The sequence below is a fragment of the Callionymus lyra genome, chromosome 9 (assembly GCF_982586985.1).
Source record: "Callionymus lyra chromosome 9, fCalLyr1.hap1.1, whole genome shotgun sequence".
In the NCBI taxonomy this organism is placed as follows: domain Eukaryota; kingdom Metazoa; phylum Chordata; class Actinopteri; order Syngnathiformes; family Callionymidae; genus Callionymus; species Callionymus lyra.
In genome coordinates this window covers 29,467,003-29,528,040 of record NC_141826.1, presented here as the reverse complement: position 1 = coordinate 29,528,040, position 61,038 = coordinate 29,467,003, and the positions used below count along the sequence as shown (strand labels likewise).

The 61,038-nt window shown below is 41.6% G+C and overlaps 1 protein-coding gene across 1 annotated transcript; it reads right to left on the bottom strand.

The window, feature by feature from the left end:
- Positions 1-13,119: 13,119 nt before the first annotated feature.
- Positions 13,120-29,303, bottom strand: apln (apelin). Its single transcript, XM_087799190.1, has 3 exons — positions 28,924-29,303; positions 18,730-18,899; positions 13,120-16,826 (listed from the first exon to the last, which is right to left on the bottom strand). Exons 1-2 carry the CDS (start codon positions 28,988-28,990, stop codon positions 18,736-18,738), a joined length of 231 nt encoding a protein of 76 aa, XP_087655316.1. The 5' UTR covers positions 28,991-29,303; the 3' UTR covers positions 13,120-16,826; positions 18,730-18,735.
- Positions 29,304-61,038: the final 31,735 nt, after the last annotated feature.

Sequence of the window (61,038 nt, the reverse complement as noted above, 5' to 3'; positions counted from 1 at the left end):
CATTATTGAGTTGCTGGATCTATTTTTCCTTTCTCCCCTGTAGTCTAACTTCAACTGTAAAGTGTCTTGAGATAACTTTATGATAAGACACTTGATAAGATTGTATCGTCTTCACTGGGATCTGAAGAGTGAGAAGAACATTGGTTTCATCGTGAAGAAGGATCACAAGATGAACTTCCAGCGTCAGGGAAATTCAAATCTCATGGTCGATGCTTTACACTGTTATTGTGGATCCATTATCACCTCCTCCATCACTGTGTGGTTCTCTGCTACAGACCAGAACAGACTGCAGCAGATCATCCCTCCTGCTGAGGAGGTGATTGGCTGCTTCTTCCTTCTCTGCAGGAACTGTACGTCTACATAGAGGCGTGAAGGATCTAAGTGGACCCTCACCAGGGACATTGGTCCAACTGATCTACTCTGACTGAGATCCATACAAACCAGAACATACCGATGCAAGAACTCTTTCCATCGACACTTCTGGATCATGAATATTGTTTAATTAAATTGAAAAAAAAAATTTCTTTGCTTTTCATTTTTATTCAATATTTTTCCTTATTTATATGTAATTTTATGTTGCAACCACAAAAAAATACCAGTGTTGTAGCAATAGAAGTTTTCTGATTCTGATCATGTATAATTTCTGGGGCAACAGTGAAAGTTTTCCTTTCGTTTATATTTACTACCCAGAACCACAACAACACAACCATGCAAATGGTGATCATTTAAACATAATGTTGTTTTAGCTCGACATCAAGGATTACTCTTCTTGATAATATTGTTGTTCCTGTATTACAATAGATTCATCTTCTCAATAATGTGGTTGTACTTGTATCTCAGTACAAGTATCACAGTTGGAACAAATGACGGGTCGAGGCTCGTGTTTTAGTGAATTTCATCAAAAGAAAAGCTGATGATTTTCTGATGGTCTTCGTGAGCAGCTGCAGGTGTTGGACCTGCTGGAGTCAAGACCAGGAAGAGCTTTGAGAACATCTTCAAACACGAGCTGAAGATGTGATTCAAGGAAGTCATCATGGTTTGAATGGCTTTGTCTGGACACACGAGACATTCCCTGATGACATGCAACCTGCGAACAATCGAGTGGCAGGTGACGTTTACGTTTGACATATGCAACCTATTTATTGACTGATTCCATCATGAAAACATGGATGGAAAAGTATTTTGGTCTAATTGTTGAGCATCAAGCTTCAGTCCATCTGACAGTGATTTGCTGATCCTGTGAGACGGCTCTGATCCTCTGAGGCCACGACCATCCGACCAATCACACAAGCTCTGCTCTCTTCTGTTGGCAATTATAGGTCAGTATGTGTGTCACGGCATCATCTTCTGCCTCTGAAGGTCTCGTCTCAGCTTGAACCCAATAATTAATATGTTTGTTTTATTATGGGGTCCAACCCAGCTGTTGTTGAGCCTCAGACTTCATGCAGAAGATGATCCTCGTCCTTATATTTGATTCACGTTGTTAAGGATGATAACTTTTCTTGAATCACTGAAGAACTCTACTCATTTAAAAAAATACACACACACACACACACCTTATGTCCTTTTTGGGGGCGCGCCTCTCAATCCCCCCTTCGAGGACAGCCCTTTCTGAATGTGTTACAGAAATGCTGGAAAGTGGAAAACATTACTCAGTTGAGATTTTTGTTTTAGGCCTTTTTTGTCCCATCAGTATTTTTACCTTGAGATTTGGGACAAAATCATTTTATCGTCCATTGTGGGGACTTCAGCTACACACACATACACAAACGTCCCTTTTGGGGTCCTCGCTGACCTTTGGGGACATTCAAGGTCATTACTTGCTGACATCAGGTGTCAGTTGTTCTCTGTCATCAGGTGTCAGTTGTTCTCTGTCATCAGGTGTCAGTTGTTCTCCGTCATCAGGTGTCAGTTGTTCTCCGTCATCAGGTGTCAGTGTCAAGTTTAGTAGACTTCCAGAGACGCTCAGTCTTTCGACAAAGTCTCTTCAGACTCAGGAGATCTTCATTTGTCCAAGGGCACCGTCTTTTCTGAATTTTCAAGTTCGATTTAACAGGTGCCACTTGATCCAGTATTTCAACACAATGATCAGTGTAACAGTGAATCAAACTGTCCACATCTGGACAGTCATCAAAGGAAAGACGGTCAAACATAGCAGAAAAACTGTCTGCAGTATCGGCTGAGATGACACGCCTCTGAGACCTAACTTTCAAAGGCTTAGGTTCAGGGATGAAGTCCAGGTTGAACAAGACAAGAGAATGATCACTCAGATGGACATCATGTACAGATACATTAGAAATGTTCAGGCCAAGAGTAAAAACTAAGTCTAAAATGTGGCCTTTTTGATGAGTGGGTTCAGAAACATGTTGCTCAAAATTAAAGGCTTCAGTTAAAGTTAAAAGTTCTTTAGCAGAACAAGATGTGACGTCATCAACATGAAGATTAAAGTCTCCAAGAATAAGAACAGATTCCATCTGAATAATGGAAGATAAGAAGTCACTAAAGTCTTTCAAGAACACCGCCGCAGGACCAGGCGGGCGGTAGATTGACACACAATAGAAAGGTCTTGTAGAACCAACCAAGATCATCTGAGACTCAAAAGAAGTGAATTCCTGTGTCTGAATCACTTTGCAAGAACAACTCTCCCTAAAAACAGTAGCAAGACCTCCTCCACGACCAGAGAGGCGAGGCTTCCCCAGGACAGCGCTCCCTACTGGACAGAGTTCGTTCAGATGAATAAACTCTTCCTCTCTCTGCCAAGTCTCAGAAAGACATAATAAATCCAAATTAACTCTTGTGAAAAGATCATTAAGAATAAAGGATTTATTAGTAATGGAGCGAACATTAAGAAGTCCCACATTCAGCACCGATGACGTCACTGACGACGCCGCGTCACTGACAGGCGCGCAGAGCGGGATCTTTTGAAGCGAACAGCGGTCACGTGGGTACCAGCTGTCACTGAACTCGGTTGTAAAAGTCGAATTAAAGAGAGGAAATGAAAAAATCTTACCACCTTTCGTTGAGGTCTGGACAGACGGCAGCGCTGATGTGTCGTCAGACACAGTGAGAGGAATGTCGATCAAACATCGATGACGTTCGATGACGTCAGAGTTGTTCCGAGCGATCGCAACTGCACGTCTCATCCTGACCTGAACTCCAGCCCGACTCGATCCCTTGTGAAAATCGCCCGGTACTCGAGAGATCAAACGATATTCCACAGAGACCGAGTCGATGAGAAGCGGAGCCGGAAACACGTTCACCGGACGTTGGTAACTGTCGCGAGTGAAGTCCTCCATCGACTCTCTGATGTTGAGAAGAGCATCACGATCATAGATCCGAGATGCTTGAGACATATCTTAAGTGATATGAGCATAATATCCGGACAAGTAGTCGTTAAAACGACTGTTTTTGGCAATTATAAAAGGTGTTAATTATCAGGTGTCAGTTGTTCTCTTTCATCAGGTGTCAGTTGTTCTCTGTCATCAGGTGTCAGTTGCTCGCTGTCATCAGGTGTCAGTTGTTCTCTTTCATCAGGTGTCAGTTGCTCGCTGTCATCAGGTGTCAGTTGCTAGCTGTCATCAGGTGTCAGTTGCTCGCTGTCATCAGGTGTCAGTTGTTCTCTGTCATCAGGTGTCAGTTGTTCTCTGTCATCAGGTGTCAGTTGCTCGCTGTCATCAGGTGTCAGTTGTTCTCTGTCATCAGGTGTCAGTTGCTCGCTGTCATCAGGTGTCAGTTGTTCTCTGTCATCAGGTGTCAGTTGCTCGCTGTCATCAGGTGTCAGTTGCTCGCTGTCATCAGGTGTCAGTTGCTCGCTGTCATCAGGTGTCAGTTGTTCTCTGTCATCAGGTGTCAGTTGTTCTCTGTCATCAGGTGTCAGTTGTTCTCTGTCATCAGGTGTCAGTTGCTCGCTGTCATCAGGTGTCAGTTGCTCGCTGTCATCAGGTGTCAGTTGTTCGCTGTCATCAGGTGTCAGTTGCTCGCTGTCATCAGGTGTCAGTTGTTCTCTGTCATCAGGTGTCAGTTGCTCGCTGTCATCAGGTGTCAGTTGTTCGCTGTCATCAGGTGTCAGTTGTTCTCTGTCATCAGGTGTCAGTTGCTCGCTGTCATCAGGTGTCAGTTGTTCTCTGTCATCAGGTGTCAGTTGTTCTCTGTCATCAGGTGTCAGTTGCTCGCTGTCATCAGGTGTCAGTTGCTCGCTGTCATCAGGTGTCAGTTGTTCTCTGTCATCAGGTGTCAGTTGCTCGCTGTCATCAGGTGTCAGTTGCTCGCTGTCATCAGGTGTCAGTTGTTCTCTGTCATCAGGTGTCAGTTGTTCTCTGTCATCAGGTGTCTCGCGCAGAAGGAGAGGGGGGGTCTAAAGGGGGGATGGTAAACTTAACTTTCTATCATGACCTTCTTTTAGTTGATTTTCATCAATTTATTGAAGGAGTTTATAATGTGTGTTGAGTTTGTGACTTCAGTGACTATAAGATATAAATAAATAATAAAGGAAACAGTTCGTCATTTGTCTTCAGTTTATCAGGTTCAGCTGCTTAATTTTATTTTATTAGTTTATTGTGATGAACCGTGTTCTTGTCAAACCTCCTCAAAGCAGATTTTCCTCTCGACTGATCACATGAAATAAGGTAAGGTAAGGTAAAACTTTATTGATCCCTCAGCAGGTCTCCTTTGGGAAATTGTTTTTTCCAATAGCCACAGAAAATACAGCAATTTTTCATAAAAAATAAAACAAATAATTAAAATATTTATAATATATATATATATATATATATATATATATATAATAAATATATATATATATATATAATATTTACATTATATATTTAAAAAAAAATGATGATGACTTTACCTGCTGTCACAGAACACATGGTACTGACTAGTTATTCAAATTATACATATATATACAGTGAAGAAAATAAGTATTTGAACACCCTGCTATTTTGCAAGTTCTCACACTTAGAAATCATGGAGGGTCTGAAATGTTCATGGAGGTTCATGTCTGTGTGAGAGATCATCTAGAAAGAAAAATCCAGAAATCAAAATCTATAAATTTATTAGTGTGATACAGCTGAAAACAAGTATTTGAACACCTGTCTATCAGCTAGAATTTTGACCCTCAAAGACCTGTTAGTCCGCCTTTAAAAGTCCTCCTCCACTCTACTGTATTATCCTGAATCAGATGGACCTGTGTGAGGTCGTGAGCAGCATAAAGACACCTGTCCATCCATACAATCAGTAAGACCCAAACATTCATGGCTAAGAGCAAAGAGCTGTCCAAAGACACCAGAGACAAAACAACTCCACAAGGCTGGAAAGGGCTACGGAGAAATTGCCAAGCAGCTCGGTGAAAAAAGGTCCACTGTTGGAGCAATCATTAGTAAATGGAAGAAGCTAAACATGACGGTCAATCTCCATCGGAGTGGAGCCCCATGAAGATATCACCTCTTGGGTCTCAATGATGCTAAGAAAGGTGAGGAATCAGCCCAGAACTACACGGCAGGACTTGGTCAATGACCTGAAAAGAGCTGGGACCACCGTTTCCATGGTCACTGTTGGTAATACACTAAGACGTCATGGTTTGAAATCATGGCATGGAAGGTTCCCCTGCTTAAACCAGCACATGTTAAGGCCCGTCTTAAGTTTGCCAATGACCATTTGGATGATCCAGAGGAGTCATGGGAGAGAGTTTTTTCATAATTCCACTAAGCGTGTTTGGAGGAAGAAGAATGATGCGTAGGGGTGCTAGCATCATGCTTTGGGGGTGTTTTTCTGCTCATGGGACAGGACTGTACTGTATTAAGGAGAGGATGACTGCAGCCATGTATTGTGAGATTTTGGGGAACAACCTCTTTCCATCAGTGAGATCATTGAAGATGAGTCGGGATCTTCCAACATGACAATCACCCAAAGCACAGCCAGGACAACCAAGGAGTGGCTTCGTAAGAAGCATATCAAGGTTCTGGAGTGGCCTAGCCAGTCTCCAGACCTAAATCCAATTGAAAATCTTTGGAGGAGCTGAAACTCCGTGTTTCTCAGCGACAGCCCAGAAACCTGACTGATCTAGAGAAGATCTGTGTGGAGGAGTGGATCCTCCTGCAGTCTGACTGATCTAGAGAAGATCTGTGTGGAGGAGTGGATCCTCCTGCAGTCTGACTGATCTAGAGAAGATCTGTGTGGAGGAGTGGATCCTCCTGCAGTCTGACTGATCTAGAGAAGATCTGTGTGGAGGAGTGGATCCTCCTGCAGTCTGACTGATCTAGAGAAGATCTATGTGGAGGAGTGTATCCTCCTGCAGTCTGACTGATCTAGAGAAGATCTATGTGGAGGAGTAGGCCAAAATCCCTCCTGCAGTCTATGCAAACCTGGTGAAGAACTACAGGAAACGTTTGACCTCTGTAATTGCAAACAAAGGCTACTCTACCAAATATTAACGTTGGTGTTCAAATACTTATTTTCATCTGTATCACACGAATAAATTGTTAAAAAATCATTGATTTTGATTTCTGGATTTTTCTTTTTAGATGATCTCTCACACAGACATGCACCTCCATGAACATTTCAGACCCTCCATGCTTTCCAAGTGGGAGAACTTGCAAAATAGCAGGGTGTTCAAATACTTATTTTCTTCACTGTATATATATATTTGAACAATTCATTTCAGATCAAAACATTTATTGTTCTAAAAAGTTTAAACCAATTTCTTCTCTACAATAAAAGTCTTCATTAAGTTGGTTAGTGTTGAGGTAATGTTAGTAGTTTTGATTGAATGTTGTTACAAGAATATAAACTTTATATCGTTATAGAGCTCGAACATATCCTTGTTTGAAATAATACCTGTATATCCTGGCAATGTATTTACTTCACACGAGTCAGAACTAGTTCTTCACCTGCAGGGTACGTCCAGCAACACTACGCGTCTAAAGGCGTTTGTGAGACATCCATGTTTGAATATAAACATACGTATGTTATTGACATGTGACTCAAAACTGATGTTATTTTATCATAAAACTACACCAACAACAACAAATACTGAACGACTAGCAGGCTTCTTGAAAAGAGTTTTTATAGTGGCGTGTTTTACATTAGGGTTCATTCAATAACGTCAAGAGGCTGATGTGTTTATGACACAATCAGATGATCTATTGGTGGAGAAATGTTGTGTCCATCGATGCAAAGATGAGTGACAGGTTGTCATTCTTCTGTCAAGATGGTCTCTGAGTAACAGAATGACCAGACCTGGTCTTCTTTGAAGCTCCATATATCGGTCATTGTTGATTGAAATGATCTGAAAGTTTTGGAAGTTCTTCAAGTTTCATGTTTACACATGTGTTCTCAAGGTCTTTTCTCTAGGTGCTTCCTGAAGCTACTTCCGGGGCTGTCATTATGTTTCCACCAGCATATGATTCTAGAGGTGTCAGAGGTCACACAGACCAAGTTTCATGAGTTTTCATGAGGGTCACAGAGGTCAAATAAGAGCAAAAGAACAACAGTCATGAAAAACATGTTTTTTGGCCCCTGTTTCTGCTCTGAGGCCCAACAGGGTCTGAAAATAAGTGTGTGTGTTCACACTGAAATCAACATGACGCCTGGTTCATGTGAGTTGAGATATCTCTGACTTATTGACCTTTTGGTCATTGTGGTCTGTTGTATATGAAAGGGTTGATTCTATAACTTCAAGAAACTGTCATCTGGGCCCCTGAGAAACTAGGAGCCTGTAATTCGATGTACATATTCTGATGATCTTCTAGTATTTGTGTGAGCAAGGTGTCAAAGGTCACACACACTAAGTTTCATATATCTGAGGGTCACAGAGGTCAAATAGGAGCAAAAGAGCAACAGTCATGAAAAACATGGTTTTTGGCCCCTATTCCTTCTCTGAGGCCCCTGGGGGTCTGACAATGAACATGATAGTTCACACTAGACTCAATATCAATCCTGCTTAATGTGGCCATTGAGACCCTGTGAAGCTCAAAGGCTAATATTTGATTCACTTCTGGTTTGGGACGAGCCATCATTATGGTTCCATGTGATTTTAGTGTCAAAGGTCACAGACACCAGGTTTCATTGGTCTGAGAGTCACAGAAGACCAGCAGTCCTGAAGAACTAGGTCATGCTTTGAGCATGAGTTTTTACACTAGACTCAATATCAAGCCTGTGTTGGTTCTTCTAGAACTGGTCTGATCATGAACAGAGTCATGGTCAAATTACCTGCTGGTGAAATGTGTGTGTATATATATATATGTGTGTGTGTGTATATAGAGCTAAAACTGGACTCACTCTTCTCGAAGTTCTCAGGCTGCAGTGGTCAACTGAGGATCATGTGCTCCTGTCCTGCTGATCTACTGACTCCTTCAAGAAACAGCTCTGTGTTTGATGATCTACTGACTCCTTCAAGAAACATCTGTGTTTGATGATCTACTGACTCCTTCAAGAAACATCTCAAGGCACTTTTATTTGTGCAGGCTTACTAACTTAATATATCCTTTAACATAGGTTTTAATACATCCTTTAATATATCTTTAATTTCAGGCAAATGACAGGCTACCTATTCACTCTCTATTTGCCAAGTTACATCATCAGTTAGCATGCTAGCGCTAGCATGCTAACGCTACCAAATTCATTTTAACACTTGGTTGAGGCTGTTCTATGGAATTATTAATTTAACAACTAAAATGTATTTTTATTTATTGTTTGCTAGACTATCATGATCTGTTCACGCTGCTCATGCGTCTTTACTTCTATCATCTATTCATCCATCTTTATAATCAGACAGAATGTTTCTTGACACTTCCACATACTACCACTAGGGGCGTTGTCGAGCGATGCAAATCCACACACTACCAATGGGGGCGATATAGAGCGACACACAGATTGATGGGGGACACACACACACACACCCACACACACACACAGACAAAACGTCTGTCACTTTCAGGGACAATTGAGATTTTTAGACAGAAATACATTTTAGAGCTGAACACGTTCTGAATGAAAACTAATTGGGGAGATCGTGGTTTTCGCCCGCAAAGGGAACGATGTCCCCAAACAACTGGTGTGTGAGCTGGTCAAAGCCCATTCTGGGTCTAAGTAAGTGCACACACACACACACACACACACACTCAGATTAAGGTAACAACGCGTCACTGGTTCCCTGATCACTCGTAAACTGATGGTGGAGACAGTTGAGCTGAAGCATGAACGTTAGGGTTTGATGCAGGAAATGAACAAATGATTCAAGCCTTCAGCTTCTCAAGTTGACTGTCCTTTGTCTCCATGATTATCACAATGTAATGTTTAACAAACCCCAATAAAAGGTACATTATCCAGTTCATAATACCATGTTTAAGAATGAACCATCATAAAGCATGTATTGATGTAAACATGGCAGCAGTTCTAAAGATTGATCCTGCATTAGTTAAACAAGTCTAGGTTGAGGGTAGAAGAGTGAGTTTAAATCCAGGATAAATGATTGTTTGCACAGCTGGTGCAGGTAAACAGTTCTTGCTTCTTGGTGTCTTTACCTTCTTAATCTTGAATATGTTTCCATCTTATTTGATTTTCACTGCTTTTATTTTAACTTGAATATTATGAACAGAAAAAAGAGTTCATTTTAAACTTCATCATCTTCATTATTGTCACCTTCATCATCGTCATGTCCCCATTTCCTCTACATTTGCTCACAGTTTCATCTCAGTGTTTTCTTACTTTGTTTTTACGACCAAGTCAACGATCCATCACCGCGACAGTGTTAACACAGCTGAAGCAAATTACACATGTTTCTGCTTCCAAGCATCCGTGTTTTACACTGTTTACCACGAATGCTGCTCGATTGAAGCCAGTATTTTCATATTTTGAAACTGTGTTGTCTAAAGTATGCAATATACAAAATACAATTTGAAATGAACTATAATGGACGTCATAACTTGTTTACAAATCCATCCTTTACTTCCACGTTTCTACTTGAATCTGTCTTGATAAGAGAGTCTCTCCCTATGAGGGTTTCAAATATAACAAGAGGTTGTTTAACGTGGTCCTGCTGAGACACTTCAAGAGTGAGAAGACAGAAAGCACCTGCTCATCGCATGTTTGATTCTCAGGAAGTCATCAGGTGTTGCAGCAGCAGCGCTGGCTTCTATAATGGTCTGTGGTCCTGTGGGCTCTGTTGGTGGTATTCTGGGTGAGCCAACAACATTCGAGGTCTTTATGATGTGGCAGCAGTTAAACCAGACAGGCTGTGCCAAGAAAGTTCCAGATGTTCTTGTGGTTTATATTCATGCACAAACTGAGGTTCAAACCATGAAACACAAACCTCAGTAGACGGATCCCTAAAGTCCACTTTGAGTTTGAAAACAAGCATGTTTAGTCTGAATTAGACGTTATTATCTGAACTACTCGTATGTTCTAGCAACAAATGTTCTGCAGAGACGATGAGTTCTAAGTCTTAAATATGGACATAACATGGTGAGCGACCAAACAAGTTCCTATATGTTCCGTCCATGACTAACATCGGTGATAGATCTTCACTCATGATGAAGGATTTCAGAAATTTCCCTGAGAGTGTCATCTCAAAGAGATCAATAAAGTGCAGTCTAAGTCTAAGTCTAATGATTGGCTTCTGCTTCCTCTCAATGCGAGGGATGAGTAGAGGAAATATTGAGTGACGTATGGAACCTCGTTCATTCAGACTTTTTTCCGAACAAAGATCCGACGATTGGTAAGATTTCCTTCCCAACCAAACTTTCCCATCATGCTTCATGGCTCTCCTGCCGCCAAATGTTTGTCAGTGACGGTGAACAGAGCTGGAGTCGCTCTCACAGACGGACCTTGAACTCTTGGCCACGACGTCTGGCCTCACAGTTCAGCTCCTGCAGCAGTTCTCAGTGCAACAGACTGTAATTGTAGAAGCTCATAGTCACGCTCCACATCCTCCTTGTGACCCCAGAGCAATTACACAGCTGACCCCGGCTTGATGATATAACCTTGGGCGTCTTTTGGGGCAGCTCTTGTCCGTCACGACATGTCAGCGTTGAGTGTTAAGCAGACACTTCCATGAGTGGTCCCAGTGGGGGTCTTGAATTACGAGTGACTCCCGAGCTAGAAGTGGGACCTTTGAATCAAATGTCATGTTTTTTCTTTTTCTTTTCAATGGATTTTATTCCATTAACATATAAATAGAACATGTTCCTTGTCTCTCGTGTGTTCTGTTTGATTCAAGCATCACCATTGAAATATGTCGGTCCAGGCTGGAAGCAAATATCTTTAACCAAAGATTTTAAGCCACTATTGCCTTTTCAACTTTCATCTACGAGCATGTTTCTATTGAAAGTTAAATAAGAAGCAGATGTTCCAATTCAAAATGTATTTTCTGTGAGTAGAATTATTCTCTGTGTTTCCACTGATGGTATCTAGTGCTCAAGTGACTTTATATCCACTGGATGAAGTCATAGTCAAACCTTTGGCAGCTTCATGGCAGTGAACATTAGTTTGCACCGCGGGGTCTGGGAGGCTCTGCCTGTCTCTGGTGATGAGTTTCTTCATGCCTCAGAATGTTACTTATGTTTGAGTGAAGGGAAATGGTGTAGAGTGGGAACCACTGTCTCTTTTGGAACAGATCCTGGTCTGGCTTTGTGAATTTGCATTATTCTTGGAAAGATGTCAAGAAAGGTTGTGTTGTCAAACATGTCTGTTTAAGAAAAAGTAAGTAATATTGATATAGTGCTTTTCCAGACCAGGGTCAAAAAGCTCTTGAACAATTAAAACAATACCCAATAAAATACTGTATATGCTAAAAAGGGCAAGATAAAACTGAGAACAACACAGGAGTCTCAGAGAATCAAGGAAAAGCCTGAACAAATAAAAACGTCTTAAGATGTTTCTTGAAGGAGTCAGTAGATCCATCAAGCGCAAAGAGAGAGGAAGATTGTTCCAAAGCTTAGGAGCAACAGTCTGGAAGGATTTCTCTCCTCTGGTCCTGAAGTTCAGGAACCATCAGTTTATTCTGATCCACAGACCTCAGAGCCCGAGCTGGGGTGTAAATCTGGATCAGATCATGAAGGTCTGACCATGAATAGATCTGAAAGTAAGAACCAGAATTTTAAAGTTGTGAGTTCTTCTACTAGATCTGGTGATAATTCTCGCTGCAGTTTTGTATGAACTGCAGGCCAGACAGATCCTTCTTGTTAAGACATGAAAACAGACTGTTACAATAGTCCAGATGAGGAGAAAAAACTAATTGATTTTAAGATCCAGATCTTGTTGTGACGACATTTTCCTAAGTATAGAGAATTTTCACAGTTGAAGGAAACAGTTTTTGGTCAGTTTTGTTCAGTGTTGAACTAGAGACATTTGTCAAACACCAGGTTCCTCAGTTTGACTGACATAAGTCACTCAAGTACTGACTCAACCATAAACTGAGTTTGACTTTTGTCCACATTTAGCTTCAAAGTGTTTTCACTCATTGTTTGACTTCTAGCAACAATTGACCAAGTTCAGCCTCTGGGGCTCAGTTGATCAACAGTAGATCTGATATCATCAGCAAACATGTGATAAGTAACATCAGGAATGATTTTACTCATAGGAATCAAGTACAAACAATAAAGGACCCAGAACAGAACCTTGAGGGATGCCACACAGAAAACAGACACTGAAACAGAAAGGTATGATGAGAACCACTGGAACACAGACCCAGACAGTCTTCATCCCTCAGTCTTCAGGATCTGGTTCAACTGTGTCAAAGGCTGAGGACAGATCCAACAGAACCAGAACATCATGATGTCACTGGACACTTTCAGTAAAGCTGTCTCCGTAGATGTTTACGGAAGCCAGACTGAAACTTCTCATGGATGTCGCTCTGATCCAGGAACAACTGCTCAGACACAACCTTCTCCAAGATCTTGGACAAGATTGAAAGCTTATTTTTATTTTATTTTTACAAATGATGTGGAAAATATGACATGAAGAGTGAGATTAAGGAAACACTTTTAAATAGTCTTACCTGCGTTTTTTTTTTTTACATATTTATAAATTACTGCCATGAATTAAAATGTGTATTTAAAAAAAAGCCATAATAGAGTAAAACAACAAATTAGGCTTTATGGAAAAAAGACACAGGACAGAGCATTTTCTTAAAATAAGATTTTTAATATTACTTATTATCATAAAGATATATTTACACACTTTACAGAAATAGAAAATAAAAACACAAAGCTACGCATGAAAAGAAAAAAAAATAATAATATAAGTACTCCAAGAGCTAAAGCTTATCTTTTATAAATTAGAAACCAAAAGTTCAGATATGTACACAGTATTTCAACCATTTCTGATACACTTGTTTTATTTATTTATGTCATTTATTTTGCCCAGTTCAACATCGAAAAAACAGAGACAGGGACTGTACATTTGGCCTGGTGAGTAATATGAGCACACACCAAAACAGAATATAAGTTTCAGGAGTAATACATCATCTTTCTGAGTAACACTGGATCTCTGAACACAGTGGTTATATAGATGGACCATTTAAAGTGTGGATATCGAGGATCCGTGCTTGTCTTAACAAATAAAGCTTCAAGATGAGGCTCTCAGGTGATAACTGATCATAGAACTCAAATATGCTTTTCCTTCGGTTGCCCAGCTGTTTGGAAATATGTGATTATGTTAAGTATCAGCTTGATTGGTTTCCAAATTCACAATAGAAGATCATGGAATGTGTTGTGTGCCAACTGACTTCAAGTCAGTCTAAAGAATCATATCTGGCAGAAACTGAGCAAATAGAATGACAAAAACATGTTTGAATGCCTGGCTCTGGAATATACCGACGACAAACATAATATCTAACCCAGCAACAGACTCTCCCCGTCCTAGCAGCCAAATGTACTTTGTCATTCAAAAGTGGTACGTTTTTGGAAAGAAGGTTGTTTGTCTACCAGGATAACATGCTAACAAGTGCATAGGAACATTACTCAGGCCTTGTGATGGTCACAGAGAAGAAGAGAGGAAACATTGACGGGACGAATCGTTTCTCTGCTGTAAGCCTTGCTGGAAAAGACCATTAGGGAAAATGGTTTTGCTCCTCGGGCATAATGTATTGGTTTAGCGTTTCAGCCTGAGCCTGGTCGCTTGTCCTTCCACACCATTAACCTGATGTGCAGGCTGCGATCTACATGAACACATTCTTGAAAGCTTTTACATGTCCACCACATATTGTGCTGAAGACTACTTCTCTATTTTGTTACACCCACAAAAGCACAGCTTCTTCGACTGTACTACAAAACTAAGCTTTGGACAACCAGCTAGACAAGAATCAGACAAATAGTTGTCACAATACATTTGGAAACCATTCTATACCAAAACATTATTTTAAGTGGATTTTTTTTCAGCAGCAAAATGTAGAAGCAAAAGTGCAGCCTTCAAACCCAAGAGACTTAGAACGAAGCCGATGTACACTTGTCGGGACACTTTGGATGCGTCACATATTTTGGTTTTAAATCATTTTGTAACAGTTGAAACAGAGCGTGATTATTGGTTTGCTCTGGTCTCTCACACGATAACCTGGCTGCTCCCGATGATGAGAATACATTCATGACAGATGTCTGACTTCTCATGGAATGAGAAAATATTCATTTACACCCCTCGTCTCAATCCAGTCTACGGCCAGCATCCCAAATCTTGTGGTTTCTGTTCACAGCTCATATCGTCCCTTTATAGCTTTTCCAACAATTCACGAGACAAGCTCTCATGAAACCTACATCTCTGTCTGAGGATATGAAAAAATAATGGTGTTACTGAAATTGTTCTTTTTCTCAGTGCCCAGGACTGGGACAGTTGAACTTCCCATGCTCTGAGAAAGCTTCACTGGATCCTATTTGCATGAGATATGGTGAGAGGGACCGCCAACTTTACCAAGTTGACAAATGACTCGATAACTAGCAGAAGTGAATATTTTCACGAGACTGTAATTGTGTTTGTTGTAAAAAAAAAATGAGCACACCTTGACGTCGTATTTCAAAGATCTGATCCAGGTGTACATTGAGCAGGGATTTAAGGGGGGGGCAGGGGGGTGGTTTCAGTCCAAGCCAATTTTTCACTGAGCTCAGACTAAGTGGCCCGAGCCAGCCTTGGGGAGATCCATCTGAGAAAGATTAAATTCAGGGTTTAATGAGTGTTATGATCAAAGCTGCGACCACCTGTGCAGAAGGAGGGCAAATGAGAAAGGCAACTGTATTGGACAGAAAATGGGAAACGGACCTATTCTTGGTACATGAATAAACTGTAGTATACAAAGAGAAAGTTAGGATAGAGTTTATGAAAATATTTTTTTATCGCCTAAAATGTGTGTTTTGATAAAGTAACCCACAAAATAGACTTCTCTTGCCTCTTTCATAGAACCCTGAGAAAATAAGTCAAACTACGTAACAACACAAATAAACAGTAATCTAATCCAGTATAATGGAAAGGCATTTAGTCAGTAGACGTTTCTAGAATGACAGAACTGACAATTTGGAAGTGAATCCAGCCAAAGTTGATGGTCATTTTCTTTCTAAAGGATTTATTCATTTGTCTAATCAAGCTCTGAAGCTACGTTCACATCACCAGAGTCACCTTAAACCGGCTCGATAAGCAGTGAGAGAGCCATTAGAAGAAATGTCAGAATAAAAAAAAGACATGGATGCTAGTTTAGAGTTTGCTGATGTATAAAAATCTAAAATTTAAAATAAAGATATGCATGTAATGTGAACGTGGCTTAATTGAAGTCTGCTGTATCGTCGCAGGAGAAATTGTATTTTTTGTTCAATGCATTGTGTCCTTTTTCAGATTCAAACAAGAGGTAATGTGTTTCTTTTTTCTCCCTAATGCCTCATTCTTCCTGGCAGCAGTGGAGAAAGTGGTTATTTGGCACTTCATTAAAAGGCAATGCGACCTGTTGGTGGCCACTGCCCGTTAACAGTCGTGTAGAGCAGCTTCGAGCGGCAGCGATGTTGAAAAGGCTGGAGATTGAGGGCAAGATTGGGATTTGGATTAGAGGTTAAGATACTCTTCCAAGGTGGGACATGTGAGAGTAACCTTGAGCCCATCAGTGAACCCTCAGCCCCTACGGTGTTAGGATCAACCAAAAATAAGGAATTGTGCCATGTCAGTCAAATCTTTTCAACATTATGTGCTCACTTTGTCTGTCCATCTTCACATGAGGACGAACTGCCATGAGGAAGTCTGAAGCACCATTAACAATGACAACAATGGGTTTCACATGATGCTTCATGAGTCAATTATCAACAAGAAGATTTGTGTTTGCAGCAAACATCTGAAAGTTGAAATAACCGGTGCCCTTCTGAATGATCCTCACCAGTAAAGCCATGACGTTGCTACACAACAATTACTGGTTGCTCAGATTGATCGATGGGAAATCACACCGTGGAAAGATGCTGCTGTTCTGAGTGGGCTTCCTCTCCACCACATGTCATGCAAACTACAGTATGTGAGGCGCTCAAGGAGCTGCTCAGATTGGGCTCTATTAGGCAAATGATAAGAAAAGAAAGAAAAACACTTGGGAGAAGACAGAGATAGACACGTCTTTAGGGAGAGAGACAACGAGAGAAAGAGGATTAGGATATCAATGCCTCCCACCCCCCTTCCCTGCCCCCGATCCTTCCCAGAGCTGAGGGTGAGCGGCTTGTCCTGATTTTCATGTGGACGTGGTTTCTTGAAGAACCAGCAGGTGCTATGGACATCACTCTTCAGGCTGGGCAAGCGTTGGCCCTTTGTTGCAAGGTCCCCGAGGCAAAGGAAGAGCAGAGAGATCAGAACCTGGGGGAGGGCGCGTCAAGCATTACCTGCAAATCAGAAGCACAACAATACGATCTTCAGAGTTTGTTTTTCTCTTGTTCTCTAAAAAAAATGCGTGAGTCACTTCTTCTGCAATCAGTGTCTTCTAGGGGCTCCACGACCAGATCTTGAGACTTTACAACCAGTGAAAACTAACCTGGGCAGTTTGAAATCTTCTTTCAGTGTCTTTATGTAAAGAAACCAAAGGAAACTGTTTCATGTCTCTCTGACACCGCAGGTCCAGCATTACTTTATGTTTGAGCTCAGAAATGGTTTCGTGTTGACGCGGAAACCTTTTATCTTCCTTTGCCTTTTATCTTTTGCCGGTCTATGATGATTTCCCAAGATCTCGTGTGAGTCGAGAAGTAAGCTTTGTTGCTTGACAACAAAGTTCATTCACTGATAAAGCCTTGCTTTTGTTCCAGGTACATACTTCTGTGTAAATGTAATGCCCAGGATACCATATCTAATCTGGATCAAGTTGTATTGTTGTTTTTCAACCTTGTTGTCTATGATGATGTCACCGTTGCTTATGCCTTGCTTATGTCATAAATTCAAAGCCTTAAAACACAAACTGAATCATTGTCACATTTTAACTCAAATACTTTGTGAATCTCTTCTGCTTTTTTAAAGCAAGACTTTTTAAGGATGTTTACCTGTGTACTGTTGTTTTGACTCTGCAGTTTTACATTTTTATTGCCACTGTTGTAAACACAGCATAGAATTGTTTAGTTGGTGTCAGTAGATAATAAAAGGATGAAATAACCAACATTTTTGTTGTTTTGAATGACTATGATTGAGTCACTTGTATCATAGTTATTATCACCATTATAAAGCTGAAACTGGTTGTAAAAGGAAAATCCATAAGAGAGTTTTCTTAGGCATAAGCGTGACTCAGCTGTTTGTTTTAATAAAGATTCACAACTTCTTAAAGCTTATTGTGTCACTTGTGTCACCGAGAGCGGGTTCTCACAGTTTATTGGCTGACAGAGCAAGTTAGAACATATTGCCCTTCGTTCTTCAGAAACATTGTTTTGACTTTTATCATTTTGATTCTATACTCTTGAGTTTCGTGGTCTTTTCCTCACTATGGCTTTAATTTGCTGATCAGCAGGTCATGGTCTCGCAAACGCCTCCTGTGTCTTGTGAAGTTCTCTTAAACCACACAAAGACTCTAGTATTTTATATAGTAGAAGTTAGTATTATTTATATATAAGTAAGTAAGAAATGTATATTTGTATAGCACTTTTCCAGACCAGGGTCACAAAGCGCTTAAACAATCAAAACAATATTCATTAAATATATAGAAGTTTATAGTATTTTCCCTCTAACTAGACCAATGTCTGTCAATACAGTGCATGTCTTTGATTGAAATCTTAATGTGAGAATTTACAACTACCATTGATCTAGTAATACAATGAATTGTTTAAACGGAAAAATAACATCTTGTTTTGTAGTAAAGTGTATAATGAATAAAAAGTCAAAGAGTGTGCAGTTCATCAGACGCCTCAGAATCTGAATCTCTGTGTTTTAGTTCTGGCTGCTTCAGGTTCCAATGTCATCCATTTGTAAAGAGCAGTTTTGAATTACTGTAATTAATCTGAGTCGGTGGACGACTTGTCTCCAGAAGGACCGAAGCTGTATCGTTCTTCTTTGATGCTTTGAAGATGTTTTGTTAAACTTGTGAGGAACCTGATGTTTGAATCACGCATGTCAACAAAAGATCGCTTCTGTGTCTGGTCCTCAGTTTTAGAAGATAATTCATATATTCGCAAATGTATTATAATTTTATTTTTATTGAATTTGTATTTGAGACTTTACCTGTTATCCTCTGAGAAACAGAAGACATCTTTCTCTTACGACAGTCCAAGTGAGTTAAAAAAAACATCTCAGCTCGACGACGTCCCTCACCTTGCTCTAGAACGGCATCGGGCCCTTATTGGAAAGACGGGGCCGAGGGCGTCTCCTCTTCCAGCCGGCCGGTCTGTGGGTCTGACCGGCTCTCACGGGGTTCTGCACCACTTTTCTCCCCGTCGCTGCCTCCCCCAGCTCTCGGCCATGCTCCGTGGAGGCCATGGGACCTGAAGCAGAACATCCGTGAGTATCCATGACATCACTGGAAGGAGTGAGTGTCGTTCAGATCACGAGCGACTGTTATCAAGGCTGAAGGTGAGCTCAGAGATTGGAAGCAGAGATAACAGATGAGGGAACATGAGACAAGTATAGGTTTGTTGGGGCGCGTGTGTGGCCTCCTCAGCCCACCCAGCTTTAAGTTAATCAAGCTTGTGCTGAGAGTGCTGTGGATGGACGTGGAGCTGAGGCCCGAGATGAAACCCCTCGTGTCTCCATCACCCTGCAGATGATAAACACTGCAGCAGGCTGTGTGAAGGTAACAAGATTAGAGGCGAGAGACTCTGTGTGAATGTGTTGGTGTTCGCTGGTGTGTGTTGGAGAGATCCCAGATGTTCTTAGTCGTCTCTAATTTAAGTGTTGCCTGATCCCCGTTAAGCCCCCGTTTTTCCTAAAGGTTAGGTCAACTCTGGTGCGACCTCTTGACCTGCTGCAAACCTGCAGACCTCATGAAGGACGTCCTTTTAATGGGACATTTAATGTGATGGATCGCTCTTGAGCACGAGCTCTAATGAAGTTTGCGTTAATAACAGAGTCAACATATTGAAACGTTTGAAGATTTTAAATGTTTACTTCGTTTTATATAAACAACGTACACAAAATGACATTCATAAAGACTCAATAAGTGAGAAAACTTTGATTAAGTAATAAAAGGCTTCAGTTCAATGGACAAAATGAACATCTTTCATTCACTCTTAGAAACAGAAGACCAGCCCACAAAAAAGTCTAAACCCCCACAGGCATGATTGACATCAGTCACATGGGGTCGTGACATTCAAGTTTCCTGCTTAAGGAGACACTGGCACCATTTTAGAGTTCTTGAAAGGATAACCTTTCTTTCATTCATAGGCTGAAGTCGTGGCAGAAACATCTCTTATCTTTCTTCTGTCTCTTCATCCATTGCTTGTTCTTTTTTTATTCAACTAAATACTTCCCAGGACCTTCAGGTAGACGTTCCACTGCAGCAGAATAGTGGCCACTTGCATGACTGAGCAAGAAAGCTTGTTTTTCTTTTATATCCTTGAAACGCCAGACATCTCAAGTTCCATTTCCACACTAATCTTCTTCCACGAGAACATTACACACCGTAGTTGTTCTCATACACTGGTCTAATTCATACTCCAGGCAAAGTCTGTTGCATATTTCCGCATCTAAAGCCCATCTTTGTGCTAATCTACACGTTATCCTTTTGTTATTGTTCCAGATACAGAATGAATGAGCGACGTTTACACATTCTGAACAGCATTCAGCTCATTTCTTTATAATCCCTGGTCGTGAAAGTTAAGACATGTTTGAGCAGATTTTCTGGACTAACTGAAGAATTATGAGCCACGTTCCAACACCATCTTCATTCAGAAACACAAACCAGAGGGAGACGTTTTAAATTGTTAATGTTGAGTCAAAGTGTAATCTCTGTGTATATTTATATATTATATATTTATTACTTATGTGACTGAGGCTGCAAACTGAATTGCCCAGCAGGGGTAGAAAATATATATTGTCTAAATCAAATAGAATATCCTGTTGACATTTCTGCAGTTAAAAAATCCTGGATATTTTTTATAAACAAAGTAGCCGTTGTCTAGTGTTCCACATTTAATGGAAGAGGTTTATTTTACAAACTGTCTTCAAAGGCATTTCCAGTTGAAACGAACACAGGAGTGACAGATGTATCACGTGAGTAACAAAAAAGATGTTTGGGGCGAAACTAGTTGAGCTAACTCTGCATTAGGTAACTTGTCAATGGTTTCATGCCAACAATGAACAATTATATAAAACCATGGTTATTTGAAAACCATTTCACTTTCATCATTCATCATCTTGGAGATGTTTGATAATTGACTTAAGTTTAACCTGAATCTGTTTTCTTTCAGCCGTTTGTCTTGATTGATATCTTTTGTTTCTTTATGTTCCTTTTCAAACTGGTAACTTTACATAAAGTTATAACACGTCGTCGCAAAGTTCATGAGGTCCTTGTCCCTAAAATATTGCGGATAAGATACTTTTTATTTTTATTTATGAACAATGTTTTGAACCCAGACCTGAAAACAGACATTTTTGTTGTAAGGTCAGGGATGTTCAATAATGTGAAAGATTTCAATTGCATTTATATTACAATAACATGGGAACTGGCTGAACTGTGATTTACTCCAAAGTATCCTTTTCATCTTTACTCGATTACAAAACATTTAAGTGTCTTTTTTAAATTATTAAAAGACAAAACTGTCTATTTATTGTTCAAGACTGGTAAATATTAATGTCTGGATTATGGAAGCTTCAATTTCCAGATGAAGTCACTGAAATTCAAGGGGCTTATAGAATAAAACAATAGTACACAATGCAATGTGAACAAGATAATACCATGGCTGCACATGCTGAGAGGAACTAAACTCACTGGGTGGTAAGACTGTCATAACCTGCACCAATAATGAGACAATTTAAACCATGACAGTCTGTCTGCCACTGCGCTACACATGGGCTTGAAGGGAGAACATCTTGTAATTCTCCTGACAAATCTCAGCCTGTCCAATCTGGTGACGGACAGAAAAGTGTAATGAAAGCTGCTAAAAATAAGCCAAGGCTCAGTGATAACACTGGCAATATAGAATCACTCCTGCAGCCTGGAGCGAAGGCATTGCAATGTGACAGATTTGACGTACAGCAACAGATGCTGTGGAGCTCCATCCATCCGCAGAAGAATATCCAATGTGGCAGCATCTGTTGCGTTGGGATAAGACCTTGGGATTTTAAGCATGGCAGGCCGATCATTGAATAATGCATGTTTCACCTCCATAAACAAAGACGTCTTCTTCTGTGAAATCTCTTGTATCCTATTTGATCTTTTCACATGAGGGATCCACATGTTTATGTTCAGAAGGTTAACCAGAAAGATAGTAGATGTTTCATAACAATGACCTTCTTATCTGACCCACAATCAACCTTGACACCAAGTTTAACCCCATTTCCAGCCAATATGAACCATTGTTTCTCTAGTAATTCTCTCATTAAACTTTAATAAAGAAGGAATATGAAGAATGTTGGTGTAAGTTCTAGCATCACAATATTAGTGTGTGTTTCTAAAATCCAACTTATGTGTGTTAATCTTTTAGTGTAAATAAATCAATGCATAACTCTTGGTGACTCAATAAATAAATAATACTTTTCTCGAGTGAAATCATAACATGTTTATCAACACAATCATAGATCCTTATTTGACACTTTGGTTGTCGAGAAAGTGATGAAATCTATTTTTGAAAGAAAGTATTTTTTAGTATTTGTTTAATTCATTAGAATTTTTTTCCAATGGAAATGACAGGAGAGCCTATTGTATTACATTACGATCAAAGATCATCCATAGGTTCGTTCATTCGTTTGTATCTGAATTTAATTTAAAAAGATGAGGTTCAGGAAGATTCCATAGAACTAACACTAACACAAAGACTGTCGTCCAGAGACCAAGTATTTGAGTGTTTTTGTTACGGATTGAAGGAAAGCAGCAGTTGTAGCATTAATGAGTTCAGTTTAATGTTTTACAACAACTCACCTTATTCGGCTAATATATATATGAAATTAATACAATGAAACAATGAAGAAAATAACGTCAATACTTCTGGAATATAAAGACAACAAAACAGCTCCTCACAAAAAGATGAGAAGATAAATGACGAGAGTAATAATCATCTATAAACTGAAATGAATATCACAATTTGTCATCACTGGACTCCTGAGCATAATCCAGCTACACAAACATAACCAGAGACATTATTTATGAGTGATAGCATCACAAATGAAGAATGCTTCAGTCTCGATTCATATTGACCAGCTGTGTTGTTTGTATCCTGTCTGATTCCTCAAGGCCGGCCATCCATCCTAGTAGGATCCAGCTGAGAGGCCCACAGACTGTACAACACTCCAGCAGTGGTGTCCAGACAGAAATACATCTTCCAGCATCAAGTTAATCAACATGTACTAAAAGCTGACAAGAACTTAGAGTGCTGTTAGTCAGTAGTCAGAAGTGGAAAATTGCCCCGAACTCAGCCAAACAACCACCGCTACTTCCTACACCATGTGGTTGACATCTTAATTGTATCTTAGACAAAAGTCTCAAACGTCGACATCAATAAGATCCAAAATGAATCTTCACTCACTGCCGAATTTCCTGAGCCATTATGAGGTGGATTACTGTCTGAATGATTACTTCTTGAATCCCGTCTGGTCGTTGACCCGTCATTCTCATCATTAACAGTCACACTGTCTTACAGCTTCTAAAGCCAATGACTCCCCAAAAGCATGAAGAGCATGATCGTTAACATGAGCTTAAAGTATTTCTACAACATAGTTGGACGACAAATTTGGTCTCAGAACGTCTCTGGTTCTTTCTATATAAGGAGTCAGAAAATGTCCTTTTTTTCAATGAAGTCAATTTGTAAGATCAGGAAGGAGTTTCTTTGCTATTGTCTGCTTTGATTGCTTTGTGTTGGTTGTAATTGTTGCCTTAAGCGTGTTTCTCTCCTGTGAGATTGTTTAGAGCAGTAGAGGACGAGTCAATACCCAGGTGTGTGTGCAGCCATGGGTTATTACCATGGTTATTACCATGGTGTCGTCGGTGCAGGCAGAGTCTCTTAATCATCTGAGCTTCATTCATGTCTTAACTAGAGAACCCAACTAACCAGAAAGAGCCGCACACTGACGTCAGAAATAGTTTGAATGTGTAGAGACAGTCATGTGCAAGGAAAAGGGCATCGAGCAAAATATGTGTTAATTGGGTCCAAACAGACAATTCATTTAGCATAAAACGGGTTTGAAGACAAATCATTCAGCAACACATCCGTTTGCACCTGCACATGTGGAAGCGTGGCTGAGTCATCTCTCTCTCGATGCTGCTCATCACAGGCCAGCGATTGTGGGCCTTGGCAGGAACTGGTACCAATTGCTTGCCTGACTTTCAGACCATGTTTCCATGGCAGCCACCATGAAAAGCACTCAGATTGGAGCAAAAAGAATGACATTGTAGCTGAAATCGATCTAATTTTACAGATTTCATCAAGCACAGTCTGACTCAGCCTCCGCTTTTCTGCCTGTTCTTTTCTCAGGAGGGATTTGTTTTGGTCGTAAGCTCTTTTATTTTTGTTGTGGGACTGTTTGATATGCAGCATTGTTAAACTGTAATAAAGCCACGCTTGTCGCGGCGCTGAGCGCTGGCTTTGTCTATCCATTGAAGACCTTTCCTCTTTTTCGCTTCAGTGTTTCAATTCTCAACCTGCACTGAGCGTTGACCCCAAACATGCTAAAGGTTGCGAACAAATTAAAAACAAGCTGCCCACTAGTTTCTGGTCTTCAGCAGATGTCCCTTTGAGCCAGTCAGCATCCTGTGAAGTGTGCGGCTATATATCTCCAGAGTGTATGAAATGATGAGGTGTTACATACTCTGCTATGATCAGAGCGCTGCCAGTTCAAAGGGCCGGCAGCAGCATTGAGCAAACTAATGAAGCCACTGACTCCCGGCACCACTTGACTGCCTGTTGGCTTACACTCTAGTTCGAGGGTGAAACTGTGGCTACAAGGTTACTGCAGGTTGAAAACCAGCAGTGATTAAAGCAGGAACTCAGTTCTCTAGTTAATGCTGAAAGCGGTTTCTGGTGCTTCTTTTTTTTTAACAACAAAGGGTTGGATTTGCAGCCACTAAAGGAGAGCAGGCGACCAACCATTGCCCAAATCTCCAGAGACAGCCCGTCAAGGGCAAAGAGATTCTCTGACCATTAGTTTCCATGGGCACAATGATCAGATGTGCCACCAGCCCCTCCTTCTTGGCGCCATCACTTCCATCCTCCTGCTGTGAACCTGTGTGTCTTTGAGATGAAGGAGAGAAACTGAAAGGAAGGTAAACGTTCATCTCTGGGTTCACCACTAATGCCAATGCTTGAGGGACAACAGCACCATTTAACCGTTTAAAGAATTGAAAATAACGCTTTTGATCATGCTACAATCAAATCGTACACGTCATGATCATGTATGTATTTCCTGGGATTATCCTGGTAGCAAAATAAACATGTATTAGGAACTTAATTGTTGTGAGTAAATGTTGTGCTGCTTTCACTGACACTCTATCTTGAGCTTCTACAGACAGCTGTGATTTTAGTGCCACTTGACGTTATTTCCGTCTCCTGACCCTTCCTTCGGAACGCTCTTGCGAGCTGCCGTGCTTGGAAAGGCTGGAGCAACGACCTTGTCGTGGTCAATGCAGCTCTGAGGGAAACGACACAAGATCTCATACCTGACCTTATTGTGAGTTCACTAACTTTCACTGCCAAGAATAAGGACTATTGTAACAAGAGCACTTGATCCAGGCAGAGACTCGACTGAGAAATGAAAGTTGAAAATAAAACTGGTTCCATAGAAAGTGTAAGAAGAAGGAATATCATACAAATATAGTGAAGTTGATAAATGGGCTTCTGACTTATAATTACAGTGAATTATCCAGAATGAAACCTTCGTCTTTATTTCAGAAAGACTCACTGTCATTATTGTATAATCAAAGAGGACTTTCTTATCCTGAAAATCACCTCCAGTATCTTGTTAGCTTGTGACGTACGTGTTGTGTATCCTCCCAGTGCAGTAGTGTCGCCGATCACAGACTGAACTTCAGTTATTTGATGAATGACTGACCATGTTGTCGCACACAATCTTGACGTATCCAATTTGCAAACATTCACAGAAAAAAATGACACAGAAACCACGAGCCACAGAAGCATCTTATCTCCAAGAACAAAACTACAGCATTTCGCCCGAGGCACAGAATTGAGGCGCATTGATAAATGAACCCAAATCCCTCAACAGCTTTCACAGACTTATTTGCTTGAATGCCTTCATTAGATCAAATCCCAAGTGAGACTTACAATTGTGTAAAACAGAAAAGCTGCATAATTAATTGTGAAAATTGGCAGCATATCTATTTCTCTGCTTTAAAAAGAACGCCCACATTTTTCTAGGAATCCAGTCTTTCCAACTAAGTAAATGTGTATTTTAGGTTCAGTACGTAGCAGTACGGCAGCATCCTAACAAAAATGTCATGACTGGTCTCCTTCAGGTTTAAAACCTGCAGCTTTTGAGACTTTCACTCAAAATGGAACACTTAAGAGAGTCATAAATCATTTTAATATCAAACACTTAAGAGACATGGCTGTGACTCGAAAAATATCTGCATCTAATTACCTTGTAAGCAGCAGCGAGGATTGGGACTGTCAATCATTTCAGGTCTGGTTTTCACAGGAACCCCCCCCCCCCCCCCCCCACACACACACACACACACACACACACACACACACACACACACACACACACCCCTACACACACACACACTCACACACACACACACACACACATATATATATACACACACACACACACACATATATATACACACACACACACACACACACACACATATATACACACACACACACAACAACCTTCATCCAGACTATGCCCTCTCAACTCTCTTCACACACACAGATCTCGCCTAGAATAACTGCTGTTGTGTTTCTATCAGATGCGTCTCCAGAGGTTTATGCAGCAACTTCTGTTTCATTATTGATCAATGATGGGAAATGAAGGTGATGAATGAGTTTGGTTGGCTGAGCCGAAGGAAGCGTCACATAAAGCTGTCATTAATGCTTCTATCGTTCAGTCAAAAGTTTACTGGACGCTGTGTTGTATGTGTTAGAAACATACTTTAAAATACTACGAAGAAAACCACTACGTCCTCTTTGTCCAGCGTTACTTCTGGACATCTGGAAAGGGTTATTTCCTTGACTCTCTTCTGTACTCACACACTCACAGAAACCTTTAATACGTGAAAAAAAAGGGCAATTACACTTTCAATGTTCCTAGTTAAGGTTATAGATGTTTAACAGAATACTCAACACTAGCTTGTTTTACTCGTCAGCTAAATTCATCTGTGGGCAGCTGAACTTTGACCTTCAACAGTTGAGTAAGCATCAGGTTTTCTGCCTGCCTGGGTATCCAGTCCTAACGTTGCATGAAAGTTTAATAACATTACAGGCAACGTAACATGTCAGGCCATGTTTATTTGGATTGATTGATTTGAAAGACAATGAGTGATTAACTTTTAAGAGTCAAAATGTTTTAGCCTCGATCTCTCGAGAGTTTGTCAGTGAAAGAGCGAGAATCATGGATTCATTGTTGAGTAAGAGTCAAGGATGGTTGATTGAAGTGCAATGTTAATATATCTTAATTTAATATGTTAAAGCATCTTAATATAATATGTTAAAGCATCTTAATATAATATGTTAAAGCATCTTAATATAAGCAGAGGAAGGACACCATCAGTGTTGGTAATGATTGTTGAGCAACATTTATCTGTCACTACTAGACTCTTATGTTTCTGAATCTATGTTTCTCGTCCTGCACATATTGCTTATTCTCTTGTATCTCCTCCCTGTTTCTCAGACACACACACACACACACCCACACACACACACACACACACACACACACACACGGAGACGGAGAATAGCCCACTGAACTGGAAAAGCATTTGTCTGAGATGAAAGGCTTCACACCCACTGCCTACACGAAGAGCCTTTTCCCGACACCTTCCCGCGACAGCACATACTGTAGCGAAGGCTTTTGCTCAGCAGACACCAGAGCTAGCATCATCCCCACACCCATCATCGCTGCAACACACATGCATCGCTGACAGTCCTGCTCGCCTCGTCTCCATCAATGAAGCTACTCCAGCAGCGACCGAGAGAAAAGCACATAAGCGGCATGACTTGAACAAGGAGGATCAGCTCGGATGAATCCCTGAGGCACAGCTGCCTTGTTTTCCCCATAGCTGGTGTAGCATGGTGGGCTCTCAGGCGTGGAACATGCTTAGCCACTGGCAGGGCGTGAGAAACGACACCGACCATGATGCTAGATGATTCCTCTCATTACTCCGGTGACAAAAATAGCATGTCGCTCTAACAAATGTGCTGAGAAGCATGAGGAGCATGAGGAGCATGAGGAGCATGTAGCTGTGGATGGATGGACCGGAGTGGACACAAGTCTCGCAGCAACTAGCAACATATCCAGTGTAGCACCAATAGACAAATTGTATCTCGTGGGAAATGTGTCTTTAAAAAGTAGAAAAAGATGAAATGACAGAACATGTGTGAAGATCCAGCAGCAGTAGCTGGTAAACAGATGATAAACCAAGGATGAGACGGACATTGACTCAGGCCTGAGTGTTGTTTTTTCACACCTCAATGTTACCTGCATCACATCTGCAGACTGACCACCAGCCTGACCTAAACCTCCTATTCTCTGGGAGGCTTCATACCAACCCTTGGGAAACTGTTCCAGATCAATAATGTAGTTCAAAACCTGAGCATCAACATTTGAATCTAGTCCAACAATTCTTCCAGAGAACAAGCTCTACTTTGCAGGGATTTACTGTGACAAGGCAAGACCATTAGAAACAAGTCTTGCATCATGGAAGTGTGTTCTCCCACTATGTGTTCAACAATTAACGTCCTCAACACCATCACTACAGGAGGTACACATACGTATTGTGTAGGTACTTGTAAAACTGCTTCATAATTAAAGTACTAATACTATGTTCAAGTCAACCATCCAATGGTAAAATGAGCGGATTAATAGTATTTACCACTTCACCGAGCAGAACATGTGGCATGAACATCCTTCATTTCATAACAGCCCGACTGATTTAAAAAACATTGAATCTTCCTCCAAACATCGAGCAACATGAAGACTAGAAAGCACAGAACAACATGAAAGCTGCTACAATAGCAGACAGTATAACCACTGCAGTGCAGTACTGTACACAGCCAGGTGCCCATATTCCTAGTCTTTTGGACCCACACTGGTAACTGATCAACTACAGCGAACTGCCGAGTGCAAACAGAAGAGAAAGGAGAGAAAAGAGGCGAGCGGCGACAAGGCTCTACTCACCAGCACTGGCCGAACACAGCAGAGACACCAGGAGCACAATCACCAGCGTCAGGATCTTCACATTCATTTCTGCTCCCTCTGGCTCTGCTAGTCACTCGCTGAGATACTGTAGTGATGTGTGGATGAGAGAGAGAAGGCGAGAGAGGGAGAGAGGCTGAGCGAGAGGGAGAGAGAGTGTGTTTGCTCTCCTGTGGATGTCAGTTTGTGGGAATGTGCGTCGCTCTCCGGCGGTGCCTGTGTTTGTCTAAATGCGTATTTGTGTATCAGTGGGTGACAGCGCCGCTCCGAGGCTCGTCTCGGTCCGAGGTGTCAGAGAATCAAGATCCAGGTCCAGTGGAGCTGCTGCTGCCGGCATGTGTCGGAGGCTCCTCTAGACTGAGACTGATCATGTGGTTTATGTATCACTAACTCCCCGGGTCACGGAAAAGCTCTCCTACCCCGGCATCAGCCACCACCCCCACCCCTTTTCCTACAACATGCACACATGCCAGCGCAGAGGAAGGAGGTGGTGGGCGGGGGGTGGTTGGTAAGAAGGTTAAGGGTGGGGGTGCAGGCAGGTTTATGATAATACCCCAACAGATGCCCTCGCTGAGAACTCTTTGAATCGCAGGCGAAGTCGCATGTGAGGAATCCAGGAATCAAAATAGCAGCTTATGGGGGAAGTAGATGAAAGAAGGGAAGGTGTGAGATGAGGTTCATGCTTTCCTGCTTTCTATCTGCACCATCTTAATAGACCTTTCTTCTCAACACCATTCTTTCTGTCGAGCTGAACATAAAGCTTCCTTCTCTGCAGCGTTTGAAGTTAGTGACAGTCACACTGCAACGAACCAGACTCTGATCCAATCCTGACACTGTTTGTTTCCCCTGAAGTCATTTGTTTTACTTTCTCGATGGATTTTATTCTTTCTGTGAACAAAAGGCCCTTAAAGGCCACCACCCTCTAAAATAAGTCAATTTATTTTGTGTTTCATGTGTTTATCGTACAATAAACAGGAAACGTTACATTATTCTGCTGAATTGTGTGAACTCTCAGAAGGCACAATATTCCTTATCGCGTTTGACCAAGAAGAACATGAAGGCGCCAACACAGCAGTTTGTCTTCAGAAGAAAATCATTGAGTAAAACGTCAAGAACCTTTTAAACGAGTTTGTCACCAACCCTGGGGAGGAAAGAAACAAACGTCATTCACTACTTTCTAGACTGTGACGTTAGACCAACAATGTGAAACCGTTTCCTAGTTTAAGGGAAAAGAATATTGATCTGTTTCATGTTAAAAGAAAGAGTTGTTAGAGATAATAGCTCGAAGGCGTCACTTCTCTTAAGGGTCTGCAGATTATATCCCGAGGCAGGCAGTGACACATGATTGATGGACCTCTGAACACTCGCCCCCACAGACTCGACACAACTTCTTTTCTATGTTCTGTTGCTAAACACTCACTTTAATGGTATAGACCTGAGCAGGGGCCCCATGACCCCAGCTCTCCAGCTCCTGCTTCACACAGCTCCACCATTGTCTGAGCAAAGCCTGGTGTCCTTGAGGGCAACATATCTGTGCCACCCACTCGAGATCCAGCAGCAATAGCACCTTCCATATTTACATGCAGCACTTGAGCCCTTCATATGAAGCAATCCTCTCACCTCCAGGGTGGCCGAGCGCTGAGGGCTAAAGATGCTTATCCAAGCTTGTCCTTATTTTAGCCCAACGATAATTCCCTCCAGTGTTAGTAAAAGAACCGTTCACAGCATTTTCTCAAAGGTGTTCAATGATCACTGAGAGCAGGTGCCTCCACTGTACTAATACCACCACTTTATTACCACCTTGGTATTCAGCAAGTCAAGGCAATTTCAAGATGATAATGAAATCCAACATTCAGCAATCTTTTGAAAGAGAAGTGAACACCAGACCTACTTGAGATTGAAAGTTAATCAGACTGAGCTTTAAATCTAAATAGAGGCGAGACGCCAGAATGTGTCTAATCCAGGTGCTCGCTGTGGTCATCGACGACTCCAGACCTGCTGCATTAAAACCTCATACACGTAACAACATGTATGATATGGTTACGTTGGCAGCACAAGCTTAAACATTAGCGCTTCATTAGCTTTAATTGTCTTAGCTTGAAGCAAAGCCTGTCATGTCACAGATGGTCTGTCTTGATACCAGTGGACCATGTGTCCTGGACTGAGCCTTAACCAGGGAAGAATTCCTTTGTGCATTCAGGAAAGTGGAAATCATTCCAGCTGGAGTATGACATGCACCAGAGTCAGAGGGCACCGATACAGCCGCATGTGCTTCAACACAGGAAACACTTGGCTGTTTACAGGAAACACTGACAGGAATGTCTGCTTCGAGTCCCTGATGACGACTTTTCCGGATTCTTTACCTTTTAATAACAAAGCGACATTTTTCAGACAAGAGCAGCACAGATGATGGAAGAGGTTTCTTGTTTTCTTTAAAGCTCTATGGAAGAGTCAACAGTTGTCTCTGGTATGACCACAGTTTGCTGTAAATACCGTCTGAGTCACAAATAATGAATTTCCTGTTTATGATCCACTCCTAGACTGAGCTTTACATTTTGAATCTTCCGCTTCACATTCACTATGAGATGAAAACAACCTGAAATATAAGCAGGTGTCAGAGCTCAAATCAATGTTTTGACCTGGACTGTACAAAGTCAAGGGTCACATGCTTCGGATTTACTGTATTTCACATGTTTCTGTTTCCACTTGGTCACAATTTTATTGTTAGTATTTGTACTGGAATATAGTGTTTTAAAAGTATTCTGTTTAGTTTGGCCTTTAAGTGACGTGTTCTTCCCTAAAATAAATGTATACTTGATTAGTCTATTGTGGTTTTTAATTATCTATTTATTCAAATTAAATTCATATACAAAATCTATGACATCAACATAGTTGACTCCATATGCCTTTTTACAGCATTTAATCCTGACTTTTTTCCCCCACTTAATTTTCTTTTTAAACCTTGGTTCCTTCCTTTCTTCCATTTAGCAGCAGAGTCAGTGAATAATACTGGTAAATAGAATGATTTAGGAGCAACGGCCTGGAAGGATTTCTCTCCTCTGGTCCTGAACCATGTGTGTGGAACCATCAGTAGATTTTAATCCACAGACCTCAGAGCCCGAGCTGGGGTGTAAGGCTGGATCAAATCATGAAGGTCTGACCATGAATAGATCTGAAAGTAAGAACCAGAATTTTAATGTTGATCCTAAAAGAAACTGGAAGCCAGTGTAGAGTTTGAAGGAGAAATGTGAGTTCTTCTACTTGAGCGGGTCAGAATTCTGGCTGCAGAGTTCTGAATCAACTGCAGGCGAGACAGATCCTTCTTGTTTAGACATGAAATTAAACTAATAAACTGTTGCAATAGTCGAGGCGAGAAGACACAAATGCATGGATTATTAGATCCAGATCATGTTCCGACAACGTTTTCCCAAGATTAGAGATTTTTCTCAGTTGAAGGAAACAGTTTCTGGTCAGTTTTCTGCAGTATTGAACTAGAGACATTTATTGAATACAACACCCAGGTTTCTCAGGCTCAGTTTGACAGACTGACCTAAGTCACCCAAGTACTGACTCAACCCTGGAATCTTATCACCAGGAGCAATCTCCAGAGTTTCAGTTTTGTCCACATTTAGCTTCAGTGTTTTCACTCATTGTTTGATTTCTAGCAACAATTGACTAAGTACAGCCTCTGGGGCTCAGTTGGGTCAAAAGAGCAGTAGAGCTGGATGTCATCAGCAAAAATGTGATAAGAAACATCTGGAAATCTCTGAATGATTTTACCGAGAGGAATCAAGTACAGCAAAAACAATAAAGGACCCAGAACAGAACTTTGAGGGACTCCACACAACAGATCTGCCGATTCAGACCTCATTTGATTGACAGATACACTGAAATAGAAAGGTAAGAGGAGAACCACTGGAACACAGACCCAGACAGCCTTCATCCCTCAGTCTTCTCAGTAGGATCTGGTGATCAACTGTCAAAGGCTGAGGACAGATCCAACAGAACCAGAACATCATAATGTCACTGGACACTTTCAGTAAGACAGTCTCCGTAGATGTTTACGGAACAAAGACAGCTGCTCAGACACCACCTTCTCCAAGATCTTGGACAAGAATGAAAATTTGAAAAAGGCCTGAAATTACTGAGGTCAATTGGGTCTAAGCCTAGTTTTTTGAGCAGAGGCTCCACAATGGCATGTTTAAATGCATTGGGAAAAACCCCTGTGGAAAGGGAGAGGTTCACCATAGTGGTAACCCAGGGGCCAATTACATCAACACTTTGATAAAAAACCTACAAGGAAGGACGTCATCTGAGCAAGAGGAGGGTTTCATCTTGTTCACTAGTGCCGAGATATCACCCAAAGATACAGCAGTGAAGGAAGACCAAGAGGGGCTCAGAGACAGTAGGAGTTCCAAACAAATGTTATGTGAAACAAAGGATATGTGTCCATATCCCGTCATTTTTGACTGAACTAAAACAGAATCTGCTGTCATGAGAGGACAGAAGAGAAGGACATTTACATGGTAATCATCGTCTTTCTATTGTGATTGTGTATCCAAAAGTTAATCAAGAGCTTCTTAAATGTTTCTCTACTGATCCTTTCCTCCAATTGTCTGGTGAGCTGAGACAACACAACCAGACACACAACATACAAACACACACTTGTTTTCTTTGGCAAACAAAATCAATGGTATAATCAAGTGATTTTAATCTACAATGAAACAAAACAAATTTGCATTTATCTACCACACATTTTAAATCATTAAAACAAACATATTGTCAGGAGCTGAAAATCATCTTTCATATCAAGCCTTTATTTATTCGCAGATTCTTGTTCAGTGTCTGTCGAACATGATAAAACACGGCGTCCACCCTCATGAGGCGGCCAAGCCCAGATCTTCTAAAAAGAACAAATCTTTTGAATCTCTTTGCGTCTAATCAGAGGGATCTGGTATGAGCAGGTGGCCTCAGACACAGTCTTCACATCTCTTTCAATGCTACTGTTGAGTGTGAGATTCTCACCTCCACCTGTGCGACCTGACATACATTCCATATTTGCTGCTGAGCGGGAACAAAGTGGCCACTTGCCAGTTTTTTGCACGAGTCCATGTACTCAAAGAATTTTGTGAGTCTGCCTTCGTGAGGGAAACATTCATTGTTGGAGCACGTCAAGGACAGAACGGCTGGAGGTGTTTGTATCCTGGAGAACTGCTCTCGTAGTATTCCATCAAGCAGCAGTTATCGGAGGCGTAATCACTGATACAGGCTCTAGAAATGGTTTGTTTTATGACCGCGGTTTTCTTCAGGGCCGAGCCAAGCTCGAGCCTGCCTGACACTCTGAGAAGCACAACTTGACAGATGAAAGATAAGTCCATGTTTTCTCCTAGAGATGACATACTTGGAAAAAAAGACATAGCTTTGAATTCTCACAGAAGTGTGAAGTGACGTGGAGGTGAACAAACCACACTCAGGTCAGGAAGTGATGTCACACAAGTTTTTTAACGTCAAAAGATAAGATAAGTTCACTTTGGAACTAGTTCTTCTGCAGTCAAGATATGCAGACTTTCTTCCGGAGTAAACTTTAGATCTTTAGATCCATCAACAACCTCGGACGACATGATGTGATGAGATTTATTTCCCTGAATCATTTGCTTGAGATGAAGGCCGATGTTATTTTTGTTGCCAACGAAGTCAAAAAAGATTGAAAGTGTAGTTTCAGGCAATGACTCAAAAACTTGCCAAATGATCCTCGGGTCGTTCTTGGAAGGAAATTGTAAAAGTCTTATTCACAGTGTTAGTGATTCTTCTTCTGGTCTTTTCAGGACTGATGATTCAAAAGAAAAATGTATTTTAGTCAATTCATAAATAAACAGTGACATTGAAGAAATGAAAAGTAAATCTATGTCGTGAATCTTTTGACTAACAAAAGAAAACATGGAACGTCTGAAAGCACTTTTTGTCAAAGTTAAAAATTCTGCTTCTGTGTAAACATGTTTTAAAGAAATGTAAACCTCCATCTTTAAAGCATGAATCAGAATCAGAATCAGAATCCCTTTATTGTCCCGCGAGGGGAAATTCTTTTTAACAAACAGCAAGAGCAATATACCAGAAGAAAAATAAAACACCCAGAAATAAAATATTAAAAAGAAAAGAAAAAATCTAAATAGAATAGAAAATAAATCTGTACTATATTATATACACTTTTAATCATATTTACAAAAATAACAAGAAGGTGCAGTTAGATAATTATCTGGCTGTGTTGTTATTGTGGAGTCTGATGGCAGCAGGGAGGAAGGACCTGCGGTACCTCTCCCTCACACACCGGGGATGGAGCATCCTATCACTGATGGAGCTCCTCAATGCCCTCAGTGTGTGCTGGAGAGGGTGAGACAAGTTCCTCCTCATGGAGCCCAGCTTGCTCCGTATCCTCCTTCCAGTCACTTCCTCCACAGGATCCAGGGGGCGCCCTAGGACGTAACCGGCCTTCTTAATAAGGCTGTCCAGTTTAGCCCTATCCTTTGCTGTCATGCTGCTCCCCCAGCAGACCACACCGTTGAAGATGGCAGAGGCCACCACTGAGTCATAGAGTGACTTCAGGAGTGGCCCCTGGACACCAAACGACCTCAACCTCCGGAGCAGGTAGAGTCTACTCCGCCCTTTTTTATAAAGAGCAGCAGTGTTATCCACCCAGTCCAGGCGGTTGTTGAGGTGAACACCCAGGAACTTGTAAGACGTGACAATCTCAATGTCCCCGGATGTTCAGTGGTGAGGGGGAGATGGAGGGACACCGCCGGAAATCCACAATCAACTCCTTAGTTTTGTTGGAGTTGATCTGGAGGTGGTTTTCCAGGCACCAGTCAGCAAAGTCCTGGACAAGTCCCCGGTACGACCCGTCATCCCCGTCCTTAATGAGGCCGACAATGGCGGAGTCGTCCGAGAACTTCTGCAGGTGACTGGTGGGAGAAAGGTGTTGGAAGTCTGCAGTGTACGGTGCCAACACTGTTCCCTGGGGGACCCCTACACTGCACAGTACAGTCTTCGAAACACCATCCCGGGTCCTCACGAACTGTGGACGGTTGGTGAGGTAGTCCACAATCCAGTCCGTGAGATGAGTGTCCGCTCCGGACAGCTCCAGCTTGTCCCTCAGGATGTTCGACCTGATGGTATTGAAAGCACTGCTTAGATCCAGGAAAAGGATCCTCACAGTGCTTCCAGGCGACTCCAGGTGAGAAAGTGCCCGTTGGAGAAGGAAGATGATGGCGTCCTCCACGCCGATGTCAGGTTGGTAGGCAAACTGCAACGGATCCATGGAGGAGCGCACCAGAGGACTCAGGTAACTAAGGACCAGCCGCTCCATAAACTGAATACAAACAAGTCATTCAGCTCTGAAATCATTCATGTTCTGAAGCCTTTTTCCTTATGAAGGTCGACTGGAGTCTGTCCCAGCTTCTTCGGCGAGGCAGGGGACACCCTGGACAGGACACCAGAACATACAAACTCTAGGTTCAAGGTTTTTATTTGCCATTTGTGAATAAACATAGACCGTCCAGGCACATCAGAAATACCACACAAGAGAGAAGGACTCGAGCACATTATCAAGACATTTCACCTCAGAGTCTTCTTGGACTTGAGTGTCACTGCAGGAGAGTTTTCAGCCACAGATCAAGTCTACGTCTGTATGACAGTAGAGATTTAGACAGAAAGACGTTCACAGAAGGTTTTTGTTGTTCTTTTAATTTTTTTTTTATTTTTAACGCATCTTGAGACACATTGCCCATTGATCCGTCCTCTTCATCCTCTTCATCCTCTTCATCCTCTTCTTCCTCTTCATCCTCTTCTTCCTCTTCTTCCTCTTCATCCTCTTCTTCATCCTCTTCATCCTCTTCTTCCTCTTCATCCTCTTCTTCTTCTTCATCCTCTTCATCCCCTTCTTCCTCTTCATCCTCTTCATCCTCTTCTTCCTCTTCATCCTCTTCATCCTCTTCATCCTCTTCTTCTTCCTCTTCATCCTCTTTTTCTTCTTCTTCTTCTTCTTCATCCTCTTCTTCCTCTTCATCCTCTTCATCCTCTGCTTCCTCTTCATCCTCTTCTTCCTCTTCTTCATCTTCTTCATCCTCTTCATCCTCTTCTTCATCCTCTTCATCCTCTTCTTCCTCTTCATCCTCTTCTTCCTCTTCATCCTCTTCTTCCTCTTCTTCCTCTTCATCCTCTTCTTCCTTTTCATCCTCTTCATCCTCTTCTTCCTCTTCATCCTCTTCTTCCTCTTCTTCCTCTTCATCCTCTTCATCCTCTTCTTCATCCCATCATCCTCTTCATCCTCTTCACCCTCTTCATCCTCTTCATCCTCTTCTTCCTCTTCATCCTCTTCATCCTCTTCTTCCTCTTCATCCTCTTCTTCCTCTTCTTCCTCTTCATCCTCTTCTTCCTTTTCATCCTCTTCATCCTCTTCTTCCTCTTCATCCTCTTCTTCCTCTTCTTCCTCTTCATCCTCTTCATCCTCTTCATCCTCTTCTTCCTCTTCTTCCTCTTCATCCTCTTCATCCTTTTCTTCCTCTTCATCCTCTTCATCCTCTTCTTCATCCCATCATCCTCTTCTTCCTCTTCATCCTCTTCTTCCTCTTCATCCTCTTCTTCCTCTTCATCCTCTTCTTCCTTTTCATCCTCTTCATCCTCTTCTTCCTCTTCATCCTCTTCTTCCTCTTCTTCCTCTTCATCCTCTTCTTCCTCTTCTTCCTCTTCATCCTCTTCTTCCTCTTCTTCCTCTTCATCCTCTTCTTCCTCTTCATCCTCTTCTTCCTCTTCATCCTCTTCTTCCTCTTCATCCTCTTCTTCCTCTTCTTCCTCTTCATCCTCTTGAGGACTTAACGTGGGCCACCAACACAACACAGCTGGTCAAGAAGGCACAGCAACGGCTGTACTTTCTGAGGAGCCTGAGGAAGTTTGGCATGTCGACAAAGATCCTCAGAAACTTCTACAGCTGTGTCGTGGAGAGCAGTCTGACCAACTGCATCACTGCGTGGTACGGCAGCTCTACGGCCATGGACCGCAAACGTCTGCAGAGAGTGGTTAAGACAGCGGAGAGGATCACCAGGTCTCCACTGCCCTCTCTGCACAGCATCTACCACCACAGAGTCCACAGGAGAGCTGCCACCATCATCAAGGACAGTTCCCACCCACAACATGGACTGTTTACACTCCTGCCCTCGGGACGCAGGTACAGGAGTGCAAAATGCAGGACCACACGCCTGAGAAACTCTTTCTACCCCACTGCAATAAGAATCATGAACAGCTGAACACTGCACTGTTGTCACTTTAAATCCATCTCATGTACAGTTCCCCTCCCTTTCTTATATTATTATTTTTTTTTTTATTATTTTTTTTTTTATTGTTATTTCATCTTGACTTTTTTGCTATGTATATTTATATTTATTTTTATTTTTTTGTTACGCCGATATTTGTGGAGGGACGGCAAAGAAAGAATTTCATTGCATAGGGAAACGTGTTTCTCGATGTATATGACAATAAACACTTTGAATCTTGAATCTTGAATTGAATCTTGAATCCTCTTCTTCCTCTTCTTCCTCTTCATCCTCTTCTTCCTCTTCATCCTCTTCTTCCTCTTCATCCTCTTCATCCTCTTCTTCCTCTTCATCCTCTTCTTCCTCTTCATCCTCTTCATCCTCTTCTTCCTCTTCATCCTCTTCTTCCTCTTCATCCTCTTCTTCCTCTTCTTCCTCTTCATCCTCTTCATCCTCTTCTTCCTCTTCATCCTCTTCTTCCTCTTCATCCTCTTCTTCATCCTCTTCATCCTCTTCTTCCTCTTCATCCTCTTCTTCTTCTTCATCCTCTTCATCCCCTTCTTCCTCTTCATCCTCTTCTTCCTCTTCATCCTCTTCTTCTTCCTCTTCATCCTCTTTTTCTTCTTCTTCTTCTTCATCCTCTTCATCCTCTTCTTCCTCTTCATCCTCTTCATCCTCTGCTTCCTCTTCATCCTCTTCTTCCTCTTCTTCCTCTTCTTCATCCTCTTCATCCTCTTCTTCATCCTCTTCATCCTCTTCTTCCTCTTCATCCTCTTCATCCTCTTCATCCTCTTCATCCTCTTCATTGCACAGCAGTCCAGCCTTTCAAAGCCGTTGGTGTTGAGGTTTTTCAAGTACTAACTACCATTCGTGTGTCGTTGGTTTGAACAGCTGCTTTATGTGTGAAACGAAATAACTTGTTTTAGCAGGTTCTGGTCTTGAAACATCATTTGAAAACATTTTGAGAACTGTTCAAGAAACGATGTTAGGACTAGTGAGTGTTTCTTTGTTTCTATGAATCAGTTTCACTTGCACCATTAAGATGGTCCAACAACGACCACAGTCCATGTAGAGTTGGAGCAAATCCTTGGAAAGAATCAAATCTGTCCAAAGTAAGGTTCAGACGTCTGTGAATAAATATTATCTTGTAAAACTTTTTTATTCTAGGTTCTGATTCTTAGTTGAAAATGTCTACTTTGTCTCGTCCAGCTCCTCCCAGGGACCCCGAGATGTTCCCAGACCAGCCGAGAGATGCAATCTCTACAGAGCGTCCTGGGTCTGCCCTGTGGTCTCCTGGGTCTGCCCTGTGGTCTCCTGGGTCTGCCCTGTGGTCTCCTGGTTCTGCCCTGTGGTCTCCTGGTTCTGCCCTGTGGTCTCCTGGTTCTGCCCTGTGGTCTCCTGGGTCTGCCCTGTGGTCTCCTGGGTCTGCCCTGTGGTCTCCTGGTTCTGCCCTGTGGTCTCCTGGTTCTGCCCTGTGGTCTCCTGGGTCTGCCCTGTGGTCTCCTAGTTCTGCCCTGTGGTCTCCTGGGTCTGCCCTGTGGTCTCCTCCCAGTGGAACATGAACTCCTCATCAGATGTTCACCTCAACTAACGCCTTTCAACGCGGAGGAGCAGAGGTTCTACTCCAAGTCTCTCACCGATGACTTGCTTCTCACCCCATCTCTGAGAGAGTCCGGACAACCTGCGAAGAAACCTTGGCTCGTACGCTTTCGTTCTTTGAGTCACGACTCATTGTCGTAACCATTTCCAAAGTTGAATTAATTCAAATTCAGAATATTTTCGTCGTTGTCTGTGCTTTAGCTCTGTGTGTAAATACTTGTGTGAACTCAACAGTGCAGTTGTGCAACTTTTCTAAAACATTGGATTATGCAATCAGATGATACTACTTCAAATATGTAAAATAATTATTTGTAAAATGAAAATCTTCTCCATTGCATTAAAAACATATACAAAGTATAGGTTTCCAAGAGGAAGCTGTAGAAAAGTTTCTTTGTCTTGAAGCTTTTTCTATTTGATGTCGTGTCAACTTCTTCGATGTTCCTGCTCTTGTTGAAGGTTCTGCATTTCTCTTGTTATTTCTACGACTTGTGCAGTCAAAACTATTCACGGATAGAAAACTATAAAGTTTCTGCAGCTCCTTTGAAAGCAACCAAAAGAAAAAGGCGACAAAAGACTCCTGACACTGTTCATCCTGAGCCTCACCTGCTCCGGTCCAGACTCCACATGAGTCAGTGATTAAACAAACTCATTCATGGAGTCAATGCATTGCAGATGGAGAGAAGTTGAAGTTCAATGAAGGCATATTTATATTCAAGACATTCTTCTCCTCATTACACGCTCGGCTTCCTCTGCCGATGGTAGGACTCGATATTTACGGAGGGTATCAATGACCTATAAAGTCAGCAACACTTGTTAAAAAAGACTTACGGCTTTTCTTTGTCCTGACTTGGATGATAAGTTGGCAATTAAGAATTGATTGATTAAAAACCTTTATTCTTCCCATATTGGGGCAATTTAAAAGGACAAAGACAATAAAAAGAGGCAAATTCATATTTTTTATTATAATTTGTATTAGTTTTTAAGTTTCAAGTCAAGGATCTCTGGTGTTGATTCATATATTTGATTCTTCTTCAATGTTTGGAGCTGATGATGCAAACGTTGGATTAAACATGACGGATTGTTTCCTGCGACTCCTGATGTTGAAGGTCAAGTGAAGAGTTCCTGATATTTGGTTTCACTTCCTCAGACATTGTTTCTCTATCGTTCGATGATAGACTCGACTCAACCACACATGAAGCGCAAAACACATGAACACACACACGAGCACACACACACATGAACACACACACGAGCACACACACACATGAACACACACACGAGCACACATAAACGAGCACACACACGAGCACACACACACTCCGAGGGTTTAGAACCGGAAGTAAACAAAGTGTATTTTCACTGCAGATGAACAGATAAACAGATGAACAGATAAACAGATAAACAGATAAACAGAAAAACAAATGTGTAGCATGTGAAACATTTTCTCACTCTTTTCTTTGTTATTCCCAATAAAGATGTTGAACATGTTTAAAACAAAACGTTTGACAGTCAGTTATTAATTAATTAATTATTACGTTAGTTATTAATGACTAAACTTGATGATCAGTGACTTTGAAAAAAAAACAATATTTGTTGTTGGAATTAAACTCTCAAACGGTTGTTTCTTTCATTGATGTTGACTCGTGTTCAGAGTTCAATGTTGGATATTCTTAACGTTCTTAAACATCAACTCTAGTGACATGTAGTAAATGTTCTTCTCCAGGATGTAGTGAGTAACTCACTCACTCACTCACTCACTCACTCACTGACCGAGTGACTGACTCACACTACTACTTACACAAAACACACACACTGATGATACAATAGAGTCACACATCACAACAACACACACACTGATGATGCAATAGAGTCACACATCACAACAACAGACACACACTGATGATACAATAGAGTCACACATCACAACAACACACACACACTGATGATACAATAGAGTCACACATCACAACAACACACACACACTGATGATACAATAGAGTCACACATCACAACAACACACACACACACTATTGTATCATCAGTGTGTGTGTTGTTGTGATGTGTGATTCTATTGTATCATCAGTGTGTGTGTTGTTGTGATGTGTGATTCTATTGTATCATCAGAGTCACACATCACAACAACACACACACTGATGATACAATAGAGTCACACATCACAACAACACACACTGATGATACAATAGAGTCACACATCACAACAACACACACTAATGATACAATAGAGTCACACATCACAACAACACACACACACTGATGATACAATAGAGTCACACATCACAACAATACACATTGATGATACAATAGAGTCACACATCACAAAAACACACACACTGATGATACAATAGAGTCACACATCACAACAACACACACACACACACACTGCTGATACAATAGTCACACATTTCAACAACACACACACACTGATGATACAATAGAGTCACACATCACAACAACACACACACACACACACTGATGATACAATAGTCACACATTTCAAAGACACACACACACTGATGATACAATAGAGTCACACATCACAACAACACACACACACACACTGATGATACAATAGTCACACATTTCAACAACACACACACACTGATGATACAATAGAGTCACACATCACAACAACACACACACACACACTGATGATACAATAGTCACACATTTCAACAACACACACACACTGATGATACAATAGTCACACATTTCAACAACACACACACACTGATGATACAATAGTCACACATTTCAACAACACACACACACTGATGATACAATAGTTACACATCACAACAACACATAGTTCTAATTCAATCCTTGTGTTGTCTCTGGGTCAAAGGTCAACAACCTTCCTGGCTTCCAGAAATACATATGCAGAGGGGGAGGTCGTTGACCTTGACCCAGAGACAACACAAGGTCAACAAACCACTGAAACTCACGAGACTTCAAGTCATGTCTGGTTTCCTAGTAAACAGTCGTGTTTCTCAAAGGAGAAGAAGTTGAAAATGTTCAGGTTGAAGTTCTTAAGATGTAAAAACTTTGCGTTTGAAACAAATGAACAAACATCACTAGTTTTCTTGTCTTCGTTCATCTTCTCCCGTCATGTAACTTTGAATAAATCACTCTTAAAATAGCATTTCCTGTCATGTCACTCTTAACAATCTCTCCATGTCCTCGTTATCTTCTCAGAAGGTCATCTCTGGCTTCAACCCATCATGGAATTGAACCATCAGGACGAGGATCGACTGAACTTATGGAACCTTTAGAGTATAAACGTAAATTCTGCTGCAGTTAAAGTTAAAATGTCTTTGAATTCAACAATAATAGTTGCTCTGTGTTTATAAGAACTTCATGATCAGTCGCACATGTTAGAAGAAACGTGAACGTTTGACACATTTGTAAAACCTTCACTTTCTATAAATAACACTTTAAGTCACTTGTTCACCTCAGTTAGTGACGATGCTGCTTGTTATTCATTGTTTCTTTACTTTCTAATGACTCTTTTGTTTCCTCTTTCCTTCTTTCCTTTCCTTCTTACCATAAATCACTTCTTCATACTTTGAATCGTCTCCATTATTTTCTTGTCTTGTCGTTTCTTCAAGATTCAAGATTTTGTGACGAATGTTTCGGTTCCTGCTTCACCTTCAGCCACGACTTTTCTCTGCTTGGTTTCAAACATTGAAAACTTGTCTTATCAGGAAACGTTACTGACGCTCGTGACAGCAGGAGGACACGCTGGAGTGATTATGTCCCTGGCGTGACCCGGGAGGCCTCAGTGGTTCCCCTGGAGGAGGAGCGAGTGGGGGATGGAAGATCTTCACTCTCGAGTTCTTAAACAGATCCAGAGAAGCATATGTTTGAGCAGAGAAACATTGACACAAACACACTTCCATCAATAAATGAAAGTAAATGAAAGTAGAACATGATAAATGTCAGCGACTCATGATTGAATTCTCAAGTTTTTAAAGTTGTTTTTTAAAAGATGCTGAAAGTTTCATGAGATGTTTGTTCTTTGATGTTCAAAGAAAAGAGCAGAAATTCAATGAAGTGGTTCCTTTACACGTCGCTCAGATGCTTGTTCTTCGTTCCTCTCCGACTGAGAAGTTCATTATCTGGAGCAGCTCCACCATCTGACGCTTCAAACCTTCAGAGCAGCTGATGGAAGCATCGCTTGGAAAAACAAACTGAGGCAGAAGACGTTCAACTTCAAATCCAAGCCTTTGATCAACTGCTTAGAGATGAAAATGACACTTTTGTTTTTCCTTCACAGAAGAAACCGTCGATGCCGTAGAATTGATTTCAAGGTACAAATTCTGAGTTAACATTATATTAGATAATATCATATTATGTACATTAGTGATGCAACATACAAGCTTCAAATATAGAAACTCATTTTAATAACGACCAACGACATCAGAAAATAAACCATTTTAATATATTCAACATTTATATTCCCTTAGACTGATAAGTTAATAAAAACATTAACATATTTTAACGTTAAACACTAACAGTTAACAAGCGTTTGCTCAAAGGTTGTTTGGATTTAAACATGACTTTAATGAACTTTCCAACACATCCTCCTTAAACACAACAACCAAAAACATGTTATTTATTATCCTATTTATGCTGCTCCACAAACCTGTTGAGAGGAAGTTTCCGTCTGAATCCATAAATCTACAGACGTCAAGGTAAAAAAAGGCGTTTGTACTTCCACAGGAAAATAAGAAAATGAAAACCTTCTTCAAAGGAAGAATCCAATATGACTCCACAGTGTGAAATAAGCCAATTTCTCCAGGTTTTGTGGTGAGATTTCACCTCATTCAGCAGCATTTTCACACTCTGTGCTGGCAGCTCGCCTGCGTGTGCAGCACATGAAAGGAGGATGTGAGTGTTTACTGCACATGTTTATTCCTTCGCTCGGAAAGTAGAAAAAAGAAGACGATCACTCGGGCAGTTTGTAAATGAATGGAATTATGCGTCGAAAGGAAACACGACTTACTTCAGCAATCAAGTCTCTAATCATCACAGATGTGATGATGTCTGAGCCAACGTCTGGACGGAGGGAACGAAAGAATCAGAATGAAAGAATGACAGAATGAAAGAATGAAAGAATGACAGAATGAAAGAACGAAAGAATGAAAGAATGACAGAATGAAAGAATGACAGAATGAAAGAACGAAAGAATGAAAGAATGACAGAATGAAAGAATGACAGAATGAAAGAACGAAAGAATGAAAGAATGACAGAATGAAAGAATGAAAGAATGACAGAATGAAAGAATGAAAGAATGAAAGAATGAAAGAACGAAAGAATGACAGAATGAAAGAATGAAAGAATGAAAGAATGACAGAATGAAAGAATGAAAGAATGACAGAATGAAAGAATGAAAGAATGACAGAATGAAAGAATTACAGAATGAAAGAATGACAGAATGAAAGAATGAAAGAATGAAAGAATGACAGAATGAAAGGATGAAAGAATGAAAGTGGCTTCTTTGAAGCAACTGTTTTTACAACATGAGCTTCATGAGAAATATTCCTAACAATAGTGTGTAGTTTTATTGATGTTTGAACTCAAGTTGTAACTAAAACATCTTCTGTTAAATCACTGATGAGTTTATGTTTCGATTCTCAACGAATCTACAACAATTCTGGTCAAATCACACGAAATAAACCTTTGACCATGAAAACCACTGGAATCTTAAATATCAGATCTTTTATTACAACAACAAATACATCAATTGTGATTCGTCTTCTGAGGAAGTACGAGATCGATGTACTTCTTCATGTACGTTAAAACAATTAACATGAAGCTAAACAGTTTTCTACAGTTTTCTACATTTGTTTAAAGAAGTTCAAGGTAAATAGATATAGAATAATAGAAATAGAATAAGATGCAGGTGAGATAACATCTCATTAGAATTGACTCTTTGTTGACGATCAAATCTTGAATCTCTTTAAATTAACTGAAGCTTCAATACAAGCAAAGTGACCAGAGGCTGAAGAAGTTCAAGTCCATCTGTGTTCAGTCCCAGCAGTCGTGGCTTAATTGAAAAAGTGTTGAGTCGTTAGGTTCAGCTTTTAAAAGCTTCAAGTTTCATTAGTTGCAGGAAAATCCACATTAGCTCAGGATTCATGTCAAGTTCAGCAGTTCAGCGACTGGAAGTGTTTCATGAAGGTTCCACTGAAGAAGGTTCCACTGAAGAAGGTTCCGCCGAAGAAGCTTCCGCCGAAGAAGCTTCCGCCGAAGAAGGTTCCGCCGAAGAAGCTTCCGCCGAAGAAGGTTCCGCCGAAGAAGGTTCCGCCGAAGAAGGTTCCGCCGAAGAAGGTTCCGCCGAAGAAGGTTCCGCCCGAAGAAGCTTCCGCCGAAGAAGGTTCCGCCGAAGAAGGTTCCGCCGAAGAAGGTTCCGCCGAAGAAGGTTCCGCCGAAGAAGCTTCCGCCGAAGAAGGTTCCGCCGAAGAAGGTTCCGCCGAAGAAGGTTCCGCCGAAGAAGGTTCCTATGTCCTGTTCGTTAGTTATGTTGGTAACAAGTTTCAACATTCAAAGCAAACCAGGAACGAAACACAACTCATTTAAAGTGAATTAAAAAAATGAATAATCCTTCGACACGAGGACGACACTGTGTCTCTGCAGTTGAACTGAAGAACATCATCGTTGAGACAACATGAGGTTCAATCAAAGATCAGACAAAGTTACGGAATGAAGAGCATTGTTCAAATAAAAGTTTCAGGACGTGTCGAGTCGTCATTACTCTGCTGTGATGAGACTTTCTTCACTTTCACCTTCGCAGTCGTCTCTACCTCCACAGCAACATGATGGTGAGTCTTGATCCAGAAGGTTTCATGGACACCTTGAGTCTGAGAGTGAAGGACATGAATGTTCTCCTGATGGAGCATCTGTGCTTCATCACAGTCGTGCCCTCCATGTCGAGACCTTCTTCTGGCTGTTAATCAGGAAACGATCGTGATTCATGGAGCTCTGGTCGCTACAGTTGAGCTGCAGGACAACTTTAGAAAGTATATCGTTCTCTAGAGAGTCTCACGTGGATCCTGTTCCTCATTTTCCTCCAACAGATCTCAAGAGGCAACAATCAAATGTTTAAAAGACGTTTGCATCCAGACCTTCAACTCTTCTAGAAGTGACGTCATCATCATCGTCCAGTGATGTCACTTCCTGCCGACGTGAGTCAACAAATGATTTGAAATCAATGAAGTCAATGATCACTTGTAGGGTTTTGCACCTGCAGGTGGAACTTTTGTTTCTGAAGTAAGAAACTAAACTCAACAGAGGCGTGATAATTTTCCAAAAATAGCAGTTGAAAGGTCAAAGTTGGAGACGACAGATGATATTTTTCATCATTATGTTGTAGTGATTGTTTGATTCTGAACAGGAATAAAAAACTATTTATTGTCAGATGAAACCTCTTCCTTTACATGTAAAGTGATATAGTGTGAGTTTGTTATTTCTTTTTTGTTGAATTTATATTTAAATAAACCTACATGTGTGGAAACAAGAACATCATTGTTTGTTCACATCAGTCTTTTTATACTGTAGCCATAGACATACAGCTCTTTGACCCCCTGACCTCAGTGGTTTGGTGGTGATGGGTTCAAGTTCCTCGGATGGATCGATACGACAAAGTTGTTGGTTCAAAATGGAAGCATCAGAAACTGTGACAGTCTTTTTCTGCTTTAACTTGAGTTTCAACATCTACGAGTTGCTGCTCGACGTCACTTTTCATCTTCTGACCAATTGTCAAAAAAGCGAGTTTGAATGAAACGAACGAAAGCGTCGGAGGAATCTATGAATGCTTTGCTCAAAGGCAGGATCGCAGCACCTAGAGTTGGCGACTCTCCAGAAGCTTCACGGGACAAACTGGGTTTGATTTATGACCTGCATTAACATTTGGACTGAACTTCCTGAGGTGAGAAGTTACAGGATGTGAGCAGCAGCACCTGTGGATCTTTTCAAGGAACATTCACGTCAATTAAAAGCTGATTGTTGCTCGTAACACATGACTTGAGCACAGACTCAACCCTTCGACTGTTTCCTTCTGACGTCAGTCTTTCTTTGAGCGTGAGCTCGATCTGGTGATTCACAGGAAGATAGAAAAGACACTTTCGACACGTTCAGTGAGAAACAAACCCAACATGTGAAGGAACCAAGATCCACCAAATCAAAACATCTGCTGAGTTTGAACCATCAACTCAAGTTATCATCGCAAGTTCATTAAATAAGTAGTTAAGTCACAGAATATGTTTACATTATAATGAAATAATACATTCCGATACAAAGAATTCATTTGTGTGACTCTAAAACAAAAGCCTTTCATCTAAACACAACCACAGGCCATTGAATGACTGTCAAACAAATACACAGTAAACACACAAAGTAAAATTGAACCATCACAGTGGACAACAGTTCTAATGATCTCCATGAATGTGTGAATCAACTCAATATAAGTGAAAATGTCTCTTTGAAACAAGTCTGGAAGAAAAATGTACTTCTTTTTTCCATTCGTGGTTGAGCTGAAAATAATAAAATAATTTCTCTCTAAAGCAGCAGCAGAGAAGAAACGTGTTACAATCAAACACTTTCACTCGATTGTAGTGTCGTTGTGTTGTTATTCTGGGCGACACTAACAAGAAATGAGTTCATGTTTAGAGCGGCTGTAGGGAGTCCAGGATGATACTTCCTGTCTTGGAAGCACTTTCAATGTTGGCTCAAGTGCGCGGCAGGAGGCCGACCCGACACTCCATGAACAATGATCAGCTTCTGCAAACACAACGATCTGGAGGTTCCTGGACTGTGTGCAGCTGCTGCTTGTAAAAGAACGTCGTCGTGTTTCCTTGTGTCTCTGAACTCTCAGGGATCACAGACCATAACTTCTGCTGTTGTGACACCATCGTCTGACAACACGTGGCGTAACGTGTTTGACATCCAATAGGATTACGGCGTCTCTGGAGCAGAAACGAAACAAGTTAGGATCAGGAAAAAGTGTATGTTTGCACTTCCACATGAGGAGAGAACAGATGGTTCACTCATCACTGCAACATGTCTCGGTTCCTCTGACGCTTCTTTTCTGTCGTCACCAAACGTCAACTCGAAGAATAAGTTGAGTCTTGTGTCTGTAAAATGTTGTTGAACAAAATAATTTGATGTTTTGTGTTTTTAACATTCTACCTGTTCTTCCGTGAGAACTTTCTTTATTGCAGGTTCAACTCCCACAGAACATGAAGACACTCATGAAGTCTAACTTGTGTGTTTTGAAGAGTTTATGACAGAATAACACGGTTCTAATGAGAATCAGATTATTTAGTTTTCATTCTAATGTTGAAACTTGGTTGAAATACTGGCCAGGATTGTGTTGCCATCTTGGCAGTTTTCTTGAATAGAAATGATTCAGTGAGTTGATGGTTCACAGTTCTCTGCCCACGAACGTCCATTTATGTTTCAATATTTGCCAAATCTTCCTGCAGCTCCATCACTGGAGTCATCAGGTCCAACACTTTTCAAAACATGGACATGTGTTTTTGAGCAAGTTTGAACGTGTCGGCTGTTGATAGAAGTGACATTTGACTGGAGATCTGAAGTCCAGCAGAAAGATGAGGTTGACGTCTGTGTTTGTGAACGTCCGTCAAAGTGACTCAGAGTTACGTGAAGAGACGTTGATGAATGAGACAGATTCATGGAATCAAGAGAGGATTTCACTCTTTCACGATCTTAAATGCTGCTCTTGTTTCTCTGAAACATATTTCAACTTTACTGGCTCGTGAGCGACGTCTTCAACGTGACAGATCCAGGCAGAAGGTCCGGCCGGGACCGGAGTCCAGAGGAAAACCAAACATGGTAAATGTCACGAGAGTCTGACATGTGTGAAAATGTCTGATGTGATGCCGTGGCTTTAAGCATAAAACCTTTCATTGGGTGTTGATAGTTTAATACAAACAAAAAGAGTTAAGTTCGTGTAAAACTTGAATGGTTAATTTATTTGATTTATGTCTCATAGTTCCTCATACAACCAGTAAATATTGCTCATGTAGGTAATAATGTGTTTATACAATTATTCACCAAAAACATTTGCTCTCTTGTTAAACCAAGTAGAGTTTGATGTAAAAACACGTTCTGTTCTTGTGTCTAATCTCAGCCTTGATTCATTATTTCTAATTGCTCCTAAATCCACCACTAATTGATCCTTCTTTACTCAAGTTTCTCTTCTGGACTGAATCCATTAGAAAATTAGTGAGACGACTCACGAACACTCTGATCCTCCATCAGTTCCAGCAACTTACCTAGTACAAGAGGATACAATAAAGGCTAATGAGGCTCAGTTGTCGAGTCGGTTTCACTCACGTTTGACTCGTAATCTGTGGACGGCTCAGTCAAGATGAGACTAAAGCTCCAGAGACTCAGTGCGAGGCAGGTCTGGCCCAGAACCTCAGGGATTGTGACAGTCTTGGTCCATCTGTTGCCCAGTCGGGGTCCAAGTGTTGCTCCGAGGAATTGTGCGACTTAAGTGAGCAACACACACACACTTAAGACTGTCATGGTTTACATCACGAGTGACTTATGGCTTTGATCAAGAAAACTTCACCATCAATAACTTGTTCTATCAAATGATTGCAGTAGTTCAACCTGTGGACGCAACACACTGTTGGTGTCCAAATTTAAAGAGTAAAAAAAAAAAACATAGTTCTGGCAGGAATTCAACCATCAACTCTTGGTGAATCACAAATTCCACAGTTTAACATAAAAGAAATCTTTAACAAGAATAAAGTACTTTGTTTAAATGATCAAATCGAGGCTCAATTGAATTTCAAGGATTGTTTTGTGGCAGAAGCTCAACTCACACACAGATGGATTGTTGACAGAATGGAGATGAAACTGTTTGTTTTCTTCTCAGACTTTCATTCAAGGATCCGTAAAGGTTCCCATGAAGATCTCCAGAAGTGGCCTCCCTGACGGTGACACTGCAGTGGCTTCAATGGCATATCACGTTCTGTTTGGCCATGTTACCCAAACAACAAAGGAATGTTATGAGAGCGTCGGGGTCTCATCGCTCAAGCGTTTATGAGAGCGTCGCACAAAGGCCTGGATCTCGGTTCTCTCGGTGTCTGCTGTCAGCCTCAGGAAGAGTCGTCGGCCGTAAATCAAACTGTCAGCTCCGGGTTTGCAAGCAGCGACTGCTTCAGCCAGAGTCACTTTACAGCTTGTTGTTTCAATCTTCTGGAGACGCTCCACTCACGCCTTTAAATGTCTCCCGGGCTGGAAGTGCTGAGACCAGATGAATGGTGGACGTGTCCAGAGTTATGGTTCGTCTGACCTTTGCTCACAATCTCAGTGTCGCAGGATTCAACTGATCCTTTGAATATGGAAAGCAGGGTTTTTATGTCGTTCTTGATGGTGTTCGGCACGAACGCACACGTGACAACAACACACTGATGATTTAGTTCCTGATCAATGAAATGTGTGTCAGGAAAACAAACAGTTCTGGCAGGAATTCAACCATCAACTCACAGTTTAAGATACGAAGAATCAATTATTTTGTTTAAATGATCAAATCGAGTCTCAATTGAATTTCAAGGGGCGGAAGCTCAACTCACACACAGATGGATTGTTGACAGAGTTGAGATGAAACTGTTTGTTTTCTTCTCAGACTTTCATTCAAGGAACCTTGAGGTTCCCATGAAGAGTTTTTTATATCAAGACAACAATCTAAAAAACAATCCATAAACATTTTTACGATGATTTCTCAGAAAACAAACAAAGGATGAAGAAGATGATTTGACTTTTAAAATCAAGGATTTTGTTTTTTTAAATGTACTTGAATGAAGTTATAAAATAAAATGTTTCAGAGAAAGAACAGGTTAACTATCATATGTAACAAATGGTAATAATCTTAATTGTGTAAATCAGATTTTAAACTAAAACGTATGATGGAAACAAAAGCTTTGCTCATAGTTATTTGTATCGAAACTATAATCATCCAATAATATAATAATATCTTTTATCTTCTGAGATTCTCTGATTCCTCACTTGAACTTTCAAACACAATCCTACAAATCTAGACACAACTAAAAGTGTGCATTTATGCACAATCCTCACAAATCCCCAAACTGTTGCTAAATCCCGGGAGAGAACGACGCAGGATTATTTTCCCTAATGGCCGTTGTTTGAAGGAGGTGTTGAGTGACAGCCGAGCTCAGCCAGGGTTCACTGCGGTTGCTAATGAGGTGGACTTCAGGGATTATAATCAGACTGGGAATATTAGCATACTCATGTGTCAGTCAAGACGGACAAACCTCCCACAGTCGCATTTTTAAAGTCAGCCTTTAGCTTCCGATTGGTTCCTGTTTAGCATTCTTTACAGCCGTCCCAGGAGGCTCTGAACCAATACAGCGAGAGTCCTGGTGGGAAGTATCACGGCGGGTTCAATCCCAGGACTCGACGCCGAGGGCACAAGAATGATGGCCTCCCTGCGTCTGTCTCTCTTTAAAGCAACAGTCTTGAACCTCATGACAATCATTCAAACAAGATCTGACCTCGGACTCGTCCAGGGAAATAGAGCAAATGTGAGGAGGAACCAAGATCATCACGACAATGACATAAGATGGATCCGTGTTTTGTCTGCGTTGATGTTGATGTTTTCAGTGTTTCTGCTGTAACCACGGTGACAATCTAGTTAGAGTCTGCTGTAACCATGGTGACACTCTGGTGTGAGTCTGCTGTAACCATGGTGACACTCTGGTGTAAGTCTGCTGTAACTACGGTGACACTCTAGTGTGAGTCTGCTGTAACCATGGTGACACTCTGGTTTGAGTCTGCTGTAACCATGGTGACACTCTGGTGTGAGTCTGCTGTAACCATGGTGACACTCTGGTGTGAGTCTGCTGTAACCATGGTGACACTCTGGTGTGAGTCTGCTGTAACCATGGTGACACTCTGGTGTGAGTCTGTTGTAACCACGGTGACACTCTAGTGTGAGTCTGCTGTAACCATGGTGACACTCTAGTGTGAGTCTGCTGTAACCATGGTGACACTCTGGTGTGAGTCTGCTGTAACCACAGTGACACTCTGGTGTGAGTCTGTTGTAACCATGGTGACAATCTAGTGTGAGTCTGCTGTAACCACGGTGACACTCTGGTGTGAGTCTGCTGTAACCATGGTGACACTCTGGTGTGAGTCTGCTGTAACCATGGTGACACTCTGGTGTGAGTCTGCTGTAACCATGGTGACAATCTAGTGTGAGTCTGGTGTAACCATGGTGACACTCTGGTGTGAGTCTGCTGTAACCATGGTGACGCTCTGGTGTGAGTCTGCTGTAACCATGGTGACACTCTGGTGTGAGTCTGCTGTAACCATGGTGACACTCTGGTGTGAGTCTGCTGTAACCATGGTGACACTCTGGTGTGAGTCTGCTGTAACCATGGTGACACTCTGGTGTGAGTCTGCTGTAACCATGGTGACACTCTGGTGTGAGTCTGCTGTACCCATGGTGACACTCTGGTGTGAGTCTGCTGTAACCATGGTGACACTCTGGTGTGAGTCTGCTGTAACCATGGTGACACTCTGGTGTGAGTCTGCTGTAACCATGGTGACACTCTGGTGTGAGTCTGCTGTAACCATGGTGACAATCTAGTGTGAGTCTGGTGTAACCATGGTGCCGCTCTGGTGTGAGTCTGCTGTAACCATGGTGATGCTCTGGTGTGCGTCTGCTGTAACCATGGTGACAATCTAGTGTGAGTCTGCTGTAACCATGGTGATGCTCTAGTGTGAGTCTGCTGTAACCACGGTGACAATCTAATGTGAGTCTGCTGTAACCATGGTGACGCTCTAGTGAGTCTGCTGTAACCATGGTGACGCTCTAGTGTGAGTCTGCTGTAACCACGGTGATGCTCTAGTGTGAGTCTGCTGTAACCACGGTGACAATCTAGTGTGAGTCTGCTGTAACCATGGTGACGCTCTAGTGTGAGTCTGCTGTAACCATGGTAACGCTCTGGTGTGAGTCTGCTGTAACCATGGTGATGCTCTAGTGTGAGTCTGCTGTAACCATGGTGACGCTCAGGTGTGAGTCTGCTGTACCCATGGTGACGCTCTGGTGTGAGTCTGCTGTAACCACGGTGACAATTTAGTGTGAGTCTGCTGTAACAATGATGACGCTCTGGTGTGCGTCTGCTGTAACCATGGTGACAATCTAGTGTGAGTCTGCTGTAACCATGGTGACAATCTAGTGTGAGTCTGCTGTAACCATGGTGACACTCTGGTGTGAGTCTGCTGTAACCATGGTGACGCTCTGGTGTGAGTGCTGTAACCATGGTGACACTCTGGTGTGAGTCTGCTGTAACCATGGTGACACTCTGGTGTGAGTCTGCTGTAACCATGGTGCCGCTCTGGTGTGAGTCTGCTGTAACCATGGTGATGCTCTGTGTGCGTCTGCTGTAACCATGGTGACAATCTAGTGTGAGTCTGCTGTAACCATGGTGATGCTCTAGTGTGAGTCTGCTGTAACCACGGTGACAATCTAATGTGAGTCTGCTGTAACCATGGTGACGCTCTAGTGTGAGTCTGCTGTAACTATGGTGACGCTCTAGTGTGAGTCTGCTGTAACCACGGTGACGCTCTAGTGTGAGTCTGCTGTAACCACGGTGACAATCTAGTGTGAGTCTGCTGTAACCATGGTGACGCTCTGGTGTGAGTCTGCTGTAACCATGGTGACAATCTAGTGTGGGTCTGCTGTAACCATGGTGACGCTCTAGTGTGAGTCTGCTGTAACCACGGTGGCGCTCGAGTGTGAGTCTGCTGTAACCACAGTGACAATCCAGTGTGAGTCTGCTGTAACCATGGTGACGCTCTAGTGTGAGTCTGCTGTAACCACGGTGGCGCTCGACTGTGAGTCTGCTGTAACCACAGTGACAATCTAGTGTGGGTCTGCTGTAACCATGGTGACGCTCTAGTGTGAGTCTGCTGTAACCATGGTGACAATCTAGTGTGAGTCTGCTGTAACCATGGTGACAATCTAGTTTGAGTCTGCTGTAACCATGGTGACGCTCTGGTGTGAGTCTGCTGTAACCATGGTGTCACTCTGGTGTGAGTCTGCTGTAACCATGGTGACGCTCTGGTGTGAGTCTGCTGTAACCACGGTGACAATTTAGTGTGACTCTGCTGTAACCATGGTGACGCTCTAGTTTGAGTCTGCTGTAACCATGGTGACAATCTAGTGTGAGTCTGCTGTAACCATGGTGACACTCTGGTGTGAGTCTGCTGTAACCATGGTGACACTCTGGTGTGAGTCTGCTGTAACCATGGTGACACTCTGGTGTGAGTCTGCTGTAACCATGGAGACACTCTGGTGTGAGTCTGCTGTAACCATGGTGACACTCTGGTGTGAGTCTGCTGTAACCATGGTGACACTCTGGTGTGAGTCTGCTGCAACCATGGTGACACTCTGGTGTGAGTCTGCTGTAACCATGGTGACACTCTGGTGTGCGTCTGCTGTAACCATGGTGATGCTCTGGTGTGAGTCTGCTGTAACCATGGTGACGCTCTGGTGTGAGTCTGCTGTAACCATGGTGACGCTCTAGTGTGAGTCTGCTGTAACCATGGTGACGCTCTGGTGTGAGTCTGCTGTAACCATGGTGATGCTCTGGTGTGCGTCTGCTGTAACCATGGTGACGCTCTGGTGTGAGTCTGCTGTAACCATGGTGACGCTCAAGTGTGAGTCTGCTGTAACCATGGTGACGCTCTGGTGTGAGTCTGCTGTAACCATGGTGATGCTCTGGTGTGCGTCTGCTGTAACCATGGTGACGCTCTGGTGTGAGTCTGCTGTAACCATGATGACGCTCTAGTGTGAGTCTGCTGTAACCATGGTGACAATCTAGTGTGAGTCTGCTGCAACCATGGTGACGCTCTGGTGTGAGTCTGCTGTAACCATGGTGATGCTCTAGTGTGAGTCTGCTGTAACAATGGTGACGCTCTGGTGTGAGTCTGCTGTAACCATGGTGACGCTCTGGTGTGAGTGCTGTAACCATGGTGACACTCTGGTGTGAGTCTGCTGTAACCATGGTGACACTCTGGTGTGAGTCTGCTGTAACCATGGTGACACTCTGGTGTGAGTCTGCTGTAACCATGGTGACGCTCTGGTGTGAGTCTGCTGTAACCATGGTGACGCTCTGGTGTGAGTCTGCTGTAACCATGGTGACACTCTGGTGTGAGTCTGCTGTAACCATGGTGACACTCTGGTCTGAGTCTGCTGTAACCATGGTGACACTCTGGTGTGAGTCTGCTGTAACCATGGTGACGCTCTGGTGTGAGTCTGCTGTAAGAACCTGATCCTGAGACATTAATAAACACCACGTCTGACCTTCTCTAACCTCTCGAAGCCTCTTTCCTGCTCATGCTGCTCGTGATGGAGGGATGAGAGATGGAAAGAAACACATTTGAAAGAGTGTAAACGAGACAAAGTGACATATGGAAGTCATCAGAGCTGACGCCGGAGCTCGTCCTGCTGTCGACCACTTGTCAGTTCAGGGAATGAAGAGGCTCGAGGAGTGAAATGATCCTTGTCCTGAGTGAGATGATCGTGAAGCTCAGTTTCATGTGAAGTCTCTTCAACACCGTCTTCTACCTGCAGCTCCACCTCCAGAACTCCAGCGTCGCTCATGGATTTCTAGAACTTTCCAAACCTCAAGTATAATTGTCTCCTTCTGCTCGTGTTTGTGTTCCTGGATCTGGCTGAAGAAATGACTGACAAGTCACTGAAAGTGTTGAAGATCACATCTGTTTGGCTCAAAGACACACAAACAAGTGTGAAGCTCATGCATTATTCACGTCGAGCTCTGATTAAATAAACCTTAACTTTGAACGTTGTGACCTTTGAAAGCCAGTTTAGAAACTTTGACTCAAAAAGGTTGAATTCAAACAAAGAAAATTAACTTTTAGTTAAATTTCAAGTTAACGATTTATTTAAACACAGAAGATGACATGTTGGTTTTGACAGGTTTTTTTATTGAGATGTTGATACTGGAATTGAAATGTTTTACACACGTGTGAGCCTGAGACTGAAACTGTATCGTTGAATCTTATTCAACTGAAAAAATACTTAATACTTTAGTTCAATTATTGTTAATGTTACATATTGTTACTTCCTTTTGACTATTGTGTGTGTCATGTGATCGTTGTGTGTGTCATGTGCTCATTGTGTGTGTCATGTGATCATTGTATGTGTCATGTGATCATTATGTGTGTCATGTGATCATTGTATGTGTCGTGTGATCATTGTGTGTGTCATGTGATCATTGTATGTGTCATGTGATCATTGTGTGTGTCATGTGATCATTGTATGTGTCATGTGATCATTATGTGTGTCATGTGATCATTGTATGTGTCGTGTGATCATTGTGTGTGTCATGTGATCATTGTATGTGTCATGTGTTCATTGTGTGTGTCATGTGATCATTGTATGTGTCATGTGATCATTATGTGTGTCATGTGATCATTGTGTGTGTCATGTGATCATTATGTGTGTCATGTGATCATTGTATGTGTCGTGTGATCATTGTGTGTGTCATGTGATCATTATGTGTGTCATGTGATCATTGTGTGTGTCATGTGATCATTGTATGTGTCATGTGATCATTATGTGTGTCATGTGATCATTGTGTGTGTCATGTGCTCATTGTGTGTGTCATGTGATCATTATATGTGTCATGTGATCATTATGTGTGTCATGTGATCATTGTGTGTGTCATGTGATCATTATGTGTGTCGTGTGATCATTGTGTGTGTCATGTGATCATTATGTGTGTCATGTGATCATTGTGTGTGTCATGTGATCATTATGTGTGTCATGTGATCATTGTGTGTGTCATGTGATCATTATGTGTGTCATGTGATCATTGTATGTGTCATGTGATCATTGTATGTGTCATGTGATCATTGTGTGTGTCATGTGATCATTGTGTGTGTCATGTGATCATTATGTGTGTCATGTGATCATTGTGTGTGTCATGTGATCATTGTATGTGTCATGTGATCATTATGTGTGTCATGTAATAATTGTGTGTGTCATGTGATCATTGTATGTGTCATGTGATCATTGTATGTGTCATGTGATCATTATGTGTGTCATATGATTGTTGTATGTGTCGTGTGATCATTGTGTGTGTCATGTGATCATTATGTGTGTCATGTGATCATTGTATGTGTCATGTGATCATTATGTGTGTCATGTAATACTTGTGTGTGTCATGTGATCATTGTATGTGTCATGTGATCATTATGTGTGTCATGTAATAATTGTATGTGTCATGTGATCATTGTATGTGTCATGTGATCATTGTATGTGTCATGTGATCATTATGTGTGTCATGTGATCGTTGTGTGTGTCATGTGCTCATTGTGTGTGTCATGTGATCATTATGTGTGTCATGTGATCGTTGTGTGTGTCATGTGCTCATTGTGTGTGTCATGTGATCATTGTATGTGTCATGTGATCATTATGTGTGTCATGTGATCATTGTATGTGTCGTGTGATCATTGTTTGTGTCATCTGATCATTATGTGTGTCATGTGATCATTGTGTGTGTCATGTGATCATTATGTGTGTCATGTGATCATCGTGTGTGTCATGTGATCATTATGTGTGTCATGTGATCATTGTATGTGTCATGTGATCATTATGTGTGTCATGTGATCACTGTGTGTGTGTCATGTGATCATTGTGTGTGTCATGTGATCATTGTGTGTGTCATGTGATCATATCTGTCTGAGATATTTTGGATGTTTGTGTTTGTTTCACGTGTGTTTCCTCCGGAGTCAAACAATAAGACAACATCCTGAGGCGTCAGTACAGTAATGGAGTCGTCCATCATCAGAAACACTCCTGGACCAGCTGAGGCTCGTCTGTCGTCACAGTTCCACGTCTCACTGGAACAGGAGCTGCAGGAAGATGTTGGTTTTAGTTCCTTGAGTTTGAAATACAAACATTTAGCTTCACAACTTAATCTTCTTATGTCTCCAGATTGTTCTCAACCTCACAATGAAGCTCAGACAAGCTCATGAACAAACCATGGTTCAACTAGAACATTGTCCATGTCAAAGTGGGAAAGTTCTCTGAAGGAAGGTTCTCTGAAGGAAGGTTCTCTTAGGGAAGGTTCTCTCAGGGAAGGTTCTCTGAGGGAAGGTTCTCTGAAGGAAGGTTCTCTGAAGGAAGGTTCTCTGAGGGAAGGTTCTCTGAGGGAAAGTTCTCTGAAGGAAGGTTCTCTGAAGGAAGGTTCTCTGAGGGAAGGTTCTCTGAAGGAAGGTTCTCTGAGGGAAGGTTCTCTGAGGGAAGGTTCTCTGAAGGAAGGTTCTCTGAAGGAAGGTTCTCTGAGGGAAGGTTCTCTGAAGGAAGGTTCTCTGAGGGAAGGTTCTCTGAGGGAAGGTTCTCTGAGGGAAGGTTCTCTGAAGGAAGGTTCTCTGAAGGAAGGTTCTCTGAGGGAAGGTTCTCTGAAGGAAGGTTCTCTGAGGGAAGGTTCTCTGAGGGAAGGTTCTCTGAGGGAAGGTTCTCTGAAGGAAGGTTCTCTGAAGGAAGGTTCTCTGAAGGAAGGTTCTCTGAGGGAAGGTTCTCTGAAGGAAGGTTCTCTGAGGGAAGGTTCTCTGAGGGAAGGTTCTCTGAGGGAAGGTTCTCTGAGGGAAAGTTCTCTGATCATTGTATGTGTCATGTGATCATTATGTGTGTCATGTGATCATTGTATGTGTCGTGTGATCATTGTGTGTGTCATCTGATCATTATGTGTGTCATGTGATCATTGTGTGTGTCATGTGATCATTATGTGTGTCATGTGATCATCGTGTGTGTCATGTGATCATTATGTGTGTCATGTGATCATTGTATGTGTCATGTGATCATTATGTGTGTCATGTGATCACTGTGTGTGTGTCATGTGATCATTGTGTGTGTCATGTGATCATTGTGTGTCATGTGATCATTATGTGTGTCATGTGATCATTGTGTGTGTCATGTGATCATTGTATGTGTCATGTGATCATTATGTGTGTCATGTAATAATTGTGTGTGTCATGTGATCATTGTATGTGTCATGTGATCATTGTATGTGTCATGTGATCATTATGTGTGTCATATGATTGTTGTATGTGTCGTGTGATCATTGTGTGTGTCATGTGATCATTATGTGTGTCATGTGATCATTGTATGTGTCATGTGATCATTATGTGTGTCATGTTATACTTGTGTGTGTCATGTGATCATTGTATGTGTCATGTGATCATTATGTGTGTCATGTAATAATTGTATGTGTCATGTGATCATTGTATGTGTCATGTGATCATTTTGTGTGTCATGTGATCGTTGTGTGTGTCATGTGCTCATTGTGTGTGTCATGTGATCATTATGTGTGTCATGTGATCGTTGTGTGTGTCATGTGCTCATTGTGTGTGTCATGTGATCATTGTATGTGTCATGTGATCATTATGTGTGTCATGTGATCATTGTATGTGTCGTGTGATCATTGTGTGTGTCATGTGATCATTATGTGTGTCATGTGATCATTGTGTGTGTCATGTGATCATTGTATGTGTCATGTGATCATTATGTGTGTCATGTGATCATTGTGTGTGTCATGTGATCATTGTATGTGTCATGTGATCATTATGTGTGTCATGTGATCATTGTATGTGTCGTGTGATCATTGTATGTGTCATGTGATCATTGTATGTGTCATGTGATCATTATGTGTCATGTGATCATTATGTGTGTCATGTGATCATTGTGTGTGTCATGTGATCATTGTATGTGTCATGTGATCATTATGTGTGTCATGTAATAATTGTGTGTGTCATGTGATCATTGTATGTGTCATGTGATCATTGTATGTGTCATGTGATCATTATGTGTGTCATGTGATCATTGTATGTGTCGTGTGATCATTGTGTGTGTCATGTGATCATTATGTGTGTCATGTGATCATTGTATGTATCATGTGATCATTATGTAAGTAAGTAAGTAAGTAAGTAATATGTATTTATATAGCGCTTTTCGAGACCAGGGTCACAAAGCTGTCATGTAATAATTGTGTGTGTCATGTGATCATTGTATGTGTCATGTGATCATTATATGTGTCATGTAATAATTGTGTGTGTCATATGATCATTGTATGTGTCATGTGATCATGAT

Excerpts from the sequence above, each read along its gene's own strand:
- apln (XM_087799190.1), bottom strand. The coding sequence starts at position 28,990 with ATGAATGTGAAGATCCTGACGCTGGTGATTGTGCTCCTGGTGTCTCTG. Across the intron at positions 18,900-28,923 it reads GCTGTGTTCGGCCAGTGCTG|GTCCCATGGCCTCCACGGAG; the intron begins GTGAGTAGAGCC and ends GTTCTGCTTCAG.